The 72,089-nt window shown below is 42.8% G+C and overlaps 1 non-coding gene and 2 pseudogenes across 1 annotated transcript; 2 read left to right on the top strand and 1 right to left on the bottom strand.

Moving 5' to 3' along the window:
- The window catches only part of LOC102423540, a 14,417-nt pseudogene extending 14,272 nt beyond the window's left edge, over positions 1-145 (top strand).
- Positions 146-33,740: 33,595 nt separating this feature from the next.
- On the bottom strand, positions 33,741-34,861 carry LOC102423238 (annotated as a pseudogene).
- Positions 34,862-50,544: 15,683 nt separating this feature from the next.
- On the top strand, positions 50,545-50,648 carry LOC111824667. The gene has a single exon (XR_002827759.1). It is a non-coding gene; the product is annotated as a U6 spliceosomal RNA (small nuclear RNA).
- The last annotated feature ends 21,441 nt before the right edge of the window (positions 50,649-72,089 follow it).

The following is a 72,089-nucleotide window of genomic DNA, read 5'->3' as shown; positions in this document are numbered from 1 at the left end:
AGGAATTGGTCGCTACATCAGCAGCTTCTACAAGCAGAACCTCTACCAGAAGTGGAAGCAGAAACAGAAAATCGCCATATGCTCAATGCCTGAGCCCCAGCGGGCCACCAGCAGTCGGCCCTGTCAGGGCGCTGTTTTGGCTTGATCCAGTCTGGGCATGTACAGGAGGCAACCAATGTATGTGTCTTTCTCACATCTATGTTTCTCTCTCTGTCTCGTCTTCCCTTCTACTCTGAAAATCAATGAAAAATGTCCTCAGGTGAGGATTAACAAAAACACCCAAAATATGCATACATACACACATATACAAAAATACATGAATATTGGGAGGCTGGGGGGCTGGGCCCACAGGTGCATGAATTTCGTGCACCAGGCCTCTAATGTAAGCATAACCAAAGGACACTGACAGTAGGAGGGTGGGGCATGTGCTGGGGAGGGGGGGGGGGGAGCCACCAGGGAGAGGTCAATGGGGAAAAAGGAGACATATGTATTACTTTCAACAATAAAGAATTTAAATCTTAAAAAAAGAAGATATACATGGTTTTGTTTGTTTTTTCAGTAATGTAGACAAGAGCCATTGATTCTACAATATGTAAATACATGAATTTATTTTTTAAGGGACTTTTGACTGCAATTTATTGGGTGATTTTACTTATTAACTGGTTATAATACTATTTCTGAGTTCCTGGTATTCAGCACTTGGTGAGTGTCTTGAGCTTGTAACTTAAAATATAAGTGAAAAAATTTTTTATTTTAAAGTGCAGGTCATATACTCACCCTGCTTATTTCCACCTCCCCCAATTAAAAAGAAAATAAAAAAAAGAAACACCTATAAATTATTTTGTTCCTGGAATTGAGGTAAACTTAGTCTTGCCATACATTCTTTTGGTCTGATTTCTACTTCAAATGATATGGCTTACAGAAATAGTGGTCTAAGATGTAAGTTGTTTTAATTACCTGGGAAGTGGTCATTCTGTTAAACATTTTAAATTTTTATTAAAGTGAGATATTTTTACAAGTTAACAAGAAAGGAAACCACCTTTGTAGTCTGTCAGTCTCCCTTACAAATTGCTGATATTTTCTTGAAGTTAGCTTCAGGATCACATATAACATTTTCTAACTGTAAACTATGGTTTGGGTTGCTTTGGAATCTTAAAGTCCAAGTTCCAAACCCCACCCCACCACCTACACCTTTAATTTACCTTTTTAATTTTGGTTTAATATATTTTATTCCAGCATTAAGCAGTGTAAAATTTGGATGTGTTTATGTTTTTTTATTTACTAAGTATTTTCATGAAATGACAGGTACTCTGCCGAGATTACAAAATGTGCAACAAAATTAAAAGTAGAAATCAGGTAATTTAGTGTACATCAGTGTCCAATTAAAGAACCAATGCTTTGTCTTGTCAAAAGGGGTGCCTGTTCTCTCCTGCTGATTGTTGCACAGAGGCCCATTATTGTCAGATATTTTATAGTGGAGGCAGAAATGACAGGTATAAATGGAAAAATCTTTGTATCTCTAGTGACAAATTGAGGTGAGGGGGTTAAAACTATTGTGGGCCAGATAAAGCCACTCTGAGCCATATATACAGGTTGTCTCAAAAAAGGTATACACACTAAAATTTATTTTTAAAAAAATGTATTTTATTGATTTTTTACAGAGAGGAAGGGAGAGGGATAGAGAGTTAGAAACATCCATGAGAGAGAAACATCCATCAGCTGCCTCCTGCACACCCCCCACTGGGGATGTGCCCGCAACCAAGGTACATGCCCTTGACCGGAATTGAACCTGGGACCCTTCAGTCCGTAGGCCGACACTCTACCCACTGAGCCAAACTGGTTAGGGCACTAAAGTGTATTTTAATAAACATTGTCTGTATAGTGTGTGTGCATATTTTTGTTAGCAAATGGTTTTTGTTGTATGAGAGGATTTTGAATTTCTACATCAGTTGAGATAATCATATTTTTTTTTTTACTTTTGAATTGACATTAATTTTTGTAGGTTAGTACCTTTCTTTATTGTTCTAAGAATGTTTGTCTACTCTAAGATCATGAAGATGTTGTCCAATGTTCTAGGAACTTTCTGATGTTATCTTTCACATTTAGATCTATAATTCATAGAGAAGTGATTTTTGTATGGGAGGGGTGAACAGGAGTCAAGTTTTATATTCTACTTTCCCAGCATCATTTATCTGACCACTAAGCTAACTGAGCAGAGAGTACAGTGGCCACAAATTACAAAATATATAGACCTTATGAAATTAGCTCAGAAAAGTGATGAAACAAATACACAAACATCATCAATAACAAATAGCAGCAAGAAGTGGAAGGCAGATCTACTGGCAACAAGTTTTTATTAGTCTATTAAAGTTTTTGTTGTTCTTTCATTTTTGAAGAATAATTTTACAGGGTAAAAAATTCTAGGTTGTTGTTTCTTAGTCTCTCAACTCTATTTCACTCCACTCACTTCTTTCTTGCATGGTTACTGAGGAGAAATCAGATGTAATTCTTATCTTTGCTTCTCTGTAAGTAAGATATATTTTCCCTCTGGCTTCTTTCAAAACTTTTTCTTTATCTTTGATTTTCTTTAGTATGAAAATGATATGCCTTGTAATTCATTGTTTAATATGAAAGTTCAAATACAAAATTATTTAAAATAACTATAGCTAGAATAATTTAATGGATACACAATATAAAATATGTGAATTGTAATATCAATAACATAAAATATAGTGGGGGGAAGTAAAAGTACAGAGTTTTTGTATATAATTGAAGTTATGATTTTAAAACAGACTCTTATAACATCTTAAATATAGGATAGTTTATGTAAGCCTCATGAGAACCACAAAGAAAAAACCTTTAGCAGATACCTAAAAGATAAAGAGAAAGAAATAAAAGCATATCACTACAAAAAAAATCATCAAATTACAAAGGAAGACAGTAAGAGAGGAAGAAAGGAACTACGAGTGTCAAAAAACAATTAACAAAATGGCAACCATAAATTTTCACTTATCGATAATTACTTTAAATGAAAATATGTTAAATTTCCCAACCTAAAATCTTAGAGTGGCTCAATATTCTGCCTATAAGAGACACACTTTAGCATTAAGCACACACATAGGACGAGGGTAAATGAATGGAAAAAGATAATCCATACAAATGGTAACCAATAAAAGCAGGGGTAGCTACACTTATATCAAACAAAACAGACTTTAAACTAAAGACTATAACAAAAGATAAAGATCATCATTATATATGATATGCATACATATACACATATACAAAAATACATGAATATTGGGGGGTTGGGGGGTAGGGACCCACAGATGCACGAGGAGATGAACTATCTATACACAAAAGGTATAAAACATTGATGAAAAAAAATTGAAGACGACACCACAAAATGGAAAGATATTTCATGTTCATGAATTGGAAAAATTAATACTGTTAAAATGTCCACACTACCCAAAGCTAACTACAGAAATAGAAATAATCCTAAATTTGTACTGAACAAATAAATCAAATAATGGAAGAAAACTTGAGACAAGAAGAATAAAGTTGAAGGCATCACATTTCTGACTTCAAAATGTACAAAAGCTACAGTAATCAAAACAATCTGGTGCTGGGAAAAAATGGATGTACAGACCAATGCAACAGAATAGGGAGCTCAGAAATAAATCTGATTGATTTTCAAGCAGGGTGCCAAGGACACACTATGGGGAAAGGGTAGTCTCTTCAGTAAATGATCATGGGGAAACTGCATATCTACGTCCAGAAGAATTAAATTGGACCCTTACCCCACACAATATACAAAAATTAATTCTAAATGTATTAAAGACTTAAATGTACTAGGTGTACCGGTTAATAATGGCGGATTTTGTAATCAAAGAAAACACAATAATTTCAAGAGAAACAGCAAAAGTGCTTTATTCAAAATAATGTACATCGCTAGCTACACCTTTCCCCATCTTTCAGGTAATTTGTGGATACCGTCCCAATAGAACTTCTCTTGTTTTGAGGCAAACCATTCAGAGACCCAATTTTCCACTTCTTCGTATGTTTTGAAGTACTGTTCAGAAAGTGCGTGTGCCATCGATTGGAACAACTGGTAATCTGAAGGAGCAAGGTCTGGTGAATACAGTGGGTGGGTTAATACTTCCAAGGCAAGATCTTTTAATGTGTCTTTAACTGGTTTTGAAGTGTGTGATGGTGTGTCATCATGAAGCAAAATTACTTTGCTGTGTCTTCTGGCCCATTCTGCTCGTTTTATGATCAAAGCCTGGTTCAAATTGATTATTTGTTGTCGGTATCGATCAGTATTAATGGTTTCACCTGGTTTTAGAAGCTCATAATACACCACACCTTCCTGATCCCACCAAATGCAGAGCATTGTCTTCTTTCCCACTTGGCCTTGCAGTGGATGTTGAGGGTTGACCTGGATCAACCCATGATTTTGTGCATTTGGGATTCTCAAAATAAATCCACTTTTCATTGCCAGTCACAATTCGATGCAAAAAAGACTTTCTTTGGTGCCGTTGAAGCAACATTTTACTGATGACTTTTTGGTTTTCCATTTGTCTTTCGTTCAGTTAATGTGGCACCCATTTTCCTTCCTTTAAAATCTTTCCCATTGCTTGTAAATTATCTGAAATTGTTTGCTAAGCAACGTGTAATCTTTCTGCAAGTTGTTTTTGAGTTTAACACACATCTTCATTCAATAATGTTTGTAATTGTTGGTTTTCAAACTTTTTTGGTTGACCTGGACATTCTTTGTCTTTCACATCGAAATCATCACTTTTAAAGCATTTAAACCAGCGTTCACAAGTATCTTGAGATGGAGCATGTTCACCATAAGCTTCCTGAAGTATATGATAACTTTTTCTTCAAAATAAAGTAATGAATTAAAACTTCTCGCAAATGCTTTTTTTGGCATGAAATTCAACATTTTTAAGTGTAAAAATATCTATGATGTTAACACCTTCAGCAAATTTGACATATGAAGTTTTGAAGCTTGCTGTCAATACAACAAAATAGCATACATATCAAATCACATATATATCAACATATGTGTAACTCCATCTATTAAAAAAATCTGCATTATTAACTGGCACACCCAGTAAAATCTGGAACTGTAAAATTACTAGAAGAAAACAGAAAAAAATATTCACATTGGTCTGGACAATGAGCTTTTGTATATTACCCTAAAAGCACAAAGAACAAAAGCAAAAATAGGTAGGTGAGATTGCATCAATCTAAAATGCTTCTTCACCTCAAAGAAAACAATCTACAGAGCCCATGTGCTGGTTCTGGTGGTACTCAGAAGCATGATTCCCAGCCACGATGGGATGGTGGATATTTTCCAGCAGTGTAGGTTTTCTTTATTTCTTTATTATTTATTAATTTGAGAGAGAGAGAGAAACATCCATTGGCTGCCTCCTGCACACACCCTGACCAACGTGGGAGATGGAACCCAGCAACCCAGATACATCAAACCCCTGACCCTTGGATGCACAGTCCAACACTCTAACTGCTGAGAAACATGGACCAAGGCTATGGTCAATTGATTTTTTTTAAATTTTTATTTTGCAAAAACTCTACACCACTTTATTTCAGCCTTTATCCAAAAATGTAAAAAGTGTTTAAAATGTGTAGCCCTGAGCTTCTGATGCTGAGCTTCAATCTCAAAGGCAAGTAGAGAGAGAGGGCCAGGACAGTTGAGAGTTCTGCCCACTCCTGGAGAAAAGGGAAGCCCCAGGCAGAGTATAAAATTAGAAGAACATCAGGGCCATCTGAAGAATGAGACCCCCTTTCTCCTAGCACCAGCCCAAGACCCCCCACCCCTTCTCTTCAATGAAGAATTCATTTAAAATTCTCAATACTTAAAAGTGGTGCATGGCATGTATGACAGGCAGCTAGCTGACCAAGGAGGGCTAAGGCCTGCAACTCTGCTTGTTGGTAGGCAGGATGGGGCACAATTCAGCTTCCTGCTCCTCCTCACTCCCCTCTCTTCGCTCTTTTGCTTACAGTAACAATCTGGTGCCGCCTAGTGATCCGCACAGGTCCAGAACCTGACTTCAGACGGAAGGTTACAGGAGGTTGAGCAGAACAACTTGAGGTTTGCCACAGGGACTGCAGTCTCCTGGTGGTCATGGTCCCGGGCCCCCTACCACATTACACTCATCTTTGGTGCCCTCGGTGAGGCAGAGCATGGTCAAAGCCAGCACGTGATCCTCATCATCCTCTTCCTCTACCTTGAAGGTGAAAGGGCGGGTGTGGCTGAAGAGTTCACAGGCGAAGAAAAAAACTGTCCATAGTGACCGGAGCTGGGGCCTGCAGCCCCAGGACACCCCCGCCTGGCTGGGAATTCCTGACTCAAAAAACGCTAAAGTGGAGGCGCAGCGGGATCCGTGCTGCAAGGTAGCCAATGGATTTTGACGAGGGTGCCAAGACCATTCAATATGACAAAAACGTGTCTTCAAGAAATGATGCTGGGACAACTAGCTATACATATGCAAAAGGATGGAGTTGTACCTCTATGTCACACCATGTATTTATTTAAAATAAATTTACTTAAACATAATTTACTCAAAATAAATTAATGACTTAAATATAAGAGTAGAAAATTGGGTTACGTTTTCATGAATTAGGAAATAGTTTTCTAGATATGACACTAAAGAACAAGCAACCAAAGAAAAAATACAATCCTTTGAGTTTCTTCAAAATAAAAACTTAGGTCCATCACAATTCCCCCTAGTTAAGATCGGGAAACCCCTTAAGCCCCCCCCGTGGATGAATGATTTGGAAACCTTGGGTACACCTCCTCGATGGAAATCTATGCCGCGGTAAGAAAGAGGGAACTCTTCCCTTTTGCACCGGCATGGATGGACCGGGAGAGCATTATGCTAAGTGAAATAAGCCATCAATGAAGGAAAAATCCCCCTTGATCTCCCTCTTTCATGGATAATAGAGCCCATTATAACCTTTTGAACAATAATAGATACAGAGGCAGAGCTGCCTCACACAGATTGTCAAACTGCAGCGGGAAGCCCGGGGAGGGTTGGGGGGCAGGAGGGAGGGGGGTAAGAGATCAACCGAAGGGCTTGTATGCATGCATATGAGCATAACCAATGGACATAAGACACTGGGGGGTAGGGGAAGCTGGGGTATTGTCAAGGGCGGGGGGGGGGGGGGAAGGACACATATATAATACCCTTTTTAAGCAATAAAAAAAATTTTAAAAAATAAAAAAAATAAAATAAAAAAATAAAGAAAAAAATGTTAATGGAAAAAAAAACAAAAACAAAAAAAAACTTATGTGCATCAAAGGACACTATCACAAAACTGCAGAGACAAATCACAAGATTGGATAGAATATGTGCAACTCATGTGTCTGATCAGTCTAGTATCCAAAATATAACAAGAATCATTACACATCAACAATAAAAAGACAGGCCAATTTAAAAATGAGAAAGGATCTGAATAAACATTCCTACAAAGAAAATATACAAATGGCCAAAAAGCACATGAAAAGGTGCTCAATAGGAAAACGTAAGTCAGTGAAATACTACTTCACATCCCTAGAATGGCTATAATAAGAAAACAGGGACAAATAACAAGTGTTGATCAGAACACAGAGAAGTTGTAATGCTCATCATTGCTGGTAAGAGTGTAAAACAGTGCAGCTGCTTTGGAAAAAAGTTTGGAAGTTCCCCAAAATATTAAATAGAGTTGCAAGATGACTCAGTATTTCCATTCCTAAGTATATACCTAAAAGGACTAAAAACATATGTCACATAAAAAAATATGAATCAGTGTTCATAGAAGTATTATTCCTACTAGCTATAAGGTGGACTCAAATGTACATCAACTGATAAATGGGTAAACAAAAGTGGTATATCCATACAATGGAATATTATTTAACCATAAAAAGGAATGAAATACAGATACATCTTACAAAATAGATGAATTGTGTTTTATTGATCTTAGAGAGACAGGAACATGGATTTGTTGTTCCACTTAGCTATGCATTCTTTGGTTGATTTTTGTATGTCTCCTGACCAGGGAAATGAACCCGCTACCTTGGTGTATCAGAATGACACTCTAACCAACTGAGCTACCTGGCAGAACCAAAATAGAAAAAGTTTGAAAATAGGTTGATAAGTGTTAAAAGTTAGAGACATAATGCCACATCTACACTAATAAAAGAGAAACATGGTAATTAGTGTACGACCGCTACCCTTCCCATTGGCTAATCAGCATATCCTTATGCAAATTAACTGTCAGCCAAGATGGCGGCCGGCAGCCATGCACTGAAGCGAGCAGGGAGGCTTGCTTGCTCCAGTGACGGCGAACTCCAACGTTCCCTGCCTGCCGCTGCTGGCCTCTCAGCTGCAACTCTAAGCAACTATGTACTATGTTGCAAATAAGAAGCTAAACAAAACCCCAGAAACCGGCTTTCAGTCAGCCTGCCTGCCAGCCTGACCGAAACATTGTATCAATGTTTTCAGCAGCGAGGCCTCAGAGCTAAAGCTGGCCCAGAATAAAAAAAGAAAAAAGAAAAAAAGGAGCAGTTGGGAGCTTCAGTAACCCACTTCCGGAAAACAGCCCTCAGCCCCTCACCCAGACTGGCCAGGCACCCCAGTGGGGACCCCCACCCTGATCGAGGACACCTTTCAGGGCAAACCAGCCAGCCCCTACCCATGCACCAGGCCTCTATCCTATATAGTAAAAGGGTAATATGCCTCCCGGCACTGGGATCAGCGGAGCAGCGAGGCTCCTGGCACCGGGATCAGCGTGACAGGGGGCAGCGCCCAAACCCCCTGATCAGCCCTACTCTGTGCCTGATAGGGGGGAGCTCCCCAATTCCCTGATTGCCCTGCGGCTCTGTGTGTGACAGGGGGTGGGGCCACAACCTCTCTATCCGCCCTGCTCTGTTCGTGACAGGGGAAGGCACCCCAACCCCCTGATCAGCCCTGCTCTGTGCCTGATAAGGGGGAGCTCCCCAATCCCCTGATTGCCCTGCGGCTCTGTGTTTGACAGGGTGCGGTGCACCAACCCCCTGATCAGCCTTGCTCTGTGTGTGACAGGGTGCAGCGCCCCAACCCGCCCCCCCCCACTGGCCCTGCTCTGTGTGTGACAGGGTAGAGCCATAACCTCCCCATTGGCCCTGTCCTGAGTGTGACAGGGTGCAGCGCCCCAACCCCCTGATCCGCCCTGCTCTGTGTGTGACAGGGTACGGAGCCCCAACCCCCCTGATGGGCCCTGCTCTGTGAGTGACAGGGGGCAGCGCCCCAACCCCCTGATCGGCCCTGCTCTGTTCGTGACAGGGGGTGGCACCGCAACCTCCCCATCAACCCTGCCTTGAGTGTGACAGGGGGCGGTGCCCCAACCCCCCAATCGGCCCTACCCTGAGCGTGACTGAGGGTGGCATCGCAACCTCCCGATCTGCCCTGCTCTGTGCATGACAGGGGACAGCGCCCCAACTCCCCAATCAGCCCTGCTCTGAGCCTGACTAGGGGCTGCACCTAGGGATTGGGCCTGCCCTCTGCCACCTGGGAGCAGGCCTAAGCCAGCAGGTCGTTATCTCCTGAGGGGTCCCAGACTGCGAGAGGGCACAGGCCAGGCTGGGGGACCCCCCCCCCCCGCCGAGTGCACAAATTTTTGTGCACCGGGCCTCTAGTATTATATAATTCTATTTATAAAATGTCCAGAATAGACGAATACAGAGGCATAAAGTAGATCAGTAATTTCCTGTCACTAAGGGAAAGGGAATATTAGAGAGTGATTGCTAATGGGTATAGGATTTCTTTTGAGGTGACACAAATATTCTGAAATTAGTGGAGATATTTGCAAAACATTGTAAATATACTAAAAGTCAATGAGTAACACTGAATTGCACAATTTAAAAGAGTGAGTTTTGTGGTATGTGAATTATATCTCAAAAATATTTTTTTCAAAATTTCTGTAAAACTTCTCCAGAGAAAACATGAACAGTCCCTTCAATCATTCCCCATGCCATTAATTCAACTACCTACATATTGGTGACTATTTTCTACCGATATAGTTCTAAAATTTAATCTGAGACAATTAGAAAGTACAGTACTGGTCTGATCAGTGTTAAATACCAGTAGCATGGGACTATATCTAGTTTCAGACTCCATAGTTCTGTTAATGGAGCTGAAGATTATTTTGTATATGCTCATCATATTAACTTATATTGACCTTACTGTCATGTTAAACCTTAAAGTCATTTTTCACATATCATCCATTCTATACTTATAAAATCGGCTTTTTGAACATAAGTGTATGAGTTTCCTTTCAGCCCTATAAAAAATATATATTTATTTTGGCCTGTTACTTTAATTTTTTTAGTTATTTTTAGATTGTTATATTATCATCAGGTACACAAGGTATACACTCCTGTCTCCTATCAGTTTCCAATTTGATCAGCATATAGCAGTGTCCTTATTGGATCATTAATAGGCAGATAGCAGAGCCTTTTCATACACCAATTTATCACTTTCTCCTGGTAATCAGCAATAGTTCATTGATTAGCACTCTTTCATCCTTTTTGATCTTTCATCATAGTGAAAAGAAATTTAGGGATAAAATGTTCAGGTTTAGAGAGTTTTAGGAATAAAGAGGGTCCATGGGGGAGGAATGCATAAGTGAGGGCTTGCAGCTGCCAGAAGGCATACATTCACAGAGAAAATAAAAGGTGCCATGAGATAAGGGGAAAGGAAGACATACATTCACAGAAGATAATGAAAACCTACAGCTTATGGGGGAAAGGGAAACAAACTTTCAAAAAGGATAGAGAAATGCCGATAAATGGCAGAAAGAGGAAAACAGATTTTCATAGGAGATAAAGGGGGAGAGAGGGAGGGGGCACCACATGGGGTTTGGGCTTTGAAGCTGATATTCTGCAAAAAGAGTGACCAATTAGGAGAGCATAGGATCGTAAAGTGGGGAAGGGGTCCAATTGGAAGGGAGCATGAAGAGACAAAGAACGGCAGCCTTTATAAACCTTAGACTAAGGGGCTTAGTGGGTTACCCCCTTGGGACCCTCTCCTTACGTGGGAGTTTGTATTTGCTTCCAATAAATTTCCACCCTTTTCTCCTACTACCTTTTGTCCATGGCTGCATTCTTTGAATCCACCTGGACAAGGACCCAGGAAAGAAATCACCTTGGCATCCTGCTCAGGAAAATAACCTGAATCAACAGCATATACTAGGCTATGATGTTGTGTAACAAAGAAACCTTCAAACCTCATTAACTCAAGACCTAGAGGGAGAAAAGAAACATCATATCCTGAAGTTAAACTAACTTACAATATAAAAGATGACTTCCATTTGGGACATTAATGGCATTTGTGCAGATAATTCTTCATCATAAGGGTTGACTCAGTGTTACTGGGTGGATGGCATCTTGCAGTCTCATCCATCAAGGGCCACTAATTCTCTCTAGTCATGAAAAACACAGCCACCCAACTTCAAACTGCCCCTAGGAAGTGACTGAGACCCACTCTCAGCTGAAGTGCTCATGTTGCCTGGCTTCAGGACCAACTTAGGCATCCCTTCTCCTATGTTGCTAGCCATTTATCTCCCTTTAACCTTTGATTTGATTTTATGATCAGAATATTTATTGCCATATCTGTTGATTATTTGTTGCCATATATATTGCCATATTTGGGGGGACATGTTCTCAATATTCATTACCTACATAGAGCACAAGAGATATAAAATAATCCAAATGGAATTAGGGGAGGTGAGCATTGTCATAGAGGAACCACTCAGCTCAGAAAACAAACACACACACACACACACACACACACACACACACACACACACTAAATTCCTTTGTCCAATTGGGATACAGCAATTCATACACTTGATTAACAAACCTATTACTTAATTACTGTATGCTAGGCATTGTGTTAGAAGCTGGATACATGGAGATACATAGGACACAGTCTCTGCCTGCATGGAGTTTTTGATCTAATGATGGAGATTGAAAAGTGATAAGCCAGTACAATGCTGTGTGTCCAAAGGTGGCAAAGAGCCTTAGGGACACACCTGTGCTCCATTTCTGCAGCTATTCAGGGACACTTTGAAAAGGCCTGAGAAATGATGATCCCCAGTGTGGGGTCCAGCAACTTCCCATCTCAGTCATGGCTGGGACCCTGGAGAGAAGAAGGAAGCTGGTAAGTTGCCTGAGGTCACGATCCTAAGGTTAATAAATTCAAGTCCTGGAACTGTGGAACCCAGAAGCAAGCAGGCAGCTGGTGGCAGAGCACAGTCCATTTTATGACTTGACAAGATGACCACTGGTTTGTCTTCCCCATTCAGCCAGCTGACACATTAGCCTCTCTGTTGCTTAATGATGCAATTATTAATGTTCCTTCCCAAAATGAAGCATCATGGGGATATGCAAACACATGTGCAGAAAATATTTATGGCCTCTCCCAATGCAATGTGCGTCAAGGCAAGCTTTTCCACTGAATACATTCACTTATAAGTGTCATTCCAACCCCCCTCCCATTTGCTAAGAAATAGGGTTCAGGAATGGCAACATGACCCTATAAAAACATATAAAATGCATACTGTGAATTAGTCCTTCAGGATGAAAGCTGTGTGCTTATAAGTACTTAAATCTTTGTTCAAATTTCAGACTTCTCCTTCTTGAACTGTGAATGCTGAGTGTGATCCATCAGGGCCTCAATCTTGTTCAGGCTTCAGACATGCTGAGAAATGACCCAATAATCCAAGAGAAAGATGAACCTATCTATTCTCTGAGTTTTCAGAAACCAAATACGTGTACCCACTAAAAGATCAAGAATGTAATAGCTCCTCAAGGTGGCCCACGGTGGCCCAGGGATTCAGGGGTTTCCAGCCTACGACTCAGGATCAATAGGCACCACACCAATGACTTTGTCTGTGGGCTGACCCTTTGTCCCTCATGCAGCTCTTTGTGAGCATCACAGAGCCCATGCAAAGCAGGAAGCTATGTGCATGTGTGTCTATGTGTGTATTTATACCTGTCCCTCCTCTGGTATGAAGCCCTTATTTGTAAACCCTTAGGGCATAAACAGAAAAAGAAATTTATTCAAATGAGACAAGGAATTTAAAAGTGCTTTGTAGACTGTAAAACATGATAATTGTTAGTTGCCATTTATTACTGGTGCCCATTTAAATCTTTGTCACAATTAGTGATCATCAACATATAAAAAGAGGGTTTTTATTATTTAAAACACTGCAACTTGAGTTCCTCTTAGGACAAGAGAACTATCTTTGTTAAAAAAAATAATAACTTATGGGGAATTTTGGTTGAGAAGATAAAGCCCCAAGGACTTAGCCCTAAGGAGACAAAGAAACAACGGTAAGGAAAGAAGCAATCAGAAAAGAAGTTGGGAACAGGTATAAAGGCTGAGGGATGTGGAATTCGAAGAACTTTTAAGGATTGGATGTCTTATATTTAAATCTAAGTTTTGTGGTGCTACATTATAAATCCCACTCATTGCCCAAAAACTTCAGAAAGCCTCTGCACACCCAACCTTATAGAGCAGAGGTATTTGGGGAAATGAAGACATCAGGGTGGCACTGAGCATGGGGCGGCTGTGTAGAAAAGAATCAGACAGCGTGAGATGATAAGACAGTCCCTGGAACTGGCCTCTTTTAGCTGAAGCAGAAATTCAGAGCCAATAATAACCAGAAGAACTGTAAACTTACTCCGCAGGGATTTCCTCCTGGGGCAGAGCTCATGGTCACATTGTGTGCCTGGCCCCATTCTTAATGCTTTAATTGCAATATTTATTGAATCATCACCTCAAATTTACAAAGATGTTTTTATGACCACTTTACAAAGAAACAGAGACTAAGTCACCTGCACATGATCATGCAGTGAGTACAAAGAGTACCCAGATATGGGACCTGGGAAAATAGACTCTAGGGCCCATATTTCTATTCAGGTGCTCTGAAGCCCATGCCATTTGAATCTCAAAAGTAAAAAAAAAAATACGTGACATTGGGTTACAAATTCTTCTGATTCACAGTTTTCAAACTAATGGATTCAAGGCCTGGACAAGTTTTGATGGTATTGTGAGTCTATTGATGTGTTTAGAAACCAGATGTCAAGTCAGGGCTCACAAACAAGCCCTGGCAGCCCATGGAGGTGAGATCATAGTGAATGGCATTGGTGTGAAAGGCCTGTATCATTCCCATTTCTGGGAACCAGACCAGCACTGGCCAGTGTATGAGGGGGAAACATAGGAACTGACCATGGACCAGGAAAGGTGCAGGCCAGATCCAGAAAATGTCCACAGAAGCCAATTAAAGTTTAGAGTAACGGCCAAGATCCAGGAAGTATTCATAATTACAATTACTTTCCTGTGCTTGGAATGATGGACCTAGGAAACCTGAGTAGGCCAACCAGAGCAGTATGGGTCATTAGGAGCCTAGAGTGGTCAGTGGGGGCCTTTTTATGTGTCCCCAAACATCAGGGAGCAAAGAAACAAATTGCATCAGAGAGTTATGAGCCAGGTTGGCAAAGCAATGAGGGTCAAAGAAAGGAAGAGGAAACCAGAGTTCTGGGTGAGATATGTAAGACAGAAGTGTAGAGTGCGTGCAGAGGTACAAGCTGGTGTCTGTGTTTGTATTCCCAGTGCTTTGGCATAGGAGGGCTGGGCCAATGTAAAGATTCAGGCCAGAAGTGATAATAATTTTTACATGGCTATAGTTAATTCTTCAAGGACCCCTGCCTTGCTCATTCTCTTAAATGTTCAAACTTTCTAGATGACATCTATGGGTTCACAATCAGCCAGGCCTCTTCCAAAGGAAACATCTGGAAATGAAAGGAAGTTTGCCTAAAACCTTTTAAGAATCCTAAGATTAAGAAAATTGGGAAGGTAAAATTATAGTGAGATGAGAATAGTGTTGAAGGCAGGAAGGTGGATCAGCAGCTTTATTAAGATGTTGTTTCAGGGCATGTGAAGGCACAGTGCTCCCCCTACTTCCAATTCCTCACTGGTGGCTAAGTTTGCTCCATCAATAATCTATTCTCTTTGCAATTGCCTTATCGAAAACCCTAGCACAGAGGTTTCTGGAACTTATCAATCTCCCTACCTATAGCCTCAACTCACTTGCTACCCAGAAATGAGTAAAGTATCTGGGGGTCTCATGATTATTCAGCGCTGGGGAGAAGGGTAGTAGAGTGGATTTGAGGTAATTTTCTCCCATTCTCCTATCCTTCCAATACTTCCTATCCTAGGAATCAATCAGATGCCATTACATAAGCAATGGAAACTAATGTAGGTTTAATGAAATGAGAGCCTTGTTTTAAGAACTCTCTAGGCTCTGGGAGCAGAAATTATTCATAACTTGCTACTCCCCATGAAGGGGCAACAGCTGGTTTATCTATTTCCAAGTTGGAGGTTGAAGGACTGAGATCTATAGGCATAATCCTATGGCAATCACTGCTGTCTGGCTATATGCACTTCAAATCTCCCTTCCTTTTTTCCTTCCTCCCATTTTGAAGAATGAAAATACTACAGACTCATGATCCAAGCCTCCTTAGCAACACGAGTTTTTACTGCTAATAGAACTGAGCTGAGAGGCCTCTGGAAAGTATTTTTCCTCCCTGATCAAAGGAAGGAGGCATGCAGGAGAACACTTTTATGTTACCCTTCTTTCTGTCTTTTGGACATGGTTAGGTGAGGATATAGTGCCTGGAGCTGTGGCAGCCACCTTGTGACCACAAGAAGAAAGATAAAAACTGAATGAGATAATAACCTGCTGTCTTGAAGTCATAGAAATGCTAAACTTACCTGGGAACCATCTCCAGACCTCTTAAGTTAATAAAAGCATATTTATTGTTTAAGGTGCTGTTATTGAGGTTCTCTCTTACTTGTAGCTAAACACATTCTTTTTTTTTATTTGGTTGCAGTAAATAGAGCAGCACAAATAATATATCTGGAAATACAGAATGGCTGAGTCAAGATGGCAGGCAGAGGGCAGTGAGGACATCTCCTATAGGCTGGGGCATTGGTAACACTTATTAGGTGGTGGCAAGACAGTTGTTTCAGACTCTTGCTTGTCATGACTTGAGATTCAACTCACACACTTACTGAGGCTATACTATTAAGGGAAATGATGGGAAAGCTTTAGAATGTTGGGTTATATTAGCTACTGCTTGCAGCTTCCAGCATGGTCCTACAAGAAAAAGACAAAGATAGGTTAGAGATCTGTCAGTAGGGAGAGGAGAAAAAGAACCCTTCTGAGATGCTCTCTGCTACAATCTAAGGTGACTGAGAGTTACATAATTTGGAGACTAGCTGGAGTCAGAAGCAGGGAAGTGCAGATGTAGCAAGAGAGAAGACTGACCAAATTAGAGCCCAATCTCCCAGACTCTTCTCACTTGGTATTCTTTCCCAGGCAAAGAGGACAAGCCTGCTGGCAGAGGTCTGATCAAAATGGCACCTCCCTGCTCAACCCTCTTCTTTCAAATTGCCTCAGAGTGGCCGCCATTAAATTAATAAAGACAGGAGACAACGAAAACTGGTAGACCAGGTTCTTGGCCATTACAGCCATGGAGGTGTCCCAGTCTGATCTCCTTTCAAGAAAGAACTTGTAATGAGAGGGATTAGCTGATGGCCTCCAAGCTGTAAGTTCCTTTGGAATCCTGTCCAGCTTTCTGAGAAGCCTCTAGTCAATGACTGAGGACAAGGAGTCTAAGGTATGTACAGGGGTATGGGGGCCTGGCTATTTCTGCCCAGTGTGGGGCTTTTTCTAATGAATAAGCTGTCTTTGCTCTGAAGCTCTGTGAGTTAGCAAAGATGTTGTCAGATCTGTGTCGTAGTCTGAGGCTTTTCCTGCCCAATGCTACATGCTTCACTGTTTCCTTTCTCAGATGTTAGATCTACATCATAGTTGAAGGCTTTCCTTGTCCTACAATTTCCTTATTCTTATAACTTTTACAGATATTACCCCCTAAAAAAATCTCTTACACTTCTATCTCAGTATTCTGCTTCCCAAAGGATCCAAACTGACGCATTGGTTACAAGAATTGACTTGGAGCAAAAATATTAGAAAACCCACTAACATTTTGAGGGCACTGTATTCATTGCAAGGTACACCCTAAGGCTGGCCAACAACAGGCTATGACTTGAACTCTGTTGTACTCCCCTAATATTCCAGATAGGCCATAAGGGAAATGAATAAGAAATATTTTCCAAAGAATAGTATCATAGGCTGCCAAATAGGCTTGACCAAATAATTGAATTCTCTTATTCTCATTATTCTAGATCAACAGGACTAGATATGTGCTAAAAACAAGTGCTTGTTGTGTGTTTCTCATCACCCTTTTTTCTAAATGGAAGTTTTTATTGAAGGGATCTTCCTCCTGCATTGTTGTGTTTGAAGCAGGTTGTTTAGCTATAAGCTGCTGTTCTATAAGAATCTACATTGAGACTTGATGGAGAAAATTACAGATCACCCAGAGAGCTGAGATTTCATGCCATCTATGGTAACCAGATGATCTTGTGGATTTGTTCTCCCTGAGACAGTGGGTGAGCACATTCCACCTATTGTGACTGTCGGGGAGGAACAATGTCTAGAGGCGGTGGGTAGCCAAGGAGATGTAGTCTGGCAAACACTCTGGCAGGTTATCCCAGACATGCCCAACTTTCTCGCCCCTTGTACACCTTCCACAGTACAGGCTGAAAACAACCATGAGTATTTGCTTTGTCAACCTCTTTTGCTGCTGAGACAAAGGGGAAGTCTTCTGGGGAAGCTTCTGAGATGTGTGTCTTTCTAATAAAAGGAGAGAGAAACAGAGAGAGGTTTATTCTGTCCTCCACTTCCTTTCTGAGGCTACAATCATATGAGGATTTGATATCCGGAGCTGTAGTAGCTGCCTTGCAACTATGAGAAAGCAAAAGAATGGCAGAAACACAAATCCAGTCCCCAACATCTGGAACTACCCACTCCAAAGACCTTGTTGGATAAACAAAAATGTTCTTAGGATTTCAGGCATTGCTAGCTGGTTTTCATTTACCTGTGACTGAATGTGTGCTAACTGATCTAATCTCAGACTTCTTTGAAAGAAGCATCTCAATAATCATTCATACATGAGTGTCATTACTTATGTTTATCCACCAAAATTTTAAAAATTAAATATATCTTCATAGTGATCATATAAAATATTAGAAAGTAAATATAAATTATTAGATTTTGAGCTATATTTCCATAAAGGTTTATAATTACTAGTTAAGAAACATATCATCTATTCCAAATCACTGGTTCAGTTGAAAATGCTAATAAAATATCCAATCCTATGCATTAGGTTCAGCAGGGTGTGCTGGGCTTTGAGATGTTTGCCATCCTTGTAGGTAGAGGAGGCAGCCGAAGCACAGCAGCAGGACTCAGTCCCCGGTGTTGTGAGAGGACCTCCTACTTAACCTACTTGCCACTGGATTCCTTCAACATTTGTCCCATGTAAGGAGATAGGGATCAATAGGTTCCAAAGAGATGGTATCATGTCTTCCTGCCAAGCAGCTCTAGTGACTGGTGAAAGCCATCTGGAACAATGACTTTCTAATTCCTAATATTCTGATATCAATCTGTTACCCTCTTTTTATATATAGCAGAGGTCCAGATATGTGGGAGTGACTTGCTAAGTTCACTTTGCTACTTAGTGACAGAGAAGGGGTAGGGAATTAAACTCAGGTTTCTTGTTTCTTGTTCTCTGTCAAATGCCTTATTTATTGAACTTTTTCTTTCCAAATGGGCAAAGATAAGCACGACTTCTTTTGTCTCACTCCTTCCAAAATATCTAATTCAGAGCTTCCATGACCATATCTAATAGGTCTTCAACAAAGTTTTGTTGAAGGGAGGGAGGGAGGGAGGGAGGGAGGACCATAGTGTAAAAATGGAGGGAGGGAGGGAGGACCATAGTGTAAAAATGGAAGCATTACCTTGTAACTGCTAAAATTAGACTTGAGAATCCAAACTTGTTGGAGATTTTTTTATCCCAAATTATCCCACAGAAATATGCATCCTATTAACACACTATGGTCTTTGGACAGCACAGACACTTGACACTTACTGTGTTGACTCTTTATGGGGTCAAAAATATTATAGATAGCTCTTGCTGATGTGGCCCAGTTTGTTGGAGTGTCATCCTGTACACCAAGGGTGGTGGTTTGATTACTGAAGTCAGGGCACATGCACAGGTTGTGGGTTTGATCCCTGCTTTGTGTGTGCTGGAGGCAGTTGATCAATGTTTATCTCTCTTTCTCTCCCTTCCTCTCTCTGAAATCAATTTTTTTTAAATCACACATACATATTTAGATAAATATCTTTGATTTTTAATTACATTATTAACAGCCATTGGAAATAAGTTTTCTAAAACTATTTTTAATAAGAGGATATGAAGAATCTTACATTTCTCAGAAATATATAAGTAAAGAAAATGCTATCAATAAGTATTCATACATTAGTTAATCAATTAATTCAATAAACATTATAGAGCATCTACTATCTATAAGTGCATGATTACACATTTCAAGGGACTCAGAGGTGAACCAGACACAATATCTTCCTGCTCTTAAAGAGCTTATTATCTAGAAATATGAATAATAAATATGACTTGTATGTCTATATTTAACACAATTGTGTTACAAAACTTTATAGATCCATAGATAGATGATAAATAGATAGATAATACATACATACATACATACATACATACACTCATGAGCTCCCAAGAGCACAGACTTGGCATTGACCCTTGAAGGATGAGTGTCTCTAGCTCATTCAGCCACCCCTGAAATTTCGATGATGTTGTGCTTATAAATCCAGCCTATTTGACTTGGTAGAGGTTCTGTAAAAGGAAATAAAAGACTCTGCCCTAGCCAAGGGATCTGGGGTGAGTAGGCGAGTGAGACATAAGATTGACTAGGAAAAGCTTCCCTGAAAATGTGAAAATTGAGGTGACAAGAGAAGGATGCGTTGGAGATAAGCAGATGGAAGGGAGGATGAAGAACATTGAACTCAGAGGAAGTATCAGAAGGGAAAATATCACATCTGAAGAATTAGAAAATAGGAAGCAGGACTGAGAGCAGAAGGGGAAGAGAGCCTAGGGTGAGGCAAGGCTGGAGAGGTAGGCAGTGTCCTTGAAGCCATGCAAACAATATTGGTCTCCATCAGAAAAGAGGTGGAGCCCTAACCAGTTTGGCTCAGTGGATAGAGCGTCGGCCTGCGGACTCAAGGGTCCCAGGTTCGATTCCGGTCAAGGGCATGTACCTTGGTTGCAGGCACATCCCCAGTAGGAAGTGTGCAGGAGGCAGCTAATTGATGCTTCTCTCTCATCGATGTTTCTAACTCTCTATCCCACTCCCTTCCTCTCTGTAAAAAATCAATAAAATATAAAAAAAAGAAAAGATGTGGAATGCCAACGAAGTATTTTATTTACGTGGTGTTTGAATGTGTATTTTAAAAGACTGAGCTTATTTATTTAACCAGCTTTGCAAGCTAGTAATAGAATTGGGAGACTGGCAGTAGCCCTTCTTCAGATTTGATGCTCATGAAAATTTCCTTAAGTCCCTTTAGTGTCCATCATCAGCAAACACTCGAGCAGCACGGACAGTGATCTGGTTGCTGGTCAGGGCTGGATAAAAGTCTAGTGCTGTGTTTGTATAATAATAGATTTAATATATGCTGGCTCATGGCTTCGATGCTTTATCAGAGGAATAAATGGAAAGTAATTCTGGGCTGAGAGGGTAAAGAGATCACTTTATGGAAAAGAGAGCCTTCTTATGCACATACTGTATTCTGTAAACTACAGATCAAAAGCCAGAAGAGGAGCGCCGACCATGAATAATGAAATCACACATCCAAAGGTCTGGATGGAGTCAGATATTCTGACAATTTCTTTTTAAGGAAAAAAAAACAAGGTGTTTACCCAGCATTGAATGCTTTGAAGATAAGTGCTCTGAAGGCAGAGCAAGATAGCTCTCACACTCAATTTTGAACTTTCAAAATTAGGTTCATTTAAAAGCATGCCTTAGCCCTGGCCTGTGTGGCTCAATTTGTTGAGCATTGTCCCATGCACCGAATAGTTGCCAGTTCCATTCCCAGTCATGGCATCTGCCAGGGTTGTGGCTCAATCCCCAGTAGGGGACATACAGGAGGCAGCTGATGGATGGTTCCCTGTCATCAATGTTCCTTCCTCTCTCTTTTTCCCTTTCTCTCTCTCTCTAAAATCAATAAAGACATATTTAAAATAGATGATAGATAGATGATGATGATGATGATGATAGATAGATAGATAGATAGATAGATAGATAGATAGATAGATAGAATGCCCTAGAGTGTCCTGCCAGACAAGGAGAATCACAGTGGCTTACACTGCATTTGAGGGGCACTTCCATCTCTAGTAATTTGGTTGTTCCATGATGTCTGACAGTGAGGGACTGAGCTGAACTTAACTGAAGACTTTACTTTGGACTAAAAACCCAAGACCACATTCTAACCAAGAAAACTCCCAATGTGGTGCAATTGTCAGAAGAGCCACAATCATGCCCCAGGCAAGTACATTTCTTAAGTCCCATTCACTCCCAACCCATTATGCTTCATCCTTGCCTTCTCTCCACCCTCAGTTCTAAATAACTGTTGGTGCTGAGGGAGGGTGGGTCTGGTTCTGTGCAGGTTTTAGCACTGAAAGTCCTGCATCCGAGGCAGCCACCCTCCCCCTCACTTTTACGCAATCTTGGATGTTTGTTCACTCTACCGAGGTGACCAGTAATCTCTGATGAACACACACAGTGATCTGTTTGCATCCCACACATTTGACTTCTTAGAAGTTGTGGATGTGGGTTAACTCCTGTGTTTGCAGAACACTCTTCACTCCCTTGGCTTGCTTTCCTCCTCCCTCTCACTTCTCCTTCCACTGTCTCTCATTTCAATGTTGACACTTAGGTTCTAACCATATGGTTACTCTTCCCATGATTCTGTCTTTTTCCTCTCTCTTCACCTCTATCCTTAGTGTGTCCCCAAATTTATGTCTACTCAGAACCTCAGAATGTGACTTTATTTAGAACTAAGGTCTTGATAGCTTTAATTAGTTAAGATGAGGTTGTAATGGAGTAGGATGTGCCCTAAATCCAACAGGACTGGTGTCCTTATGAGAAAAGGAGTGGACACACAAAGCCAGACAGAGACAGAGGAAAGAAGGCCATGTGACAGCAGAGCCAGAGACTGGAGTGACACAGCTGCAAGCCAAGGAGCTCCAACAATTGCCAGAAACTACGAAAAGGTCGGAAGAGGGAAGGAAGAATGCTTCTCTAGAGCCGTCAGAGGGAGTGTGACCCTGATGACATCTTGATTTTAGACTTTTACCCTGCTGAACGGTGAGGGAATAAATTTCTGCTGTTTAATGCCTCCCCCCTCCCCCGCATTTGTGACAACTTGTTACAATAGCTCTAGGAAACCAATACACTATTTTCCTAAGTAATTTTATTTAATCCTCATGGCTTCAATTCTATCCATGTGCCTGTGACATCTAGTTCTGGCCTGGAGCTGTCCCCTAAGTTCTAGATTTGTGTTTCCAAACACCTGCTAAACAGGTGGGTCTGGTTAGCGGGAACAGTGGGTCTCAGTCCTACCTGTGCCTCTGTGTAATATCTTCAACTCTGAATTGATCTCTTCCACATACCTGCTCTCCCCTCAATAATTTTTACTTAATAAGTTAATGGCGTCACCAAACACCTCCCTCACAACCTTAAATCTTGATGTTGCCCATAATTATTCCTCCTCCACCTGCCCCTCCTCCTACATTTATCTGCCCATTAAAACCTCCACAATTCTCCCTTAGAAACCGTCCTCTGTAGAGTGTTGGAGGAAGTAGAGGGTGTGATTTCACAGCTAGGTTTCAGGCTGGGGCACCGGCAGGTGGGGGAGATCCAGCCCAGAGCCAGACTGGGTGAGAGATTTGCGTGAATTTCTGAGGGTATAACCGGCATGTCGCTGGTTTCACCAGCCTACGATTACAGAACAAGGGCATACTTCCCTTTTATAATCCAAATTATTATGGCAGGAGACCTCATCCTGCTTGCCTGCAGGAAATGTGTCTTTCTCAGAGTGTGTTATTTCCAGAAGTCCCTAGAGCAGTGATGGCGAACCTTTTGAGCTCGGCGTGTCAGCATTTTGAAAAACCCTAACTTAACGCTGGTGCCGTATCACATATAGAAATTTTTTGATATTTTCAACCATAGTAAAACAAAGACTTATATTTTTATATGTATTTTGTATATTTAAATGCCATTTAACAAAGAAAAATCAACCAAAAAAATGAGTTCGCGTGTCAGAGGTTCGCCATCACTGCCCTAGAGGGATGTCTCCTCTACATTCACACATCAAACTGGCACCTGCTGGCGTCTGAAAGTGCATTTGTCAGGGCCATTTTGGCCATGTGTGTTCAGAGGCCATCACAAACTAGCTTGTGCAAGATAAGAGAATGCTTGGCTCCCATTTTTAAGAGGGATGCTGAGGATTTTCATGCAATTGAAGTAGCACTGGAGGGGACAAGGCCTCAACGACCAGAACCAGTGCTCAGAGCCTCCACAACACTGCTCTTTCCTCCTGTCTCTCATCTCTGCTGCCTTTGCTCTTCTTTATGTACTGGCTGTATTTTCTCTCCTTGTCCACATGGCGTAGAACATGGCTACCTAAATCAACCCTATGGGGTGACTCAAACTCACTCTGTATGGGTCCCACGGCCACACCTGGGCGGATTGATGGGGCCAGAGAAAGAGGGCACTATGACTAGCTAGCGCGGACTCACATGCCCATTCCTGCAGCCAGGAGGCAAAGTCTGTTACTGGGGGAAAGTAAGTAAAAATCAATGGTTACCACAGTCCCTGACACATGTCTTTCTTTGTTGCTCTTTCCTGTGTCTGTGCCCAGTGCCTCCAAAGCCACATGATAAAGGCTCAAGTGACAGAGAGCATTACAAGAAGGGAAGGAGGGCATTTTATGTGGACATTCAGGTCTAATACCCAAAGGCCCCTAGTGAAGTCAGTAGTTCTATCTGGCACAGGATGTGAGAGAAAGTAAGATGAAGAAAGAAAGTGACACTATCCAGGGTGTGGATCTAGGTGAAGAGAAAGCAAAAGTGATTAGAATCCAGAAGGTCAAGGACTGTGCCAAGGCAGGCCTATGGGCAGCTGTTCAGTTGGCACCAAATGACATGGAGAGTTGGGAGCTCATCAGTCAAACCAGCTGGTGAGTCTCATTGGCTAGGATTTCTTGTAAAGTGTGTGTGTGTGTGTGTGTGTGTGTATGTCCTTAAAGGGCTGAATAACCCAGGTGAATAAGCCAGTCAGCTCTAAACAGATTCAAGATTCTGTATCTTTAGAAGCCCCGATCCTTTACGTCCCTCACAAAGCAGCAGGTCATGGAGGTTCCCCTGGGACCCCTGCAAGTGTTTGCCTTGTGCTTCCAGGCCCCGCGGCCACTTCTTGTCAGCAACCACAGGGCAGCACAACGCCCCGTTGGATTAGGGACAGCAGAATCCAGGCGGGTGAAAGGGGAGGTGTGTGAGCAGGGCTGCCTGCTCCAGGAGCCCGAGCCCTGGTTCCGCCCTTGGCCTGGGCCAGCTGTCACAGCGTAGTCCTGCGTAGTCCTTCTGGTCCAGTCAGGCTGAGCCCGCTGGCCCTGCTTTGCCTGAGCCTTGACTATAGCATGTCAACGGAGCCAAAGTTAGCAGCCAAGGCTGATTTAAAGGGACCATTTAGACTGATTCTCACTTGTGACATGAAATACAAAATGATTGTGTGTTCTGAGAAAGGCTTGGGGAATAGAAGTTTGTGATTTGACAGAGTGTAGTTAACACATCATCCACACAAAACCCAAAGAAGGACTCCGCGGCACGGCGGTGATTACTCCCAGGAAGCGCACTGTAATTGTATCGTCCCGTCCAAATGCACTGGGACAAGTGTTTATGTGTCTGGACGAAAGTCAAGGCAGATTAAGAAGTGCTTCTGCCAGAGGGAGCTCCCCGACCAGCATGAGGAGGCAAGAGGTGAGGGAAACTAGAACGAGCTGTACAATAGAAGATACAATAGAACACGGTGCGCAATTAGGAATCACATCGCAGAAGGATGTATAACAACACGGGAAATGTCCATGATATAATGTGGAGAGCAGAATATAAAAACTGAAGGAAAATTGTAATCTCAGGACCCTCAAATGTTTTTTGCTTTTTTTTTCTTTGTATTTGTATTTCTAAAATGTCTCTCTGAACCTGAGTTACTGGTATAAGGAGAAAATCCCTGGCATTATTTGAAAAAAAACAACACTGAAGGTCAGAAGGACCTTTTTCAAGCTGAGATTTCTTTCTTTTTTTAAATATATTTCATTGATTTTTTACAGAGAGGAAGGGAGAGGGATAGAGAGTTAGAAACATTGATGAGAGAGAAACATCGATCAGCTGCCTCCTGCACCCCGCTACTGGGGATGTGCCCACAACCAAGGTACATGCCCTTGACCAGAATCGAACCTGGGACCCTTCAGCCCGCAGGCCAACACTCTATCCACTGAGCAAAACCGGTTACGGCTGAGATTTCTTTTTGATTATTCCTACCCTTCCCTCCCCACTCCCTGGCACTGAGTCTTCCCAGGAATGTTGCTAAGTCAGAAAGTCCTTTCCCCCTTTCTGCCCCTGCTAATAGGTGGAGCCACCAGAGGCAGAAAGTCCCATGGTCTACTCCCATATCACACACACACACACACACACACACACACACACACACACACGCGCGCGCACGCGCACTCACAGTAAAGAGACAGTCATTTCAATGGGAACTTGAAAAGTAAATTATTTAACTTAGTGATGTTCGATAAAAACTGGTTATTAAATATAATAAGTTACAACAAAAGCAACACCACAATGACTAGCCATCTGTTTTGAATGTTGTAAAGATTTCTGGAAGGAAGTTGAGCCAAATTATCTCTAACAACTCCTCTGAGTGCAAATTCCGTGAAATAAATAGTGAGCTGTCATAAAAGGAAGTAGAGGGAAATGAGAAAACACTCTTTTAAATGGTTGGGATGTGACATATACTTTCTCCAGCGTATACTCTGTGATTTCTGGCACCAGTGCCAGCCTGGGATTGGTACACTGGCCCTTTTTCATGTTCCAAAAATTCACCCTGTTTTTCTCCTTAGAAAAAACCTGGTCATCTCCATGCTTCCGTCTCTCTCTCTCTCTCTCTCTCTCTCTCTCTCTCTCTCTCTCTCTCTCTCTTCCTCTCAGTTCTGAGGCAGCCCCCCTCCCATGTGCCAGCCTACACAGCCTGAATTGTGATGTGGAGCTTCTGCTTAACCACCAGAGCCTCAAAGGCCAGCATCCAGCATCCTCCCTGAACAGGCTCAGCATCGCTCTTCCTTCCTCTGCCCTCCTCCCTCTGGCAGCTCTGGGAGCACAGGGCAATGGCAAAGGAAGCAAGCACAGGGCTCTGGCAGGGGAAGCACTTCACACGCTAATATGTGTATATTTTAGGCCAATATGTTCATGTATAGGATATGTGGGTTTTAGGAGTTACTTATCAGATTTAAAATAGGTTGAATTTTCCTGGCATGTTTGTGGGAAAGGAAGGACAAAGAGGGAACTGATAGTGGCTGACAGCTGAGAGGCACGTCTTACCTCAGCTCATTCTTCTCCATTTTATAGGGGGAGGACCATGACTCTCAAATATCGTGCCCGGGATTACTCAGGCCATACGAGGCAAAGCAGGGGTTAGAGTCAGATTTGTCCATCTCTTATGGTTTACTTGTCCTATTAAAATTATAAGATTTTAAAAAATGTTTCGAGTGTCACATCACTTGAAGAGACAGCAATGAGTGGATACTAAGGTCAGGCTTGTATCACAACAAGATTTCAGTTTAAATTCCACGTTACATGTAATTAAATTGTATAATTCAGAATATAACCATGCTGCTGTATTAGCAAGATAGACACACTTCGTGATGCTTACAACTGAACACAAAAGAGCCATTTAATTTAAACAAGATAATTCAAATATTTACTTTGCCTAAAGCTCATAAAATGCCATTTTATTAAATCATGTTTTCATTTATGTAAGATGATTGTCATATCAGAGCTATTTTATTGTTACAGAAGTTAGAACAGCATAGAGTATTATTATTAAATTAAGACACATAATGAAAAATACTTTTTAGAATACGATACACTTGACTATATGAATCTTTCAATCATTTCATAAATACCAATGGAGCCTCCACTAAGTTCTAGGCTCCCAGGAGGCAGCAGCTTTCCTTCCCTGAGCAAGAGAAGGGAGATGGAAACTGTCAGAAGCTAAATAATGACCCCACCACCACCACCACCACAAAGAGATCAGGCCCTAATCCCCAAAACCAGTAAATGTCACCTTTCACGGAGAGAGGGTCTCTGGAGATGTGATTAAGTTAAGGGTCTTGACATGGAAGATTATTCTTCTCAAAGGGAAGCAGAGGGAGATTTTTGACACAGTCTCATTGAGGAGAAAGTGAGGGAAGATGGAGCAGAGAAATGTTGGCCTTGAGGGTGAAGTGGAGCAGCCCTTGCCGCGATACCCAGAGAGAGGCCCAGGTGGCCTTGTTCTCGGTTTCCACATGACGTAAAGGGAAACTTTCACAATGTCCAGAGCCCTTGATGTCCAGCAAATGAAGAAGGAGCATGTCCTCAAATTCCTTGCAGCAGGAACCCACCTAGGTGGCACCGACCCTGACTTCCAAATAGAATAGTGTATCTACAAAAGGAAAAGTGATGGCATCTACATCGGAAATCTGTAAAGAACCTGGGACGAGCTTCTGCTGGCAGCTCACGCCATGGAAAAGCCCGCTGGGATCAGTGCCATACGTCCAGGAGCACCAGCCAGCGAGCTGTGCTGAAGTTTGCTGCTGCCACTGGAGCCACTGCCCATTGCCGGACACTTCACTCCTAGAACCTTCACTAAGCAGCCCCGGGGAGCCTTCTGGGAGCCGAGACTTCTGGTGGTTCCTGATCCCAGGGCTGACCATCAGCCTCTCACAGAGAGGACCTCCCACAGGTCTATGGTCAACCTGTCCACCATCACCCTGCTCTGTGTAACACACTCTTCCTGTGTGCCCTGGGACATCGCCAGCCCTTGGGAAAACAAGGGGGCTCTGATGTGGCGGGTGCTGCCCTGGGGAGTTCTGAATGGTACCATCTTCCATGGACGCCCATGGGAGGTCATACCTGAACTCTGCTTCTATGGAGATCCTGACGAGATTGGAAAAGAAGAGCAGGCTACAGCTGGGTGGCCCTAGACAAGCTGAAAACGCTGTGACCAGGAGGAGTTTCAGGGAGAATAGACTGCCCCAGCTCCTGAGTTCATGCTGCTCAGCCTGTGTGCAGGGTGCCCTCCGGGCCTATCCTGCAGCTCCCTGCTGAAGACTGGAGCACTCAGCTGCCACTGAGCACTGGACTGCAGCCCCACTGCTCAGGCCACTGAGAGGGTAGGGACAACCACTGAGTGGTCCTAAGGTGTCCTTCCACAAACTCTTACCAGAATGGAAATAAGATGGATGGAAAATAAACAGTTTCTAGAAGTTAAAAAAAAGAGAGAGAAGTGGTGCAGCCACAAGCAGCCAAGGAATGCCAATAAGCACCAGAAGGTGGAAGAGGCAAGAACAGGTTCTCTAGCGCCTCCAGAGGGGGTGTGGCCCTGCTGACGGACAGCTTGACTTTGGCCCAGTGATGCTGATTTTGGACTCCTGGCCTGCATAGCTGTGAGAGAACAAACTTCTATTGTTTGAAGTCACCAAGTGGGTGGTAATTTGTTTCAGCAGCAATGACAAGCTTTTTTTTAAACTATAGTCCGGCCCTCCAACGGTCTGAGGGACAGTGAACTGGCCCCCTGTTTAAAAAGTTTGAGGACCCCTGATCTAGAGCCTCCAGAGGGGGTGTGGCCCTGCTGACGGACACCTTGACTTTGGCCCAGTGATGCTGATTTGGACTCCTGGCCTGCATAGCTGTGAGAGAACAAACTTCTATTGTTTGAAGTCACCAAGTGGGTGGTAATTTGTTTCAGCAGCAATGACAAGCTAATACTTACATACATGTACACTTAAACATGATTACATGCGTGGTGATGGCTAAAACTGGGAGACATGATTAATGGTGACTGGAGGGGTCACCGCAGAGGACACAGCCCAGGCAGACCTGTCTGCAAGTGAGCACCTCAACAAGGACCTGTGAGCCTGGAGCAGGAGCAGAGAGAGACCGCCAGCCGGCACTCAGTGGCTCGCAGGTAGGCAGGGCAGCATGGGTATGGGGAACAAATGAAAAGCCAGAGAGAATGAAGCAAGACTGACCAGGGCCAAGGGTTATGAGGTGTTGTCAGAGGGACTGGCTGGAGCCACTTCGTGTGAGGTTTGTCAGTCAGAGTAAGGCACGTGGATTTCAGCAGGGACTAGTGCGATCTGCTTTACATTATGTAGAGATCTTCATGTAAAGGCTGGATTATAAGGCTCAGGGGAAACGAGGAAAAGCAGCGAGAAGACCTTTGTAGGACTGCAGTGGCTCAGAGCAGAGATGCTGCCGGCTGACACCAATGCTCCATCTTGTTCCAGAGACCAGCTCCTGCCCTGGGCTCCCCAATTTCAGCAGCATGGCCCCTGTCCCCCAGAGCCTTATGGCAATAAGGTGAGTGATCCTCTCCACTTTGCCCTCTCCCAAACCCTCTGCACCCCCTGCCAACACGAAAGGTCAGGTGGCCTCTGATTCCATGACATCACACCCCCCGTCTTTCTAGTGTCACTGTCGCACTTCTGCTGCCCCTCCTTGTGTTTAGCCTGGATGGATAGATTAGAGCATCTGGTTGTACTCTGGGTCTTATGCTTATTAGCTGGGTGACCCTGGGCAACTTACTTAACTTCTCTGTTCCTAGCGTCATTATCTGTAAAATGGTGAAAACAGTAGTCTTCTCTCATAGTAGTGTGATAATAGATGCAAAGTGCTTAAGACAGTGAATGCCATTATAAATCTTATCTGAATCATCTTCTTCATCACCTCCTCCTCCTCCTCCTCATTATTTTAACTGGTCCCAGCTCGTCCTACACAGCATTATGGGATTAATCTTCCTCAAGTGCTGCTTGGATCAGATCACTCTCTTCAAACTCCTTGAGTAACTGCAGGATGCCTCTCAGATGAAGTGTGAACTCCACAGCCTGGCTTTCATCCCTCATATTTTTCCAGGCTTCCCATCTCCCTAAGTATTTCTTACACCACAGCCAATGGTGACCCTCATCCCTTCTGAACAGGCGCTGGACGTGCTTCGTCACCTCCAGTCCCTCTCAGCGTCCCTGGCCTGCCCCTGCCTCCCCCAGAGCTGCCTCCAGGGCACATTCTCTGGGGCCCACAGCCGAGCTTTCCAGTCTTTGAAAGCTTCAAATGTTTCTCGGCACTTCCCTTGGAGCCCTTACCCTTCTCTCCCCTGAATAATCTCACTTATTAACGTATCTATATTGGGGTGAGCGACCTTTCCTTTTCCCTGTTTGCTTTTAACAGAAAAGACCTGGCTCAACACAGTTTAACGCGAGGCCGTGCACCGGGCCTGGCGCCATGTCTTCCTCCACAGCAGGGGCATCTCCTGGTGGCCCTGTAAAGGCAGCAGGGCCTGGGGGGTGGGCAGTGGGCGTCACTGTCCCTAAGAGGCAAGGCCCAGAGCAGGCAAATTGGAAACATACTCCTTTCCCCACGTAGGTTTCTAGGACTGGCTGTGTGGTCCCTGAGGAAAATCTGTACTTGTCTTGTTAGTAGCATCTTTATAGATGACCAGTAAGGTGGTCAGCCCACCCACAGCTTTCCTTGGGCCACAGTCAGGAGTCCTCAGCCCAACCCGGCTTGCAGCTATGATGACAGAGCAGGAAACATGATTGCAGAGCTCCAGCGCACAGGAGAAACCGTTTAGAAAGGCAGGCCGTTTTCTGGTGTGGCTGTGGGGTCCCTGCATGAAGATCTGGGGAGGAAGCTAGAGGGTGTGTGACTAGAGGGAAGAAATTTAAGACCAGAGCTTAGGGGTATATGAGGGAACAACCTTCTCGTGGAGGCCCAAGTCTGGAAGGTGTGGGAGAAGGAAATGATCACTGAGAATTCCAACTCTAATCCTTCCTGCACACTTGGAAGCACTCTGAGGAGATGGCGTGGGGCAGTCCTGTGTCTTGCCTCACCCACTCTCCCACCCCATGCACAGGCACCGTTTCATGGAGGAAGGGGGATTCTACTCCAAGATCAGAAAGAAATATCGGGATGCATATTTTGGTCCCCTTTCCCACCCTCTCTTCATTCTTCCCAAAGGAGGAAGAAGTGACCTGGTTGATAAGTCCAGGGAGGACGCTAGTCCTGGCATACATCCTACATAGCAATGGGAGGGGTGCTTGGCCTTAAAAGTGGGAGCAGGCTCATCCCTCTCTTGCTCTCATGGCCCATCTGTGCTCAGGCAGATGGTCCTGTGAGTGCCCAGGCTCCATGGTGTGGAGTTGGCAGGGGGGTCACAAGCCAGACAGGCCTGCTCTTGGGAAGCCCAGCCAGGTGTCTCCCTTCTTGGTTCCTTCTCCTCCGTCTGTGACTCAGTGGGGAGGTCAGGCCAGACTTCCCTGGGGGCCTCATGACTTTAATTCTGGGGGAGGGAGGGAGAAGGCACATGCAGTAGTCCCCCTTTACTCATGGTGGATACGCTCCGAGACCCCCGTGGATGCCTGAAACCTCAGATAGTACTGAACTTTCACCCTTTCACATAAAGAAAGCACTTTACAGCTACACTTTGGCGTCTGAATTGTCAGCATCACTACTCTTGCGTCTTACGCTTTGGAGCCATTTTAAAGTAAAATAAGGGTTAAACACAAGCATTGAGATACTAAGTGGGGAGCACATACAGCATGGGTGTGCTGGACAAAGGGATGACTCATGTCAGGCCAGGGCAGAGCATGAAGGCGAAGTTCATCACGCTACTCAGAACAGTGCACAGTTTAAAATTTTTGAGTTGTTAATTTCAGAAATTTTCCATTTCATATGTTTGAACCGAGATTGATGGCAGGTAGCTGAAACCCTGGAAAGCAAAACCACGGGTAAGGGGGACTATTTATATCCTCCATAAGTGAGTGCAGTGCGGGTCCTCCGTGGTCTTCCCTCTGCTGGGTCTAGCTCGTGCATGAACACACACATGCAGCTGAGTATCTGCTAAGCTGTTGTTCAGAAAGGAATCCATGAAGAAATAAAGACCCAGTGAGATTAACATCCCAGATCTCCCCCAAGTCACCGGGTCCCCCCTGCTGTGCCTCATAGGTATACAGTCGTCACCAGATGCCAGCTCTTGCCCAGGGATTAAGAAGCAGGTAAGTTAAATTGATGATCTGAGATCCCACCTTGGGGCATTAACTTCAGTCAATTATTGAAGTTACTGCTAGTTTTGAAATAGTGTTTGCTTTAAATCTCCAATAATGTAAATCTCACAGGCAGGCAGAGTCCCTCAGCAGCCATTCCAACTCCGTGAGAAACCGGGAAAGCTGCTGAGAAGTTAACGGGTGGTGAAGATCCGGGCCTAGTTTCACTAACACAACAATCACCTTTAATATCCAGAGAGGAGGTGAAGAACTTGGTTTTATTTCATTCATGTTGTAGAAAGAGGCCACTGATTTGGGTTTCAAATTACAGTGAAATAGTTCAATTATGCAAATCATAAATGAGATTATATGATGTTGTTATGAATAAAATACACGCACCAATCTAAGCAGGCATTTCTCCCTTGCTAATTCTCATACCATATTTGTTTGTATTTAATATACCATTAAGACCTAATCTCCTAAAATGTGTTCATTCAACCAATATTTACTACCGTGTACTGTGGTCTGCGTTGGCTCTGGGAACCCGAGGAGCTTCCAGCCCACTGAGTGAGATCAGATCCGCTCACAAAGAAACGCAATTACAATCCAGCCGTAAGGGCCATCAGAGGGTGGATTGGCTTGCTACAGCTTCAGAAACAAAGTACCAGAAATCAGGTGACTTAAAACAACTGACATTTATGTCCTTACAATTCTGGAAGCTAGAAGTCCAAAGTCAAGGTGGCCACACTCTCTCTGAAGACTCTAAGGGAGGAGCCTTCCTCTTCTCTTCCACGTTTCGCTTGGTCGCCAGCCCTCCTCAGCACTCCTTAGCTTGTCTGTGCGTCACGGCAACCTCTGCCTTTATCACCACACGGTGCTCTCCCTGTGTGCTGCTGTGTGCAGGCAGCCTTCCTGGCATGAGGACACCAGTGTTATTGGGTTAGGGCCCCCCTACGCCAGTGGGACCTTATCTGAACTGACTTGATCTGCAATGACTCTATTTCCAAATAAGATCATACCTGAGGCCTGCGAGTTAGTACCTCAGTGTATCTTTATTAACAGGTGCATGCAGGTTGTTGAATTTTTTGAAAAAAATCAAGCTGTAAACTTTATTAAAAATTAAAAATGGGGTTCTTAAGAATCTCAACTTGAGCAGATATGAAACCATTTAAAACCCTTTAAAGGTGTATTGAGAAAAGCCAGGCTTTAAAAACAAACAAAAATACATTTGCCATTACCAAAAAGAGATGTCTAAAAAGAATAAAATGATGAAAAATAGTAAAAAAACAAAAACCAAAAAACCTGCTGCATAGAGAATGCAGATAGTTCTAGTTATCTGGTCAACGGGCAAAAAGCAAGCACTTAACGTCTTCAGCTCTAACCTTTGGTTCATGTCTTGTTGATGGAATTTCATATTCATGTCTGCGTGTGGGATGACTAAGCTGGGTGATGACAGAGATGGTAAGCCGGCATTTACTCAGCCTGCCTTGCTGAGCCTTGAGAGCCAACGAATTCTCAGCTGGTGGATCTGCTGCTTTAGTCTCTTTGCCGCCATGTGGTTTAGGGTTTCCTGGGCGTCTGTGTCAGTCAGTAACTGAGGTTGCGGTGGCGGGATCGACGTTGAGGTGGCTGCTGATCTTGGGTCTCATGGCCTTGATTTTCCTTATCTTCTTCATTGCTGTCCTCTCTAGGCTGTCCTTGGCGAGGAATCAGGGTCTATAGCCCCCATACGTATTCTGTCTCACTGGTCTACCTTGCTCCCCTGCCCCCTGGTTGTCAGCACCCTCTGCCCCTCCTCCCTGCACAGGTGGGCTGCAAGACTGTGGGCCCAGAGGGTCTCCCACTGCAGTAAGGTGGGAATCGCAGCCTGCGGCAAGGTCAGGGTTGTTGGGCCTGGCTTTCGGGAGCTCTCTGATCTCTCATGCTTCTCCCCACTCACTATTCTGGTGATTCTGCTGGTAATTGCGTGGAGAGCCCTGCGAGGTGTATAATGTCTATGATGGCTACAGCCTGCTGCACATTTCCTGCCTTGCCTTGAACTCCACCAGGGCCTATGGCATTGGCTGCCTCCGCACCTATTTCTCCTTTAACATCAAACTCTCCATCTCCCACGGCAAAGGTGCCTCCTGGGGTCACCCATCTTTATAGCTGTCTGGTGTGCAAATACATCTTCCTTGGTGTCATTCCTGTTAATGTAACCACATCCGTTCCTTACATTGAATCATTTCACTGTTCCCCAAACCTCCATCGTGATGACCTTCTTGTTCCTGCTGGCAGGCACCACTGATGAGAGGCCGCCGGGACCATCCCTCCCTGTGCTGCTGCCCATGGTGCTGGGCTTGGTGTCTGGTGGCTGCTGGGTCTCCAGGCTGCTCCCTGGGTGTGATGGTAACTGGGCTGGCTGCCAGAGCTCCCTGGGGGCCACTAGAAACTTAAAATCTGAGTTGAAAGTGCATTTCATAGAACCTGGCTAGTTTTATAAAACAAAGCAAAACCTTTGGAGAAAAGTGTAACGTTCTCCCAAATTCAAAATGTGTACAAAAATATGAATCTCTGACTTTAATATTTGGAATGTTTCCCCCCCAGCAACTAGCTATAAAACTTCCATGGTGGGAACTGAGAACTGTTCTTGCCAGCATATTTTAACATTTTATTTTAAAATGCTGAACTCCTCCCCAGCAACATGTAGCCTTAAATCAGTTCAAACTCCAAACCCCCCATATGGGATGTGGAGCAAACTGTATCTGAAACCTACTCCAAGATAGAGCATACACAAGAAACCCTTGAGTAATCCACATTCTCATTCTCAAGATGGTCTCTTACAAAATGTAGGCCCAGACATAACAAGCTCATTTTTCTAATCCAAATTCTAATTCAAGTCCAAGAAGTGTATTCGTTTGCATGAAATATTCTTTTGAAGAAGTACCTCCCAGGTGAAGAATTTTAAATATTCTTCTCTCAACAGTGGAGGTAGACAAATGACTTTGGCTGGTGCAGGGTTACATTTCTCACAGGCAGGATATTCCAAATGGTTTCTTATTCTATGGGATCAATAAACAGCCACACTCTTATGCATAAAGCTGTCTCAACCTCACCAAGGCTAACACAGACCATTTCTTGAGCTTTCCCCAAGGTGGAGCCTTAAAAAATACTGACATCTCTGAAATGTGTACAGTAACAAAAGCAAGAAAAAGATGAAGATGAGAGAGACGAACTCACCTGCAGACTTGTTCTCAAGGCGTTGAGTGCAGCTCAGGCCTCCTTCTTGTGCAGAAGAGACACAGACCAAAATTAACTCTGTCAGCAAGAACAAGGCCGGGGGCGGGGCGGGGGGGGCCCGCAATCAGGGGAAAAGGAGACATATGGAATACTTTAAACAATAATAATAATAATAATAATAATAATAATAATAAAGGAATAAGCCCAGATTTCTGTCACAGTCATCTTCACCCCAGACGGTTCCTAGAAGAAAAACAGCCAGTGTGCAATCACTGTTAGTTACAAAACCCTCGAAGGACCTTAAACCTGCGGAAGAACATTTCAATGCTGTAATCTCCATGTATACACTTCCTTAGGCCTGAGGTTCGGGTGGCTGCGCTCCCAGTCCATGCAGCCCTCTGCCAGTGCCTGTCCATGAGTTCTGACTATGGGCTCCACAGCCCATTCACCCCTGAGGACCAGGGTACCCATGGCCTCACATGTTTCTCTTTATACCATTTCCTTCTGGAAGCAGAATCATGAGAAAAGTTGCCTATCTACTTCCTGGAAGGTTTTATGGAAACACGTGCTCTTTTCAAAAATAGGATGACATTTTCTAAGAAGCTTTAGTGAAAAGGTAGGATCAGAACCAATCTGTCATCCTCTTTCATTGGCATCTTCTAGCTCCTTCCCTATATCACTGTGACTGAAAACACATTGGTCTTAAGTCCAGGAAGTTAGGCCTCCTATTGGGTTTGCTTCCCCCAAACCCTTCCAGCAAATCATAGAGAAGTGCAGTTGAGAAGGTCAGCTTGGGCTTCTGCAAATACAGCCATTTTGGCAACCATGTTTGTCCAATTATTCAACCATGGAAGAACCTTCTATCGGTATTGTTATTGAATAGATGAATGCTCAGTGAAAACAGGCAAATATAAAACTCAGTGGAAAACCATAGTTAAGAATGCAGAAGACCAGCAGGGACAATTAAACACATCCACAAGACAGTATCCTTGGAGCTCTCTAACCAAATGGGAAAAGAGAATTATAAATACAGTAATAGCATCCAATAGTAGATATTTATTGAGAGTCTACAGTGTGCCAAGCAATATTCTAGATTCTGTAGGTAGAGAAGGACATGGTTCTTAAAGAAAGACTTTGACTCTGACCTTGAGGACCGCAGGAATAAATGGAGATGCAAAAAGGTGAATGCTTTTTACAACACAACGAGGGAGTTTCTACAGCACAGATGAGAAGGAAATCATCTGAGAGCAGAGAGAGGCACCTAATCTTTTTGCAAAAAGAGAGCAATGAGAGACAGTTCGTCAGAGGATATTTGTCAATTAGGAATTTTAAAGGCAGCCTAGCCAGACAGACCAGTGGTGTATGCAACACATCCAGCTCCTTCAGCAGGCATTCAGTGTCACAAGCATGTCAAGCTGACATGGGTTTGAACCAAGCTGACAGGCTGCCTGTCCCTCACAAAGAGCCTGGGTCAGTCTCCATTTTTTAATCTGAAAAATGGTACAGTAATATCTATCTCATAAAATTACTATAAATAAAACCCCATAACACATACCTAATGCTCAGCACATTCTAGGCTTTCAGTGCAATTTCTATTAGTTTTTCTGTTTTGTGCTTTGGTTCTTAAACTGAATAATGACCCATATTTAAGAGTGTCCCAATGGAGAGAAGACTGTTATGAGTTTTTTCCCCCTCGTCTTTGCATTTGAAAAGAGAAAAAGAGGATATGGTGCAGCTCCCCAAGGTGGCTCTTTAGTGAGAGAACTTGCTGGTTCTCCCTCTGAGCCCGGGAGACTTTGAGGGATATTTGAAGAGTCATCCCATTTCAGCATGCCTGCTTGGTTTACAGACAGCCCGCTTGCATAATCAATACTGGCTCAGGGTAGCCGGTGGTATGCCAGCCCACCCTGCACATCAGGACTGCCTATCGATTCTCAGCTCTGTGACAGCTCTGCTGGCGAAAGTCAGGGTTCCTACTCTGTGCTCTAGAGAGGCAGATTTGGGGAGCTTTAGCTGACCCTTGGGAGGCAGCTGGGGGCCTGACTGTTCTCACAAGTAACTCACAGACTGGAACCATCAGTGAGCTGAGCAAGCACCTAAGGGTGACCAAGAAATGAGCTGCTGGGGACAGAGCTGTCCAGGCCAGTTAGTGGAGCAGGAGAGGGGTTCTGCTCTGGAGTCCACAGCATCAGAAAGCAGCATTGATTAAACACCACATACCAGGGTTGCCAGACTTAGCAAACAAAATGCCCGATGTTCAGTTAAATGTGAGCTTCATATAAACAATGGATTTTTTTTTTTTTACTATATGTTTCAAATATTGAATAGGCCACAATTATACTAAAAAAATTGCCTTGCCTATTGTTTATCTGAAATTCAAATTAGCCTGGGTGTCCTGTATTTAGATTTCAAATATTTCGTGGGACATACTTATACTGAAAAAGCATCTTTTGTTTGTCTGAACTTCAAATTTAATGGGGACTCCTGTATTTTATATCTGGCAAGGCTTCCACATACACATACATATGCATGAAGGAAACAGGCACAGTTCTGTCTGCTACAGCCCTGCCACCCAAAGCAGAGAATCGCCTTCAGAAAAAGTCAGAACTTCTCAGCCTGGACTTCCACAATCTGCCCCTCTTTCTCAGCCCTTTACCTGCTCTTTCCCAACACAGTCACCCCATCATAGCCTGGGAAATCCTCTTCCTGACCCCCAAATATGTCTAATATCCTACTGTCCCTCACAGGGACATAGACTTGAAACGCTCTCACTGCTCCTATTCACGGACCCACATCTCATCTAAGCATCCAGACACACTTGCCTGTCACCCCTCCTCTACATACTATATAATAATAGCCTAATATGCAAATTGTTCCCTCCACCAGGAGTTCGACCAGGAGTTCGACCAGGGTGCAGGGCCGGCTGGCCCCACCCTGGCCAGCAGTGGTGGCAGGCAGCCAGGGGAAGGGAGGCCCCTGCCGGCTAAGGATCCTACCCGTGCATGAATTTTATGCATGAATTTTGTGCACTGGGCCTCTAGAATTCTCTATTACCCTTCCCAAGGCCTCCCGGTAGTTCTGAGGGGACCCCTTCCTGCTTAGAGCTCAGGGAGTGTCTGCTTTCTCTCTGACTCACTTGGCCTTGGGCTGCCTTGCTTGGTAATTTTCACATGCTTCTTTGGCAAGCATGAATAGAGGACCATAACTTACAGGGAAAGAAATGACTCAATTTCTTATTCCTTTGTATCTGTTCTGAGCCCCCACCTGCCTGGCTGGTGACTAAAATAATCCCAGTTGTTGTGTGGACCCCCACCATGTGTCCACGTGACTCCTAGGCTGTAGCATGTGGCATTGGGGAACAGTGGGGGGCAAAGGGTGGGGCAGGGAGCAGGTGCTAACCACACAGTCTTCAAGTCTGAAACCACACCCCGGCACGTGCACATGCCATCTCCCAAATCACATGGGATGCAGACAAATGTGTCAACACTACTTTGCCTGTGCGAGCTCGCTCCAAAGTCAGGTCTTTATGAAGCCTTTTCTGATTCCAGAAGCAAGGAGCCAAAGCCCTCACAGCGCCGGCAGACCTTCCTGACAGCATTCCTCCCTTCTTCCCGGCTGCCTCACACGCCGTGCACACCCCCTCTGCGTGGTTTCTGCCTTTGTGGTTCTCTCTGCCTGGGATGCTCCCTAACAGCTCACTCTGTCCCCATTCAGGTCCTTGTTGCAAGTGAAGTCTGCCCTGACTGACGTATTTATAATTATAGTTTCATTCCCAGCAACTTCCGTCCCCAGTCCGGTTCTCCTTTTCTCCTTTGTACTTATCCAGTAACATACATACATACTGTTTACCAGCTTTTCTCATTTGCTGTTCATCAGCCCCCACACGGGAACATAAACTCCACAGAGCGGGAGTTATTCAGTCTGTTTTGTTTCACTGCTGTAGCCCTCCTGCCCAAGACATGATAGTCAACAAATATTTGTTGAGTGAGTAGATAATAATTTTTTCTTGTGTATTTTCACAAAACACTATAAAAATCTGTAACTCCATCTAGTTTCTTTTCTCATGTCCACCGATCTCCCCTCAGCCCCACCCCCAGGGACGATGTTTATAAAGAATGAACAAGCGAGGGAATGGAAGCAAAAGAAGTGTGTCCCAGTCCTTAATTCATAATAGGCACTTGGTAAATACAAGCGATCGAATGAAAGGGGGAAATTCTGAAAACACATACACAAACACCTCAGAGAGGATCAAGCAGGTCATCCCGGACCTTTGTAGAGCGGGAAGATGGTCAGGGAGTGGCAATCCTTCACTAGAGGTGGGGACCACCTGACCCCCCAGTGCCCTTGCCCAGTGGGCCACACGCAAGCCCCAGCCAGAGCGGTTGGGTGCAGCCTCTGGCGGTGGAGCAGAGTAGAGTTAACTGGCCCCTGTGGTGATGGAACCCAGACATTGGCCTCATTAGCACCAGTTGCAACCAAGCAGTCACATACAGACTCCACAAAACAGAGAGATCACAGGGTGGCTGGGCCCGACGCATGAATAAACCAACACACCTGTAAATAATGAAATGTTTCCATGAGGCACAGCGTTAGCAAGACTTCTGAGGAGAGCATTGAGGGGAAAAGGAAGGGCATCTGCTTTTTCTCCTCTGGGCCAGGGAAGGCGGTGCCGCCTCTGTGTGTGTACAGGTAGGCAGTGGGTCTCCTCAATTCGAACACACCAGCAATTTGCAACTCAGGATTTGCTGCTGTTGCTACTATTCTCGTAATTTTTAAAAAGAACTTTTACATTCTATTTTTCAATTACAGTTTAAATTCAATAGTACTGTGTACTAGTTTCAGGTGTACAGCATAGTGGTTAGGCAATCATATACTTTACAAGTGTCCCTCCCTATATTTCCATTACCCACCTGACACCACATGTAGCTATTATAATATTGTTGACTATATTCCCTATGCTGTACTTTACACCCCCATGATTATTCTGTAACTTCCAATTCGTACTTCTTATTCCCTTCACCTTTCTTACCTAGTCCCCCATGTCCCCTTCCCTCTGGTAACCATCAGTCTGTTCTCTGTGTCTATGAGTCTGTTTCAATTTTGTTTATCTTGTTCTTTAGATTTCACATATTAGTGAAATCATATGGGATTTGTCTTTTTCTGACTTATTTCACTTACTAGAAGCCCAATGCACGAAATTTGTGCAAGGGGCTCAGCCCTTGCAGCCCCAGCTTCATCTGGAAGGTTGTCCAGAAGGATGTCTGGAAGAGCATCCAGAAGGTTGTTTGGCTGTCCAGTCTAATTAGCATATTACACTTTTATTATTATAGATAATACCCTCTAGGTCCATCCATGCTGTCACAAATGGTAAGATTTCATGGCCAAGTAATAATATCCATCATGTATATGCACCATGGCTTTTTTACACACTTGTCTATTGGTGGGCACTTGGGTTGCTTTTATGTCTTGGCTATTGTAAATAATGCTGCAATGAACTATTTTTCTTTTGACTTTTGTTGTTGTTGTTAATCCTCACCTGAGGATATTTGTCCATTGAATTTTAGAGAGAGTGGAAGGTAGGGGCAGAGACAGAGAGAGAGAAACATCAATGTGAGAGAGACATATTGATTGGTTGCCTCCCGCAGGCGCCTGGACTAGGGCTGGGGATCGAACCTGCAACCTAGGTAGGTGCCTGTAACCAGAATTGAACCTGGGACCATTCAGTCCGAGGGCTGGCGCTCTATCCACTGAGCCAAACCAGCTAGGGCTTCTTCTGACTTTTAAAAGAAATTTCTTTTCTGTTTAAAGAGAAACTAATTGCAAACACCTTGACTACAGTGAAGCTTAGTTTTCTCCAAGTTTACCCTTTGTCAATGAATAAGAAAGGCCCATACCCTACTTTTTAAAATGGTGAACCAACCCTTCCTCAAATCTTAGCCTTCTGAAAAATTGTAACTTCCGAAGGTAGCTGCAATGAAAAGAGAATCATCTAGCAAATGAAGGGGAGACTTTGGACTCATTCAGAGAGAAGGGCAATGCTTTTCACTACCCAGTCCTTTCCCTAAAATGCTGTTTAGAGAACATTGCCACCGCCCTGAGTGTGACTGCTCTAGGTAGTTTTCTCAGTACCGCCCGCCCCCCCCCCCGCCCCCATGCAGAGATTCAGGCAAGGATACAGTGCAGCTACTTTATTTGGGAAGTAAAACCCTGGAAGAGGGCATGGGAGGGAAGGGGAAGAGAGACAGGGAAGACAGGAAGCATGAGATACAATGGTGCTGCCTTGGACACTGCTTCTCCGTAAGCTGCCAGAACAGGCTGTGTCCCCTTGGCCCCATGGGCTTCTGCAGGAGGTTTTCCAGGAGAAAATGCACCTCAAGGTGAAGACAACGAATCCTCAGGTAACTTGTCCAGGTTCACTTCCAGGGAAGCAAGACCTGCCCTCCTGGGTGTTATCTGTTCCCTCAGGAGCCACTCAGGAAACAAGGTCCCATGCCCATCGCTGAGGCATTCGTTGTATCCAAATTCTGGACTGGAGAGCAACTGGGAAGAGGCTGTGAGGCTCAGGGCTCAACTTAGAGTCCAGGCAGTTCCAGAACTTGGCAAAGGCAACAAAGCTGGTGGTGGTGGTTGGGGAGATGGGCAGCATCTCCAGAAATAAGGTGGTCATGAAGGGAATATTAGGAGGCCTCCAATGTTTGCGTCTAATACAATAGGGATCTCAAGGAGTTCTTCCTATTTCCAAACTTAGTATAAAGTTGCTTTACAGAACACCTTTCAAAATCCATTTGTCATGCCTTTGGGTAGTTTGTTTGCTTAAAATCCAAACCAGGTCAGAGCTTCACCTGGAACAATACTGCCGGACTGCCTCTTCCCCTCTTTGGCCACACACTGTTTCACTCTTTAGGTGTCATGTTCCCAGATTCCTCTTGCTTTGGCCCCAGTGGCAGCTTTCTTCTCCCCCCAACCCCAACCCACCCCCGCCCCTACGCCTTCCCTCAGCAGAGGACTGGAGTTCTCTGAGGCCTTGGGTTTCAAGATTGTGACTTTGAATGATACACAAGCCTCAAGAAAGCTTGCCCAACCTCTCCAAGTAGCAATTGCAATTAACGCTGGGAAGACCCAAAGGGAAATGGACTTCAGGTGAGATCAGAGACAAAGAGAGCAGGACTCAGTGGTGGCCCAGCCAGGTTACAGTTTGTCTTTCCTAGTCCCAGCCCCCACATTCTTCAGGGCTCGTGCACCACACTTTTCACTTGCAGAGACTGGCAGGCGAAGTCAGGTCCAGAGCATTGGCACAGCCTCTCTGCCAGGGGCTGGGGAGGTAATTCAGTGACATGTTAAGACAATGATGTCTACAGCTTCCACCGAACATTAGATGTAAGGCAGAGGAGGTGGTTTAGGATCCATTTAGCAATTTCTTTCAAAAAGATGGTAGGACGTGCATGTTTTTCCAGATAGAATATGCATTTTCATACTATTTTATACAGATCATTCATTACTTTAGACTAGATAACAGGTAAGAGGTGTGTGTGTGTGTGTGTGTGTGTGTGCGCGCGCACGCGCATGTACACATTTACTAGGGATTTGAGGTCAAAGAATAAGCTAGGAATAAAATCTGAAAAAACTCTTCACCCTAGCCTATGACAGCACAAAGCAAATCAATGCACTGGCTATTTCGGAGGCAGCATATGAATAGGAATCTGCCATCACCCTTCCTGCCCTTTAACTGTCTTGCTACAAGACCCATTGTAATGCTTTTTTTATTTTAGAAGTACTTCAAAATTAATTTGTTTTCTCTGCATCTTGTCCTATTTTTAGCTAAGTGCTAAGTCTTCATTCAAAAATAAAGAATCACACAAGATGCATGCAACTGCCTTTTATACTTAAGGATGAAAAACTGGTCATGAAGGAGGTTAATATTGTTATTCCAGAGAGATAACCCTGGTTGCTATGGCGAGGAATCTTCTGTCAATCACCCCAATGAAGTTGGCTCCTCTTGCAAGAACAGCCTCTATTAAGGCTGCAGTTTGAATATATTTGACTCAAATGTTTAACTTAGTGAACAAGTCTGTCTTTTATTAATTGGGATATTGTGGACTTTAAATATGGTGCTTATTAAATACAGCTGAATGAAATCCCATGCCTGCAAAATGGGCAAATTTAACCACCAGGATAGATACTCTTTAATCTTTAAAAAAGTATGGGAGGATTTGGGCAAGAATAGAGCTAACCATGACCAGCAAAGGAAAAGATCTAAAGATACAATACAATATGTGATGAGATTGGATTATAAATGGAAGAGTTTTTTTGGTGGATTAGTTAATTGATTGATTTTTTAATTCAATGATTTTGATCTGTGGCATTCACAGCTTAATGATCTGCCATTCCTCTTGAAATTTATTCAGGCAATAATCCACAAGAAATTGGTTGTTTTCAGCAGTTTATGACTTGTTATTTAACATTTAACAGAATGGCTATTTATTTTGGAAACAACCAATTGTGAGAGGTTTATTGCTATTGTAAACCATAATCAACTGCTTATATCATTACCAGTTTTGCAAGAAATAAAATGGGCAGCTGCAAGGGGAAATTGTTGAGTAGCTTTACACATTTGCATGTGTGATTGTATAGGGGAGCAACTTCACCTTGCAGTCCGCCTGCAGTTACAGCTACTATACACTTGCCTTCAGTATGAAATACTCAGTGTTCTGTCTAAAATCGGATCCAAATAAGATAATGCTCCAGAAAGTCTCTGCAATTTTTTTCTCAATTACTTACATGGAAAATGCAGATACGATTTGGATGAGCTGGACAATGTTGTAGATTACATTTTGTTTATCACAGTATCATACCAGGAATAAAATTTCACTGCTTTCAGAAAAACCCAAGTGTTTGAGTAATTTATTCCACCAAACTCTCAGAAAGCTCCTTCTGCCACCAGCATCTCTGCTTTAGCACTTGCAGCTCCGATGTAAGATTCACTGCAGTGGTCTAAGACCAGGACAGTGATTAGATCTCTGAGCAGCCATTCAGCCTGGAGCCCCAGTAAGCATGTGCGGCCATGGACCATGATTTATAGAGGACACCTCATGCATCAAAGCCATATAGATTCTCTTGGGCAACTTTGGTCTGAGTCATTTGGAATTTCTGGTGGGAATGAGAGACCTGGTGCTGACAGGGGCATGAAGGGGAAGGACAAGGAATCACACTCCCTAGCAAATGAGTATTCTGGGTCCTGGAGCAATGAAACTAACTCTGTGGCAGTGTGCAAATCATCACATGTCTCTGAACCTCAGTTCTCACTTTAAAAAATAGAGATGATAATAATAGCATCTTTCCTACTATAAAAAGGTTATACTGAGAAGCAAAAGAGTGGTATAATTAATCCAAAAATAGATTATGAAAGGATTAAGATAAAGTACAATGTTTTAATTACATTTTATTATTAGTTATTATGCATGTCTATTAGTAGACTAAATCAAAGAGCTACAAAAATTCTGTTCTAGATTCCAAGATGTCTGTGGGGTAGGTAGAACTTACATTCATCCATTCCTGGTGCCAAACTAGATTTACAGTTAAATTATAGAGCAATCTGAATAACCAACTAAAGGACAACTGAACAGAAATATTATAACCAAGAATTTACAGGAAGAGCCACATAAGGAATGGTAAGAAGGACAGAGATGCAGAAAGAGCTGGCCCCTGCACCCATGTGTGGTGGTTAAAAATCTGGAGGGATATATCGGCTGTAAAAGTATCCCTGAGAAGTTTGAGGTCTTAAGCCCATGACAGAATCCCCAACCCAAAGCACCACAGCCTGGAAGAGGAGCTCGCATAGCATCTGACAGTGAAAATCAGCAGGGATTCTGTCCACCTGAAAGAGGAAGAAGTCTACTAGAAACTGCCCTACCAAACTCATACCTATGGAAGGGTCTGTGGGTTGTGGCCAGCTTGAGCCCACTCTATAGTCTTCAAAATACCCTGGAGGAAGACCAGACAACCTCAAAGGGTGGCAAAGTAGCAAAAGGTAAAGAAGGACCTCAGGGTGGACCTTTTATTAATCTGCCACCACCTCAGAGCTGGAGGAAGCCAACACTTGTCAGTAGCTTGGCCCCTTCCACACACAACTAAGCCCATCAGAGCCAGCCACACACAGTGAATAGCATGGTAGCTCCAGACAGATAGCCCAAGTCCACACAGTGTCTGACATTGGCCTGCACCAGAACCCCACCAAAGTGGACCCAGAATCAATGCAACCAGAGGTGGGCTTCAGACCATACCAGAGTTCCACCCAACTAGCCATACAAGCAGCATAACCAAAGAGGGATTCTGGCAGGACCAGACCCTGCTGGGAACAACTCCATCTCAGGAAGTAGCTGCTGCACAGCAACTCAAACACTGTGATCGAGGTCTATCCTTATAGGCAGACAACCTGAGAACCCCATCCATGAATGTGCCAACATCATTTAAAACTCAACTACAGAGAATCCAAGATGGCAGCAGGGTGGCTAGAAGCTATATTCACTTTCAGGACCAAACTGGAATTACAACTAAATTATAGAACAATCATCCTGAATAGCCAACTAAATATTAGTTGAAGAGAAGTCTTACAACCAAGGATTTACAGAAGCCACCTTGAAACTGGTAAGAAGGGTTGGGATGTGAAAAGTGCTTGGCTCCACTCCCATGGGCAGCAGCTGAAGCTCAAGAGGGATTTTTCAGCTGTGGGGATCCCCCTGAGAAGTATGGGTCTCAACCCAATGTTGGGCTCCCCAGCTCAGAGCACCAGAACCAGGAAGTGGCACCCACATAACATCTGGCTTTGCAGGGCTTCTGTCTATCAGGGAGAGACACAGGCACCCTCTTTAGGGCCAATGCACAAAATTTTGTTCATAGCTACTCAGCCTGGCTTTTGGCAGAGTGTGGGCAGAGAGGACTAGAGCCATGTGAGGAGAATCTGGGGTTTGTGAGAATAGAGCCGAAGAGACAGACAGCAGAATCCCTGTACTGAGTCCCTCTTCTGTACTGCAGATACTGTCTTTCTTGGTTGCAGCACTCCCCTTTGTCTGGCATCAGTCTGGGGAAAAGCAATAGCCCCATACTCTAGACTTTCTCTAGCCCCACCCTGCTGAGCATACACCTGCTGAGGAGTCAGATGCTTGGCCAGGGTGTAGATTTCTGGGTAGACTCAGGGGGTGTCAGTGACTGAATTGTGTGGCTTTGAGGCAGGGGCCATTCTCCCAACTTCCAATTAACCTGACTAGAGCTTCTTCCCACAGGAGATCTGCTAGAACCACCCTTCAAGCTTCCAGGAGACCCACATTTCTGGCTTGTGGGCTCTACTTACCTGACTTCTAGTGGCTCAACCCTGCCAAGGTTGAGGTAAAATCCAGGACTAACTGAATTGTGTGGCTCTGGGGCAGTGCGCCCCTCCCCATCTTCCCCAAAGTCTGACTAGCACCTCCTCCTCACAGGACATCTGCTAGCCTTATCATCCTAACTCCCCACCCTGCTGAGCTCTGCCTCTGCCCTGGCAGAATCTGGGACAGACTGAGTTGTGTGACTCAATGACAGGGGCCATTTTTCCCTCCCACCCCCAACCAAGTAGAGCCTTTCCTTCACAGGGACAAATTGTGGTCTGCTTGAGCCTGATAAACTCTGCTGGCCTCACCATGATGACTCCCTGAGAACCAGCTCTAACACAAAGGTGTTCGAACACACAGCAGGTGGCAGGTATAACTGAGGACATTTGTTAAGTGGTCTCAGACCCAGGACTGGCACTGAATTAGAACGTATATCAATCTGGTAAAATCCACTAGCCCCTACCTGGTAACTCACTGAGAATCTACTTCATGCAACTCCTGTATTGCCAGAGGCTCTTTCAGTGACTGAGCCTAACAGGTAGCTGGCAGGAGGAGGCAGATGGAGGTGGTTCTTGAGGTGATTTGGGACTTTTTCTGACCTTCCCATAGGCCTATCTCTAGTTAAAGCCCACCTTAGTGTGTAGCTTGTTCCTTCGCGTGAGTGCCCAGGCACAGCAGAGTCAACCACAAATTGTGGATTGCTTACAGCTCCAACAGATTGCTCAGGGCCAGTCATAGGCAGTATCTGATATTGGCCTGCACCCAAGTCCATCCCAAGAGGCCCAGAACAAATACATCCGGTAGCCAGCTTCAGAAAACACAAGAGTAGGATCCAATAAACTTTACAAGTGGAATTCCACTTCATCTGGTCAGCACCTACATAGCAGCTCACACACTGGTTGGGTTTGATCCCCAGAGTCATCCAAGCTGAGGGTTGATCACATGCACAAGCAGGCCAATAGCAAACAAGACTCAATTAAAACAGTATGGGTATTGGTCTACATAAAACACACAGGGGACATTCCTGGAGCATCCACCTCAGGTAATCAAGAGACTGCATCACTGGACTTCACAGGACACCTACTACATAAGGCCATCCCACCAACACTGGGAGTCTTAGCAGATCTATATAATACATAGAAATAAACACAAGGAGGCAGACAAAATGAGGAGACAAAGGCCCCAAATAAAAGAACAGGAGAAATCTCCAGGTAAAAAACTAAATGAAATGGAAGTAAGCAATTTATCAGATATAGAGTTCAAAGTAATGGTTACAAGGATGATCAAGAGTGCCAGTGGTCTTGATCCAGCATCTAGAAGGGTTCAGGAATCTGGAGAAGGCACTGTGCATACATTAATCAAGAGTCCAGAGATGAAACATAATTTTGAAAGGCATTTGGGGGGCCAGAGGAGCTTGGCTAAAGAAACCAAGTTCCCCTTGTCTCAGGACCCCTTGCTATTTATTAACACAATTTGTCCTAAGGCAAGGTAGGTATACACATCAAAGGGTAGGGTTAGTTATACAGAATCCATTGTCAGATTGGGGGAAATTGCCTATGGCTGTTCAGGTGTTTGGCCAGTAGGAGGCAATAACATGTAGATTGAGATGCCCTTATCTGTCTGGCAGCAAGCAATCATTTAATGCATCCTTTTCAGGTTTGGGGAAATGCCATCAGCCATTTCCAGATGATTCAGCCCTACTGACATGCTGGAACTGGCTTCCGGCACAGGAGCATGAAAAATGACAACAATAAAAAAGAACCAGTCAGAAATGAAGAATACAATATCTACAATGAAGATTACACTAGAAAGAATAAACAGTAGGCTGGATGAAGCAGAGGCTCTAATCAGTGATTTGGAATACATGGTAGAAAAAACACCCAATCAGAGCAGCAAAAAGAAAAACGAATTTTTAAAAATGAGGAGAGTTTAGGGGACCTTTGGGACAACATGAAGCATAACAACATCTGCAATCATAGGAGTACCAGAAGGAGAAGAGAAAGAGCAATGAATTGAATAAATAATGACCCAAAGCTTCCCTAACCTCATGAAAGCATAACAACATCTGCATCATAGGAGAGGAGTACAAGAAGGAGAATAAAAAGAACAAATGGATTGAGAACTTATTTGAATAAATAATGATGCAAAGCTTTCCTTACCTGGTGAAGAAAAAAGACATACAAGTCCAGGAAGCTCAGAGAGTGTCAAACAAGATGAACCCACAGAGGTCCACACCAAAACACATCATAATTAAAATGGGAAAGGTTACACAAAAAGAGATAATCTTAAAAGCAGCAAGGGATCTCCCATGAGACTGTCAATTGATTTCACAATAGAAACATTTTAGGCCAGAAGGGATTGGCATGAAATATTCAAAGTAATGAAAAGCAAGGAACTAAAACCAAGATTACTTTACCCAGCTAGACTATCATTTAAAATTGAAAAAAAATAAGAAAGAATTTCCAAGACTAGAAAAAACTAAAGGAGTTTGTTACCACCAAGCCAGCGTTACAAGAAATGTTCAAGGGCCTTCTTGAAGACGATGATGATGCAGAAGAATAAGGAGAAGGAGAAGGAAGAGGAGGGGACAGGGAGGAAGAGGAGGAATAGAGGCACATAATTAAAGAATAAAATGGCAATAAGTACATACCTTAGAACAAAAGATACTCACGGACTAAAAGTAAAAGGATGGAGAAAGATATTTCATGCAAATGAATAGGAAAAAAAAGAGCTAGGGTACCAATACTTGTATCTGAAAAAAATAGGCTTTAAATCAAAGGCTACAGTAAGAGACAAAGAAGGACACTACTAAAAATAAAGGAAGTAATCCAACAAGAGGATACAACCCTTGTAATCATTTATGCACCCAACATAGGTGCACCTAAATATGTAAAGGCAAATATTGATAAAATAAAGGAAGAGACTGACAATAATACAGTCACAGTAGATTATAAAACCCCATTGGCATCAATGGATAGATATTCCAGTCAGAAAGTCTACAAGGAAATGTTAGCCTTAAATGACACACTATATCAGGTGGATTTAACTGATATCTTTAGAGCATTTCACCCCAAAGCAGCCAAATATACATTATTCAAGTGCACATGGAACATTCTCTAAGATAGAGCACATGCTAGGACACAAAACAGATCTCAATAAATATAAGATTGAAATCATTTCAAGACCTTCTCTAATTATAATGGTATGAGACTGGAAATCAATTAAGAGGGGAAAAAACTGAAAAACACACAAAGACATGGAGGCTAAATAATATGTTGCTAAACAAATAAAATTAGAACACTACAACCCAAAATCTATGGGACATGGTGAAAGCAGTCCTATGAGGGAAATTCATTGCATTATAGGCTATCTCCAGAAATGGGGGGTGGGATGGGGGGGACCTCAAATAAATAATCTACCCTGGTTTCACCAAACATTCAAAGAAGAACTAACGCCTATTGTTCTCAAGCTATTCCAAAAAATTTAAGAGGGGGGAAAACTCCACAACTCATTTTGTGAAGCCAGCATTATCCTAATTCCAAAACCAGATAAAACACTACAAGTACTCACTTCAGCAGCATACTAAAAATTGGAACAATACAGAGAAGATTAGCATGGCCCCTGCACAAGGATGACATGCAAATTTGTGAAACGTTCCATATTTAAAAAAAAAACTACAAAAAATAAAATTATAGGCCAATATTCCTGATGAACATAGATGCTAAAATCCTCAACAAAATATTAGCAAAACAAATCCAGTAATACATTTAAAAGATCATGCCAGGCTAGTGTTGCTCAGTGGTTGAGTGCCCACCTATAAAATATGAGGTCACAGTTTAATTTCCAATCTGGGCACATGGCCAGGTTGCAGGCTTGATCCCAAGTAGGGGGTGTGCAGGAGGTAGCCAATCGATGATTCTCTCTCATCATTGATGTTTTTATCTCTCTCTCCCTCGCCCTTCTTCTTTAAAATCAATAAAAATGTATTTTAAAGAAAAAGATCATACACCAGGATCAGTGGGATTTATTCCAGCAATGCAAGTGTGGTTTAATATCTGCAAAAACAATAAATGTGATATAAGCAAAATGAAGGATAAAAATAACAGGATTATATCAATAGATGCAGAAAAAGCATTTGATAAAATCCATTTATGTTAAAAACTCTCACCGAAATGGGAATAGAGAGTATACCTCAACATAATAAAAGCCATATTTGACAAACCTACAGCCAACATCATACTTAATGGCAAAACTGCAAATGTTTTATTTAGGATCAGGAACAAGACAGGCACTGGAGGCTAAGACCAACAGGTCATAATGATGCAAGAAGTCCTTCAGAAGGCTGATGGACCTTGGGCTTTTAGCAAGGGCTAAAGGCTATGCACCGATTGTTCTGTTGAAACAATGGTGGCCGAAGGCAATTCCCCTAACCTGATAACCTTTTACTGTTTACCAAACTTTACCTTTGATATGTCTGTTTGCTTTGCTAAAGGGCAAATGTATGTTCTAGTAAATAAAAGCAAAGGGGACGGAAAAGTCAGAGAGCTTCTCCACTAGAGGGAAGTGGTCTGCCTGGTTCCCCATGCCTTCAAAATTTATAATTCTTGTCTAGTATATTTGTTTATGTCTCAGCTCCTTCTCTAGATTCTTGAACCCTCGCTGCAAAAGACAGTGGCAGACAGGGATATCTGCTTTACCACTCTTATTCAACATAGTACTGGAAGTCTTAGCCACAGTAATCAGAAAAGAAGAATAAATAAAAAGGCATCCAAATTGGAAAGGAAGAAGTAAAAATGTCATTATTTGCAGATGGCATGATACTGTATATAGAGAACCTGAAAGATTCCACCAAAAAAATAAAAACAACAACACTATTAGAACTGAAAAATGAATGCAGTAAAGTAGTAGGATGCAAAATAAATATCCAGAAATCAGTTGCATTTTTATACAGCAGTAAAGAATTATTAGAATGGAAAACTAAGAAAACAATCCTATTTACATTTCAAAAAAAATAAAATACCTAGGAACAAATTTAACCAAGGATGCAAAATACCCATACTTGTAAAATTATAAGACATTGAAGAAAGTAATTGATGAAGATGCAAATAAGTAGAAGCATATACCATATTCATGGAAAGGAAGAATTAACATCATTAAAATGTTCATCCTACCTAAAGCAATCCATAGACTCAATGCAATTCCTATAAAGATAACAATGGAGTAGCCCAGCCAGCATGGTTCAGTGGTTTAGTGTTGACCTATGAACCAGGAAGTCACAGTTTGATTCCCAGTCAGGGCACATACCCCATTGTGGTTCAGTCCCCAATGTGGAACATACTGGAGGCACCTGATCAGTGATTCTCTCTCGTCATTACTGTTTCTATCTCTCTCTCCCTCTCCCTTCCTCTCTGGAATCAATAAAAAAATATTTTTAAAAAGAGATACCAATGGTGTATTTCACAGAACTAAAAGAAATGTATTCAAAAATTTATATGGAATCACAAAAGACTTTGAATAGCCACAGCAATCTTGAGAAAGAACAACAAAATTGGAGGAATCACGCTACCTGATATCAAACTGTACTACAAGGCAATTGTAATCAAAACAGCATGGTACTAGCATAAAAACAGACATATAGATCAATGAAACAGAATAGAGAGCCCAGAAATAAACCATGCCTTTATGGTCAATTAATATTTGACAAATGAGGCAAAATCATATAATGGAGTAAAGATAGTTTATTAGACAGATAGGTGCAAAAAATAAAACTAGACCACCTTCTTACAACATACAGAAGAATAAATTAAAAATGGCTTAAAGACTTAAATGTTAGGCTCATATCATAAAAATCATAGAAGACATAGGCAATAAAATCTTGGACATTTCTCTTAGCAATACTTTTTTCTGATATATCACCTTGGGCAAGGGAAATAAAAGAAAAAATAAACAAATGGGACTACATCAAATTAAAAAGTTTTTGCACAGTAGAGGAAACCATCAACAAAAAAATAAAAAGACAACCTATGGAATGGGAGAACATATCTGCCTATGATATATCTGATAAGGGGTTAATATGCAAAATTTATAAGAAACTTATACAACTGAACACCATAAAAACAAACAATCGAATAAAAAAGGTCAAAAAACCTAAATAGACACTTCTCCAAAGCAACATATAAATGGCCAATAGACATATGCAAAGATGCTCAACATCATAATCATCAGAGAAATGCAAAGTAAAACCACAATGGGATATCACCTCACACCTGTCACGGTGGCTATTGTCAATAAATCAACACACCACAAGTGTAGGCAAAGATGTGGGAAAAAACGGGACCCTTGTGTACCATTAGTGGGAATGCAGACTGGTGCAGCCACAGTGGAAACCAGTATGAAGTTACCTCAAAAAATGAAATAAAACTGTCTTATGATCCACCATTTCCACTTCGGGTAATATATGAGAAGAAACCTGAAACACTAATTTGAGACAGTATATGGACCACTATGCTCATTGCAGCATTATTTATAATACCCAAGATTTGGAAGCAGCCCAAGTGCCCATCAGCAGATGAGTGGATAATAAAGCTATGGTACATTTACACAATGGACTACCACTCAGTCATAAAAACGGAGAAAATCTTACCTTTTGGACCTGGAAAGCATTATGCTAAGTGAAATAAGCCAGCCAGAGAAAGACAAGTACCATATGATTTCACTCTTATGTGGACTCTAGTGAACAATAAAAACAAACAAAATAGAAACAGGTCTATTCATAAACAGACTGACAATTGTCAGAGAGGAAGGGAGTTGCAGTGTGGGTGGAAAAGGTGAAGGGATTAAGCAAAACAAACAAACAAACAAAAAACACCCTCATAAACACAGACAATAGTATGGTGATTACCAGAGGGAAAAGGGGTAGAGAGAAGTAGAAGAAAGCAAAGGGGCATAAATGGTGATGCAAGGAGAGGTGACTTGGGGTGGTAAACACACAGTACAATATACAGATGATGTATTATAGAATTGTGACCTACATACAGTGGGGCCTTGACTTACGAGCGTCCCGACTAACGAGTTTTTCGAGATAAAGGAAATATAGAGATAGACATAGAGATAGATGATAGACTGATGGATGGATGATAGACAGAGAGATAGATCAATAGATAGAAGATAGAAAGATGATAGATAGATAGATAGATAGATAGATAGATAGATAGATAGATAGATAGATATAGATATAGATAGATAGCAGCTCCTTTGGTCCTCTGGGAGCTGACAGGCCCTCATAAGTAGCTGTAGGTTGTGAACAGAATAGAGGCATGAAGGCAACAGAAAGAACACTGGAGAGTGTCTGTGTTAGGAGTGAAATTGCTGCAAAGGGAAAAATTGTTTGCAAAGCTGACAGACATGAATTAAAAGAAAAATCCCCCCCCCCCCTCCACCCCTCCACCCCATGGCTTAAACCAGCGGTTCTCAACCTGTGGGTCGCGAACAATGAAAATACATCCTGCATATCAGATATTTACATTACGATTCATAACAGTAGCAAAATTACAGTTATGAAGTAGCAACAAAAATAATTTTATGGTTGGGGGTCACCACAACATGAGACACTGTATTAAAGGGTCGCGGCGTTAGGAAGGTTGAGAACCACTGGCTTAAACCAAGAAGCATAGAAAGGAAAGAGAAGGTTGGCAGCCTCAGAAGGGAGCACCCAGGGAGACAGCACAGCTGCCCCGCTGGCCCAGATCCTTCCCACCCCTGCCCTCAGGCAAGGGAATCAAAACCACAACATGAAAGGAATGACAAGGGTCCTGGATCTTTTATTAGCCCTCAGATTTCCAGTGCAAAAATAACAGTAATTATCACCTTAACATTTATTTATGTGCCAAGGACCATCCTAAATGTTTTTATGCATTATCTCACTTATTTCTCATACAACCCAAGAAGTAGGTATTATTACTGCTTCATTTCACAGAAGGCATTACATCTGTCTGAACATATTTTAACCACTTTAATTTATATAACAATATTTAAGGAATTTTTAAAAATATTATATTTAAGATTATTTTTTTCTTGAATAATTGGTGTTTATTGCATGTAACATTATTATATTTAAGATCATTTTTCTTGAAATGTTAATGTTTATTGCATGTAACATTTTTATATTTAAGATTATTAAGATCATTTTTCTTGGAAAAACAAACAAATTTTCACTTCTAAAAAAAGAATTTTGAATATTATTTTTAAAAAGAAAAGTTATTTGAAAATAAATAAATAAATAAAAATTCTCATAAATCCAAGTATATTCACATGTGTAACCTCTTTTTGCATAATTTAATTATAATGAACTTATACTCTAAATTTCCATTTTTTATTTATGTGCCATCATATAATCATTGTAGTGCCTCCCTCATTCCTTGAGTGAAAGATATTTAGCATGAAAACTATCTGTCTTATATCAGGTCCCTTGGGGTCTGCATTAGATGTATGTCAACCAATGAATGTTTGCTGGGTGCTTCCAATATGCCAAACATTGTTCTAGGTCCTGGGTGAGCACATAGCCTCACTGCTAACACATGTCCTGACATCCTAAGGCTGCAGAGCCTCGACCAGGTCCTAGAACAATGAGGATGATGGATGAGGATTAGATTCAAGGTTGCCTTTACTTTTGTTTTCCTTGAGGCAGCCAACAACAAGCAATATAAGGGACATAAAGAAGAAGATGCAGAAGGGTAAATGGGGCTCCCCGTCCTCTGCCATTTCTCACAGGGCACACTCAGTGAGTATTTCCTGTCCTGCCAGCTGGTGTGGGTGTGAGGTCTACCAGGGTGGAGAAGCATAGAACTGCTGCCTTTGCACTCCTAGCCTTATCAGCCACCAGAAACAATGGATGTGGCCAAATAAGATAGTCATCCTTCTACTCAGACTGGAATTACAAGGTTCTAGGTCGGCATGATCCAATGGAACTTTCTTCAATGATGGAAATGTTCTATGTCTTTGCTGTACAAAATGGTAGCTGTTGGATGCATGTGGCTATTGAACAAACACTTGGTATGTGGATAGTGTGTCTAAGAAAATGATTTTAGCCGAATCCGGTTTGGCTCAGTGGATAGAGCGTCGGCCTGCGGACTGGAGGGTCCCAGGTTTGATTCCGGTCAAGGGCATGTACCTGAGTTGCGGGCACATCCCCAGTGGGAGATGTGCAGGAGGCAGCTGATCGATGTTTCTCTCTCATCGATGTTTCTGGCTCTCTGTCTCTCTCCCTTCTTCTCTGTAAAGAATCAATAAAATATATAAAAATAAAAAAATTAAAAAAAGAATCGAAAATGATTTTAATTGTATTTAATTTAAATTCATATTTAAACAGCTACATGTGGCTGCTGGCTACCATATTGGACAATGCTATGCTAGGTTTTGAGATTCTAGGTAGGCCCAAGCGGGAAGACTTTCTTTGTTCAATTTTCCTGTCCATGCCTCCTCGGGATTCTCTGTGGGCAGGCCTGGATTGTGTCCTTCAGTCCTTCTGCAGTCATAACTTTCATAGCATTTTGACTTTCCTTTGCTCTGTGTGTAGGTGGCAGAAAGCAGAGTAGAAGAGCTGCTAGCATCAGGCAGGTTTTTTCCTTGCAAGCAACTAGAACCAATTCAAGTTGATATAAACAGAAAATAAACTCCTTACAAGGATATTGAGAGATGTACAGAACCACTGGGAAGACAGAAGAACCAGGTTGGGGGTCTTGCAGCCAGGACAGTGGCTTGGGTCAAATGGTCACTGTCTACATTATTGATACTGCTAACATCAATCACTAGATGCCACTGGTCAGGGTGGCTGCCAGTGCTGCTCTCAAATGGTTCTGTAGCCATTGTCATTGTCATAGCTCTAGGACAGGTTGGTGGTGTCTGAGTCATCTGCCTACCTGCTTAGTTGCAAAGGAATCTGGCAAAGCAAATAGTTGCCACTTTCAGCTTCTACAATGGAAAGCAGTATCAACCTTAACTCAGGGAATTCCACAAAATTAGGAAGAGGGCGCAGATGCTCAGTGATGAAAAGAATGAATATTTCTTCATGACCACCACACAGCATTTATCCAAATCTTCATGGGGGCCAGCAGTATCTGCAGTCCCTCTGCTTCAGTAAAGCTTCTAGTGAATCTAGCCAGGCCATCAGAAGCCTGTGCAGATAAATCCCATTACATTGGTTGCCTTGCAGAATTGCTTTCCCTGAAGAGCACTGAGGTGTGACGCCATCGGTGGATAGTAAAGGGTGTGACATGACACAGCCCCATGAAAACATTATGTCCATTCTAAGGACATTGTTCAGGATATTGTTCATAACCCCTCACTGAGTTGCGTTGGCAGCCAGAAAACTTAGGGCCAAGCCATGGTCCACCTGAATCTGAGTTGAAGACCCCAGACTATGTATTTTATACATAAACCTCATTCTTTGTGTTTTTTTTTTTTACATTTCTAACTTTATGCCCCTTTGCCCTGATTTTGCCACCTCCTTTAAAGTAAGCAGTTTATTTTACATTTTAATTGTGTATTTGCAGTCTACCTTACCTTGCTTTTGGAGCATGTCAAAATAAAAATATATAATAATACTAGAGGCCCAGTGCACAAAATTCATGCATGGGTGGGGTCCCTAGGCCTGGTCGGAAATCAGGGCAGATCAGATTCCCTGCCTCCTCACCTCCCCACTTCTTCCTTCCCTTGCTGCCCGCATCTGCCTCCACCTACCCCCAGTTCCCCATCCCAGCCCAGGGCCCAGCCCTGATCAGGTGATTAGGGCCTGCCGGCCAGGGGAAGAAGACAACCACCATGGAGGTGGGCGGGCGGTGGGCCAATCAGGGCCTGTGGGGAGGGGAGGGGGAAGGGACCCAGGAGGTTGGCCGCCAGCCCCAAGGAGGGAGCTGGCCCTCGCCCCCCTGAGAAAGGGGCTGTGTCCACTGCCACCCACCCCCAGTTCCCTGTCCCAGACTAGGGGCCTTACCCCGACCAGGAGATTGGAGCCTGCTGGCCAGGGGGACAGACCAGGAGGTTGGCCGGCAGGCCCCATGGGCGATTGGGGCCTGCGGGCTGGAGGCAGCTCCTGTGTTGAGTGTCTGCTCCCTGGTGGTCAGTGCGTGTCATAGCGACCAGTCATTCCGTTCTAATGGTCGCTTAGGCTTTTATATATATAGATGAGCCCAAAATTATACCAAAAAGTCATTCAAACATGCTAAGGATACAAAAGGAAGGGCCAATGGGCTCTGCCTGGGAAGGTGGTGGCGGGGGAGAGTCAGTGCTGGGGAAGCTCCTGAGAGGGGACAACTTTTAAGGGTGGAAAGGTAGACATTTATTCACAAAAAGAACTAGGCAAGGGAGAGCCTTCCAGGCAGCATAAGCAGAACCAATATTTAATTTTGGTTTTCAACTCTTTTCTTCCAATCACTGTTGCAGTCTGAAGGTGAGTTTTTCTTTTTTTTAATCATGTTTATTTATTTATTTAAACTTTATTTTTATTCTTGACACTATTACAGATATCCCCACTCACCCCCCCCCCCTTTTGCTCACCTCCACCCTGTCCTGCCCCCCTTCCCTCTGGGCTACCACACTGTCCGTCTGTGTCTATGTGCCCAGACTCCTGGATGGTTTTCTCTGACACATGTTCTTGCCTTCCACGTTTTCTTATTTCCAAGGTGGCGGGCGGGGGAGGAAGGGGGGCAGAGCACAGCAGGAAATGCCTCTGGGGCTAAATTAAGAGGCAATCTGCTGGCCCTGCTTGGATCGCATCTGCCCCATTTGGCTGCAATCCTCTTGACAGGCGGGCCTGGCGCAGCAGCTCAGGCCTTACAGCTAATTGTGGGTGGCTCTGAAAAGGACTATTCACTCACTTTGGAAAGCAGCACCCAAACAAATCCACCCTCTTTGGTAGACTTAGCAGCCAAAGTAGCTTTCTGGAGAGCAAATGGTGTCAGACCAATTTAATTTCCTTGTCTGGTAGAATGAAAGTGTGCACAGATAAGGAAACAAGCAATAGATGCAATCTCCTAGGACGGCGGGAGAGTTTTGACTCTGCCCCGGGTGATAGTCTCATCAGCAGGGCAACATGGCAGGGTCATAGTGGAGCAAAATCTGGAGGGAGGGGTCAAGTGGCACTTGAAGACCAACATGCCTAAGGTTCTGAGAGTCCTGAATAAAACCCAAGCTCTGGGGTCAAGATCAAAGCAGGAATTTCAAAGACTCCACTGAGACTGAAATCTCCTTTATTTAACAATTTGGTGTCATCCTCACCCGCTCAAGCAAAGTACAAGGTAATTGCTCACATGAGGGGGTAGTGTGTCTGCAAGGGCCAAGTGGTGGTCTGACGCTACCCAGAGCCAGGGAGCGATGGCTCTGTAGAGCAAGGCTCTTCTTCCCTGGGCCTATCACCCTCTGTGGGTGACCATACCCTATGGTTTAAAGAGCCTGCCTTGGTTGTCTTGGGTGTCAGGCAGACAGACTAGGGTTTGGATTCCAATTCTGTTCCTTCTTGCTAGCTGGGTAATTGCAGGCGGTCTGCAAACTTCAGTTTCCTTGTCTGTGAAATGGGGATAATTGTACTTACCATTTTAAACTAGTAATTAGAAGTTAAAATGAATGTAAAATGCACAGTGCCCACCCTCAATAGGCACTCAATAAATGTCATTTCCTTTTCCTCCTAACCACAGGCTTCCCAGTGCTCCTCAAATGATCTGTGCCCGATGAACCAGCACTACTTACATTAGCCTAGATACACCACTGTCTCAGAGGGTCTGTAATGAAACAAAAATCTCTCAGGGGCCCGGAACCCTCAGGCCAGGAGCTGTTTAATACAAGACATAATCAAACAGAAAGTAAAACACACAGGAGAATAATCACAAATGGATAGAGCCAGTTGGACTTTATTTTTTTATGCTTTAATATTTTTGTTTCAGCTTTATTGAAGTATAGTTGACATATAACATTTTAAAAGTTTTTTAATGCTCACCTGAGGATATGTTTGTTGATTTTAGAGAAGAGAGAAAGGGGGAGAGAGACAGAGAGAGAAACATCCATCTAAGAGAGAACAATCGATTGGTTGTCTACCATACGCATCCTGACAGAGATAAAATCTGCAACCTAGGCATGTGTCCTGACTGGGAATAGAACCCACAACCTTTGAGTGTATGGGACAATGTTCCAACCAACAGAGCCACCTGGCCATGGCAACATTTCATAAGTTTAAGGTATACCAGGTGATAATTTGATACACATATATAATTGTGAAATAATTATCATAATAAGGTTATCACTTCCATCACATCATATATAATTAGCATTTTTTTATTTTTGTGCTGAGAACATTTTAGATCTACTCTCTTAGTAACTTGCTAATTAGACCAGACATCTTCCGGACGTCATTCTGGACATCCTTCCTGACAAAGCTGGGCCTGGAGGGAAGCAGCCTGGTCCCAGGTGCCTGCCAGTGGCCAGAGAAGGGAAGCCGGTGGGGTTAGAAGGCCTACTCTTGCACAAATTTTCATGCATCGGGCCTCTAGTATAATATAATATTGTTAACTATGGTCACCATGCTGTACAATAGATTCCCACAACTTATTCATCTTATAACTAAAAGTTTATACCTTTTGACTAACATCTCCCTATTTACCCCATGCCCTTGACAACCACCATTCTACCTGTTTCAATTTCAGCTTTTTAAAATTCCACATATCAATGAGATCATACAGTGTTTGTCTTTCTCTGCCTGACTTATTTCATGTAGCATAATGTCCTTAAGTTTCACTTATGTTGTTAGTAGCAGGATATCCTTCTTCGTCATGGCTGAAAAGTATTCCATTGTATATGTATAGCACATTTTCCTTTTTTTAACCATATTTTCTTTATTCAGTTATCCATTGATGGATATGTAAGTTGTTTGTGTATTTTGGCTGTTGAAAACAATGTTGCACTGAACATGGAAGTGAATCTATCACTTTGCTATCCTGATTTCATTTCTTTGGATATATACCAAGAAATGGTATTGTTGCATCATGTGGTAGTTCTATTTTTAATTTTTTGAGGAATCTTTATATTGTTTTCCTTAGTTGCTGCATTAGTTTATAATCCCACCAACAGTGCCCAAGGGTTTTATTTTCTCCACATCCTTGCCAACACTTGTTAGCTCTTCTCTTTTTCAGGATAGCAATTCTAACAAGTGTGAGGTGATATCGCATTGTGGTTTTGATTTCCATTTCCCAGAAGAACCTGTCGACCATATGTACGTCTTCTTTGGGAAAATGTGTATTAAGATTCTCTTCCCATTGTTAAAGCATATTGTTTGAGGTTTTTTTGCTATTGAGCTATATGAGTTCTTTATCTATTTTGGACATTAACCCCTTATCAGATATATAATTTGCAGATATTTTCTCCCATTTAGTAGGTTGCCTTTTTATTTTGCTGATTGATTCCTTTACTGTGCAGAAACTTTTTCGTTTGATGCAGTCCTACTTGTTTATTTTTGCTTTTCTTGCCTATGCTTTTAGTATCAAATTAAAAAAAAAATCATTGCCCAAACTAATATCAAGGAACGTTCTCCCAATGTTTTCTTCTAGAAGTTTTATGGTTTTTGGTCTTATGTTTAAGTCTTTAGTCCATTTTTAGTTTATTTTTGTGCGTTGTATAAAATAGGAGTTCAAATTTGTTTTGTTTTGTTTGCATGTGATTATTTAGTTTTCCCAGCATCATTTACTGAAGACTATCCTTTATCCATTGACTGACTATTCTTCACTCCTTTGTCAAATGTTAGTTAACCATATATGTAAGGGTTATTGTCTGAATGATCTATTCATTGTTAAATTGGGGGATTTAAGTTTCATACTATTATTGTATTTTTGTCAATTCCTCCTTTTAGATCTACTAGTATTTACTTAATACATTTAGGTACTCCAATGTTGGTGCATATATTGTTATATTCTCTTAATGAATTAATCCCTTACCATTATAGAATGACCCTCTTTTCCTTTGGTTACAGCTTTGCTTTTTGTTTGTGGTGTGTGGTGTTTTATTTTTGTTATAGCTTTTGAGTTAAAAATTACTTTGCCTATTGTAAGTATAACTATTTCTGCTCTCTTTTGGTTTTCAAGTGCATGAAATATCTTTCCTATCCTTTCATTTTGAGCACATGTGTGCCTTAAAGCTGAAGTGAGTCTCTTGTAGGCAGTATATAGCTGGGTCTTGTTTTTTCATTCATTCAGTCACTCTTTATCTTTTGATTGGAGAATTTAATCCACTTACATTTAGAGTAATTCTTGATAAGTGAGAATTTGCTAATACTTTCTTTTTAATTCTTTTCTGGCTGTTTTGTGGTTCTCTGTTACATTCTTCCTCTCTTACTGTTGTTCTTTGTGAATTGATAATTTTCCATAATGGTATGCTTTCTTTCTCTTCATTTTTTGTGTATCTACTGTAGGTTTTTGCTTTAGTTACCATGAGGCTTGCATAAAACATCTTAGAGAGATAATAGTCTATTTGACATTGATAACTTAAAAACTCCACTTTTTCTCCACTTTTTATGTTTTGATGTCACAATTTACCTGTTTTTATATTGTGTATTCATTAGCAAATAATTGTAGCTGTAGTTATTTTTCATTAAAAAAATTAAGATTATTGTTAGAAACTTATTTTTTAGTTAGAGTTTAATGTTTTTGTCCTTTAATATTTTTGCTAGAGATAAGTGGTTAGCACACTACCATGTTACAGTATTACAATATTCTGAATTTGAGTATATACTTATCTTTATCAGTGTGTTGTATATTTTCATGTTACCAATTAGCATCCTTTCAATTCAGATTGCAGAATTTTCTGCAATCTTCTAAAATAGGTCTGGTGGTGATGAACTCAATTAGCTTTTGTTTGTCTGGCAATGTTTTTATCTCTCCATTTCTGAAGGACAGCTTTGACAGATGAAGTATTCTTGGTTGGCAGTTTGTTCCTTTCAGCACTTTGAATATATTATCCCACTATCTCCTTGTCCCTCAGATTTGGGAAGTTCTCGCCCATTTATTTTTTGAATAGCTTTCTGTTCCCTTCTGCCTCTCTTCTTTTTCTGTGATACCAATATTCCAAAGATTGCTTCTCTTGATAAACTATACTCATAGTTCACAAGGCTGTTTTAAGAAACTCAAGAAGCAGAAATGCACATAGCTTTTCTTCACTTTTTTCACTCTTTTTTTATTCTTTGCTGACTGGATAATGTCAAAGGTCCTACTTCATAGATTCTTCTGCTTAATCCATTCTATTGTTGATGCTTTCTGTTGCATTTTGTTTTTCATTTCATACATTGTATTTTTCAGCTCCAGAATTTCTGCTTCTATTTTATGATTTCTATCTCTGTTTTAAACTTCTCATTTTGTTTGTGTATTGTTTTCCTGATTTCATTTAATTGTCTTTCTGTGTTTCCTTATAGCTTCTTGAGTTTCTTAAAACAGCTATTATGTATTTTTTATTAGGTAAATCACAGATCTCCAAATGTTTGGGGTCAGTTACTGGAAGATTATTATGGTCCTTTCATGTTGTCATGCTTCTTGATATTTCATGTTCCTTGAAGTCTTGCATTCCTGTGTTTGCACTTGAGGTAGCATCACCTCCTCTAGTCTTTACTAACTGACTTTAGGAGAAAAATACCTTTCATCAATCAGCCCTGGTAGGGATTCTGAGGCAATCTCAGTCCTCTTCTGGATATGCTTACTCCACACTTTTCACTTCTTCTTGTGGCAGAAGTCTTAAGCTCATATATCTTTTATTGATTTAGCAAGGTACCAGACCAAGTCCTGACAGCTTCATTTTTGCTTCCCCAAGGGTGGTACTAAATGCTTGTCTATGGTATCTCCCATAACTGCAGATTCAGGCTGGCTTTCTGCATGTGCTTACAAGCCACTTGACAAAGGTCATGCTTGTCATTTGGAGTGCACATAGGGAGCTGGCTACAGATTGTGTTTGTGGGGGTGAGGTGCCCAAAGTGTGGGAGGTGCTCATGGGCCAGTTGGGAGATCTGCAGAGTAAGCTAACCAGCAACTAATGGGAAGGCCTGCCAATGAGTCCATAACAGAGTCAGTAAGATCCACATCCCTTTGACATGTTCCATTCTAAAGCCCTGGCTGTTGTTTACCCAGTTGATCACTGTTCCAAGTCATGACACTTACAACTCAGTACTTTGGATGGAGTGAGAGAGAACTGAGCCTCTTTAGCAGCACAACTGGGGAAGCCAGGCAAGTATTCACATGCTCTCACTTTCCCCTGTGGGAGAAATCACAGGTTGAGAAAGGCTCTTTTGGCCCTGAGCTGTGCCATCTTGGAGTGGGGAGAAGTAGTTAACAAAAGCAAAGTCAAACTGTTCCTCTTACTTTCTCTAATGCATCCAATTTCAGGTATTTTTCTCCAATGGTTTTCTGAAACATCTCCACTGGACTTCCACAAAGACTGTCTTGCCTATGAGAAACTTTTTAAATCAGCATTCTTCAAGGGTTCCTGGACTGTGGCTGAGAGGAGCTAGCCAGTTCATGGGCCTCTTCATTCTGCAAGTGGGACCAAAGTCTATATACCTATCGCTAGATGCATGGCATGGGCAAGATCTTCCATGGAATCAAGATGGTTGCATAGCTAAACACCAGTACTCGTGGCCTCCCACAGCCACATCAAAATCAAAACTAAAATTCAGAACAATCATCATTCAGAACTGCCTAAAATCTGGCTGAATGGAAGTTCTACAACTGGAGAAGTAAAGAAGAAAGCACATGAACAGGAGAGAGTGGAGGGGGAAGAGATCAACCAATGAACTCATATGTGTATATGCATAACCCAAGGACACAGACAGTGGGTGGTGAAGGCTTTGGGGGGAGCAGGTGGATGGTGAAGGCTTTGGGGGGAGCAGGTGGAAGAGGACATATGTAATACTTTCAACAATAAAGATTTATTTAAAAAAAGAAAGTACATGGAGACTGGTAGGTGGGGCAGAGGCACAGAACTGGCTGTTTCAACTCCCACATCTGGCATTTCTTTTTTCAATATGGAGGGATATCTTGGCTGCAGAGGCCTCCTTTGATGATTAAGGGATCCTGACCCCAGCCCAGACTCCAAGCCCAGGGTTCCAGAGCTGGGAAAAAAAGTCCCCATAATTTCAGGCTGTAAAACCAGTGGGGATTGTGGCTGAGTGACACAGTGGGTGTTGGAGTCCCAGGCAGTTCATCTTAAAGGGCCACCACATGAACTTATACAGTCCCACTCCCTCTGAGCTCCAGAGCTGGGGCAGCGGCTCGGGGGACCCAGGGACACACAGGGAGGAACTGGATTGTCTGGTATCAGACTCGGAGATGCTTTCTCCGAAACATAGGTGCTTGCAGGGGTCATTGTTCCTATTCTGAGACCTCCCTGTTGCAGAGCTGACTGGCAGCCTGGCTCACACTGTTTGCTCCACTCTGGTGATTCCCTGAGACCCTGTGCCACACATTTGCAGCCCCATCCAAGCTATTTTCAGCGGCTTTTCCATATGAATGGACTGTTCTGACTCAGGCTTCAAACTTTCCTAAAATCTCTCAAACAAGCAGCAGCTAGCATCAGCATGCCCCATACTTATCAATAAGAGATTCAAGATAGCTTGACTTCACCTGGGCACTTCCAAGCACAACACAGGTAGCAACCATCTGCAGATTGCTCTGTGGTTCCTGCCTGGTGGCCCCAAGCAGTGGCTGATGACTTTGTACCTCTTGGGGGCCCAAGAGCTAGTGCGCCCAGTGGACAGCTTCAGACCACACCAGATAACAACTTTACACATCCACGAGAAACAAACTCATGGGGCAGACTCAGTGAGCACCAAAGCCCCACTGAAGCAAATCCTGCTCCATAGAGGTGTCTCCTGCACAGCAGTTCTTCCACTTCAGTCGCAGCTGGTCCTCACAGCCAATTGGACCGGAGGTCAATTCCTCCCAGTGACGCCGATAGCAATCAAGGCTCAACTACAACAAGATTGTGCACACAGCCCACACAGGGGCAAACTTAGAATTCCAAGCTCAGGTAACTGGGGAGGCTGAGCCAGTGGGCCCTACAGGACTGAGGGCCCTACTATACAAGGCCACTCTACCAGGAGTCATAGCAGCTCTACTAATATATAGAAACAAACACAGGGAAGCAGCCAAAATGCAGACAAAGAAACATGTCACAAATGAAAGAACAGAAGAAATCTCCAGAAAAAGAACTAAATGAAATGGAAGCAAACAAACTACTAGATACAGAGTTCCAAACAATGGTTATAAGGTTGCTCAAGGATCTTAATGACAACTTCAAGGGGCTTAGTGAGAATTTCAAAGACATGAAAAAGGACCAGTCAGAAATTAAGTACACACTAACTGAAATGAAGAATAATTTATAGGTATTCAACAGTAGAGCAGAGGTTTCCAAGAAACAAATAAACAATTTGGAATATGAGGAAGCAAAAAACACCCAAACGGAAGAGTAAAAAGAAAAAAAAATCCAAAAATATGAAGATAGTGTAAGGAGCCTCTAGGACAACTTTAAGGGTACCAATGTTCATATTATGGGGGTGCCAGAAGAAGAGAGAAAGCAAGATATTGAAAACCTATTTGAAGAAATAATGACAGAAAACTTCCCTTACTAGGTGAAATAAATAGACTTACAAGTCTAGGAAGAACAGAGTCCCAAATAAGAGGAACCCAAAGAGGCCCATACCAAAACACATCATTATTAAAATGCCAAGGGTTAAAGACAAAGAGAGAATCTTAAAAGCAGCAAGAGAAAAGCAGTTAGGAAGAAGAAAAAAAAGATTTAAAAAATATCAACAATAAAATGGCAATAAATACATATCTATCAATAAAAATTGAATCTAAAAATCAAAATAAACAAACAAGGAATATAATGAACAAAATAAACTGATGGATAAAATAGAACCAGAGGCCTGGAAACAAGGAACAGACTGATAAATCTCAGAGGGAAGAGGGGAGGAGGGACAGGAAGATATTAACCAAGAAATTACATGCATATATGTGTTACCTATGACACAGACAATAGGGTGGTGAAGGCTTGGGGTGGGATGGGAACTGGATGGAGGGGACAATAGGGTGGGGGGGGAAGGAGGACATCTGTAATACTTTCATCAATAAATATTTTTTAAAAAAGATTTTCCTGGGACCATTGGTATGTGATGCGGGACACTATACCTTTGCCAAAGTCACTTTTGTCCATGGATTAGAGCTAAATTATTGTTGTTGTAGGGAAGTTTATAATTGAGGGATATCTTATTTGACTGTCCTGGTACAGTTGGATTTTATATCAGTCAGTGTCCTCCTTAAAAAACACAACCAATAGGATATATATTTATAAATAATATAAATTTATTTGGGGTATGGCCTACATGATTATGGAGGCTGACAAGTCCAAAATCTGATGGGTGAACCAGCAAGCTAGAGATCAGGGAAAAGTCAGTGTTGCAGTTTAAATCTGAAGGTTGTCTGCTGGCAGAATTCCTTCTTGCTCAGGGAAAGTCACTCTTTGTACTAATTTTTCAATTGATTAGATGAGGCCCACCCACATTATGAACAGCAATCTGCTTTACTTAAAGTACATCAGTTTAAATGTTAGACTCAACCAAAAGCACCCTCACAGAAACATTCAGAATAACGTTTCAACAAATATTTGAGTTCTGTGGCCCAGCCAAGTTGACACATAAAATTAACCATTACAGACTTTGCATTGTATCCAAAGTTCCCTTTTTTATTTCCTCCTCTTGCCCCTGCTGCATTAGGGGCTTTCTTTCTGCACTTCCAGAGCACATAGTGTTTTCTTAGAGGCAGGGCTCATGAGTTACCCAGCTGGATATCCTAGCAACCAGCACAGGGCCAGGCTCATAATACGTGCTCAATAAATGTTTGTTGAAAATATAAGAGCTAAGAGATTGTAGATGTTCAGCGATCCAACTGATATTACCTGTTACCTTCTTGAACCAACGGATATAGAAGCCCTTCACCTGTCCCCCCCATCTGGGTGTAGGAGTATGCATGACAGTGTGGAGGTTGAACACCAGCTTCCCCGCTACTAGCTGTAAGATACTTCACCTCTCTGGCACAGAGCAGGCACTCAATAAGCAATAATTCTTATTCAATAAAACCAGACTAGCAAGACAAATGCCTGCAGGTAAAGTTGACTAGACACAATGTGCATTCTGATGTACCCCCAGAAGAGGCTGGAAAATCATCTGGTCCAGGTTTAGGATAAAGCATGATGATGTTGATCGGCACAATCAGGGTGCTGTTATGGGTGTCTCTGCCTGCTCAGTGTTAGGTTTGATTCTGTTATTTAATCATCATAACAACTTGCAAGGCAAGAGAGGAATTTCTTCAATTTTGGGGAGCTATGAGCCTCTGGACCCCCTTTTAGAATAAAGTTTTCAGATATATGCAATAAAAAATAAATAAAAAATTTAAATAAACCCATCAGCTTAAAATAGTTTTCATAAAACTAAAAAACATTTATGATCAAGTAATGTATATGTCTCAATGTTAATACATTAAAAATCAAGATCTAACAGCAAATCTATAAACTATTAGAGGCCGAGCGCACAAAATTCGTGCACTGAGGGGGGGGTATCCCTCAGCCCAGCCTGCACCCTCGCCAATCTGGAACCCCGTGAGGGATGTTCAACTGCCTAAACCGGCAGTTGGACATCCCTCTCACAATCCAGGATTGCTGGCTCCCAACCGCTCACCTGTCTGCCTGCCTGATTGCCCCTAACCACTTCTGCCTGCCAGCCTGATTACCCCCTAATCACTCTCCTGCCAGCCGATCGACACCTAACTGCTCCCCTGCCAGCCCAATTGCCCCCAACTTTCCTCCCCTGCTGGCCCAGTTGCCCCCAACTGCCCTCCCCTGCAGGCCTGATCACCCACAACTGCCCTCCCCTGCTGGCCATCTTTGACCACATGAGGGTGGCCATCTTGTGCAAGGGCATCATGGTTTATTTGCATATCACCTCTTTATTATATAGGATAATTTTGAAGTAGAGATATCTGCAGTAACTGTACATAATATGAAAATATCTGTCACAGCTATTGTAACAGATTTTTACTGCTGACAAAGGTACAGTTTGCTAACACTACAGTGATTTGCTGCCTACATTCATAATTGGAGATCATGTTAAATTTCAGTTAGAGATTAGTAAAAATACCAATGATCATTTTCCTACTCAAGACTATAGACCCCTCTATATCCCATCCACAATTCCTTTGTCAGTCTATTATTAAGGCAAATATTTTATCTCCAATTTATAGATGAGAAAAGAGGAATTCAGAACTGATAAGTAACTTTACAAAGATCACACAGTAAGCTAGAGTTCAAACTCAGAAACATTGTTTCCTCCTAAAGTTTTTCACTATAGCAGTGCTTCTCAATCTCTCTCTCTCTTTCTCTTTTATATTTTTTTGTCTTTCAATTTCATTTTGTATTAGTTTCAGGTGTACAGCTTAGTAGTTAGACAATCATATACTTAATGTAGTGTTCCCCTTGATATCTCTAGTACCCCAACTGGCGCTGTTCATACTTATTTCAATACTAGAGGCCTGGTGCATGGATTCGTGCACCAGTAGGGTCCTTCGGCATAGCTTGTGGGATTGGGCCAAAACCAGCTCTCCAACATTCCCTGAGGGGTCCCAGATTGCGAGAGGGTGCTGGTCAGGCCGAGGGACCCCACTGGTGCATGATTGGGGCCGGGGAGGGATGCAGGAGGTTGGCCAGCCTGGAAGGGACCATGGGAGGGCTCTAGGGCATGTCTGGCCCATCTCGCTCAGTCCGGATTGGCCGGACCCCAGCAGCAAGCTAACCTACCAGTCCGAGCATCTACCCCTTGGTGGTCAGTGCACATCATAGTGAGCGGTTGAGTGGCCTTAGCATATCATTAGCATATTACACTTTGATTGGTTGAATGGTTGACCAGATGACCAGACAATTAGCATATTAGGCTTTTATTATGTAGGATTACTGACTGTATTCCCTGTGCTGTACTTTATCTGCCCTTCACTATTTTGTAACTACCAATTTGTACTTCTTAATCCCTTCACCTCTTTCACCAAGTTCCCCAACCCCTCTGGCAATCAGCAGTTTGCTTTCCGTATCTGAGTTTGTTACTATTTTGTTTGCTAGTTTTCTTTGTTCTTTAGATTCCACATATAAGTGAAATCATATGGTAATTGTCTTTCTCTGACTTATTTCACTTAGTGTAATGCCCTGCAGGTCCATCCATGCTGTCAGTGCTTCTCAGGCTTTAATGAGCACGCTAACCACTAGGGAATCCTGTTAAAGCACACAGCCCTGGGCCCCACCCCTAGCAAGTCTGACTCAGCAGGTCTGCAAGGGGGTCTGAGATTCTGTTTCTTTTTTTTAATATATGTTTTTTATTGATTAAGATATTACAAATGTGTCCTTATCCCCCCAATGTCCCCTCATCCCCCCAATCCGGGATTAAAAAACTTTGGCACATCTACACAATGGAATACCACGCTGCTGTAAAAAGGAAGGAACTCCTACCATTTGCAACAGCATGGATGGAGCTGGAGAGCATTATGCTAAGTGAAATAAATCAGTCAGAGAAAGAGAAATATCACATGCTCTCACTCATTTGTGGATTATAATGAGATTCTGCGTTTCTGACTAGCTCCCTGGTGAGACTGTTGCTGCTGGTTCTGGGAATGACCACAGTGCACTTCCCAGTAATAATTTGAGAAAACTGCATTTACAGTGATGAGTCTATCAGTCCTTGACTCCTGGAGGGAAAAAGAGATGATCACACTGAGCATCTTACATTGAAAGTCAGAGTGCTGTCAAGGTCGGGACCTGTGGGTAGAGGCTTGCTCTCACCATATCCCTTTTCTGTCTCTTTTCCCCCTGGCTTACCACCCCCTCCTTAAGCTGCCTTCTTTACATGTGATTCCTCACCAGGCTCCCCTGGAATTCCATTTTAAGTTGGTTTCACTTGGATAAAAATAGGGGGTGCGGGGAGATGGAGAGGCCCCAGAGTGGTAAACCTCCATCAGGCCCTGGGGATGGCCCTGCCCACAGCTTCCGGAAAGAGCTGATAGGCCCTCTCACACTGCCCAGGGCCTCAGTCTCTGCTGCCTCTTGAGCTATGCTCCCACACCCCGTGCAGACAGACCAGGCCTGAGCAAGTGCTGGGACACTCAGCCTGCATCCAGCACTGGATGCTCAACCTTGGCTGGACGTGGAAATACTGGTGGGGCTTTAAAAATACTGTTGCCTGGCCCCCACTCCAGAAAGTCTGCTAGTCTGGCATGCTGCCTGAACATTAGAGTTGTAAAAGCTACACAGGTGATTCCAAGAAACAGCCAAAGTAGAGAAAGGAAATCGTTTACAAACACAGCTATGGACCAGGCACTATGTTGGATGTTTCACACGCATCACTTTATTTCATCCTCACAGCAATCCTGTGAAGTGGTGATGTCATCCCTATTTAGAGATAAGGAAACTGAGGGCCCAAAGAGGTTAAGTAACTTATCCAAAGCAAGTAAGCATATGAGCCAGAAGTTAAACTCACATTAGTCTGCCTCCAAAGCCTGAGTTGTTAGAATCCTGCTGTTTCCCAATGGAGCGAACATACACATAATAACATTCTCTCTTGCCCCCAGACCTAACGCTCTCCCTTTTAACTCAGTGTTTATCCTCTTTGCGGTAATCAAGTGCTTAAAGAAATGCCACAGATCTGGAACTCCATCAGACGGCAGCTAAAGGTCTGGACATCCACAAGGTCATTTCCAGTTCCAGCTCCAGCTTCTTCAGTCTGTCACAAAAGTGACTCCAGTTCATTTTGCTGGGCGCCTTCTCTGGTGTCCTAAATGCAACATGACAAGTGACAGATGTCCTGAGAGGCCGGGCGGTCCTTGCACTGTTGTCACATTGGAATGAATGACCATTGGAGAAGACAATAAAATTCCAGGCATGCACTTTAAGCCAGGAGGGAAATTTTCAGAAATGTAGGCTGAGAATCTTAGGGGCAAGCTTTGTACTCAGCTGGGAATGCTCCCTGGGAGGCAGCAGGATACGGGGACAGAGCAC

This window comes from Myotis lucifugus, unplaced genomic scaffold (genome assembly GCF_000147115.1).
Source record: "Myotis lucifugus unplaced genomic scaffold, Myoluc2.0 scaffold_7, whole genome shotgun sequence".
In the NCBI taxonomy this organism is placed as follows: Eukaryota; Metazoa; Chordata; class Mammalia; order Chiroptera; family Vespertilionidae; genus Myotis; species Myotis lucifugus.
The sequence above is the reverse complement of the archived record's forward strand: the minus strand, read 5'-3'. Positions and strand labels throughout refer to the sequence as shown.